General features: G+C 36.9%; 2 protein-coding genes across 6 annotated transcripts in view; both read right to left on the minus strand.

Moving 5' to 3' along the window:
- The window catches only part of LOC135470014 (uncharacterized), a 13346-nt gene extending 6659 nt beyond the window's left edge, over nt 1–6687 (minus strand). Inside the window, exons 1-5 of one of the 2 annotated variants that reach the window (XM_064748702.1) lie at nt 6441–6687; nt 4401–4584; nt 3127–3202; nt 1326–1392; nt 816–898 (exon numbers count right to left, since the gene is read on the minus strand). In XM_064748702.1, coding sequence (XP_064604772.1) covers nt 816–898; nt 1326–1392; nt 3127–3202; nt 4401–4552 — 378 coding nt within the window. In that variant the 5' untranslated portion in view covers nt 4553–4584; nt 6441–6687. Of the gene's footprint in view, nt 1–815; nt 899–1325; nt 1393–3126; nt 3203–4400; nt 4585–6105; nt 6399–6440 lie in introns of those variants that run through there. The other variant, XM_064748703.1, reaches the window with a different exon arrangement.
- Nucleotides 6688–29997: 23310 nt separating this feature from the next.
- LOC135470015 (regulator of nonsense transcripts 2-like) lies at nt 29998–60150 on the minus strand. Of its 4 annotated transcripts, none has more exons than XM_064748704.1 (43): nt 60117–60150; nt 55770–57034; nt 53715–53819; nt 53288–53305; nt 50304–50493; nt 49972–50013; nt 49141–49225; nt 48850–48926; nt 48629–48709; nt 48178–48327; nt 47774–47991; nt 47523–47565; nt 47255–47386; nt 46945–47037; nt 46407–46446; nt 45944–46005; nt 45576–45668; nt 45160–45229; nt 44821–44979; nt 44052–44075; nt 43223–43317; nt 43014–43099; nt 42691–42799; nt 42455–42512; nt 41887–41942; nt 41072–41188; nt 40667–40852; nt 39923–39964; nt 39604–39705; nt 39316–39375; nt 38842–38980; nt 38386–38525; nt 38036–38219; nt 37693–37788; nt 37178–37287; nt 36367–36444; nt 35781–35876; nt 35161–35236; nt 34189–34256; nt 33783–33845; nt 33331–33409; nt 32516–32627; nt 29998–32090 (listed from the first exon to the last, which is right to left on the minus strand). In XM_064748704.1, exons 2-43 carry the CDS (start codon nt 56996–56998, stop codon nt 32081–32083), a joined length of 5073 nt encoding a protein of 1690 aa, XP_064604774.1. In that variant the 5' UTR covers nt 56999–57034; nt 60117–60150; the 3' UTR covers nt 29998–32080. The 4 variants fall into 4 exon arrangements, with proteins under 4 accessions (XP_064604774.1, XP_064604775.1, XP_064604776.1 ...); XM_064748705.1 differs by having other exon boundaries at nt 32497–32627; XM_064748706.1 differs by lacking the exon at nt 53288–53305.
- Nucleotides 60151–63173: the final 3023 nt, after the last annotated feature.

Consider the following 63173-nt stretch of genomic DNA (forward strand, 5'->3'; position numbering starts at 1 on the left):
AAATTGCAGGCTATAAGAGACCATAAATTATTATCAATTATCTCATATATTTCTGACCATTTATAAAATACCACTATGAATATGTACTGCCATTATATGTTCCAACCCCATTACCTTCCTCCGAGATGGCGGCAAACAAGATGGGGACTGCTGACTTCATGTTTTCTACACACATAAATCTGACAGTCCAGCGCTATCAGACACAACTTGACTTTCATCAGAAAAAATCACATCTTTCCACTCTCCACCATATGTCTAGTTCCTCCTTTCTTTACGCCACCTTACACGCTTTTTCTTGTTCACCTCACGAAGCGCCATTTTCTAATTTGCAACTCGACTTTTATACCCCGCTTGCTGTTATTTTCTAACAGTTTTAGCTTGTTGGTCACATCTGTAAATATTGACTTCCTATTACATTTCACAAGCCAAACAAGAGATGTGTGAACTTTGTTTTCCTCCTCCTTTGGGGATTGTTTTCAAAGTTACCCTCTGCTTGAAATTTTCTTAAAATGCTATTGTTATCCTGGGAATCCCAAAAATTTGACAGTTCTGACACTTCATTTCAAGTGTCACACAGTGTTACAAACAAATCATAAGTGCAGACGATGATATGACGCCATGAATATATTTATGACAACTTACAGTCTACTTCATATAAAAGTTTTGGTCTATTTCTGTGTCGGTAAATAGTGCTGAACTTAAAATCATCCACTTCGTGAAGCGCTATGCCGTAAGTGACAAAAACTTATGTCCACTGACTGTACACAGAATTTGATCGCATTCATTGGTTTCAATTGTGATTCATTTAAACATACCAGCTCTTCTTTAAAATTCATCACAAAAGACAATCCACAGCATTCGCCCATGACAGTAATGCACTGATGTTTCTGTGACACCTCTGAAAATATCAATACAGACATTATTTAGCACAGGAGCGAAGACCAAGTCCAACTTTCTGAAAACCTCTTTCCAAAGAGGTAGGGTAAGTGCTGTAGCGCATCTGAGAATGCTGGTGTACACTAACATGTATATCTGAGGTTAGAAGACATAAAAGGCACATAAAGTGCACAAATTTTGTTTTATTTAAAATGTGATTCAGTTTGATTTGGATTTGATTATACTGGCTCATTGATTTAAACTAAATGCACTGCATATTTTATTTTTTGTAAATACATGTATTTAAACCTAAAATAAGCATACTCAGGCTCCTTTTTAACTAATATTTTTAGATATGACATTAGACAAAGACAAAAACTAAATTTTGATTTAAAAGACAACAAATATACGTTTATGGTCTTGAACTACAGGACTTATACCTCACTTACCTGTACTAATTATTCTGCTGTGAACACGTTTAAAATCCAGGTTTGTCAGAACAGAGTTTTTTTTCACCTGAACAACATGAGAAAGAAATTTTACTGTTAACTAGCTGGTGAATTCAAATTTTTATTTACAGGCAGTACCATATTTCAGAAGAAATTAAGATTTAGAGTACAGCATTTTTATAGACATCAAATTCAATGACCAGAAACAACCATGAAATTTATTCTGAATTTGAATATTTTCAAAATTTTTTGATAAAAATTTAAAACATAATATAAGACTTTCAGCACTGAGAGTAAAAACAGAGCAGCATCAATGGCATGATAATTGACAAATGGTCACATGTAACTGGTGAAATACGACCTCTTGTCCATGATGTTAAAAGCAATTTATTAGATGACAATGCTCTAGAATTACCCAAATGTGTTGTCATCACAATTAACATACAATAACATTAAAAAAATTAAAGAAAAGGGACAAATGTCCACCAGCAGAATCCTGGTTTCTGCAGGAATACAATTTCCCCTAAAGTTTATCGTATTTCAAGTGGCACAACTTTGGTTGATTCTGATTAATTCATGGACACCATAGGATCACTTGAGAGTTTTTTGTGAAGTTTGATTACTTTTTATCAGAAAAACCTAAGTGTTGGTATCAAAACTAAAGTATCATTTCAAGGCCTTGATGTGATTTTGAAAGAGCATTTTACACACCAAACTTTATATCCCCCAACAAATGTATTTGTTTGAAATGTATAAAAGAATACCAGCAGCACTGTGGTGAGTATAACCTTTAAGGGGAATCTTCATGGGTGTTGATGAGAGGTATGGAGTTTCCATGACAGTGGCACAAGTGGACAAATGCGTCCACCAAAAATAAAATCTATTTATATAGTATATTTAAGGATAATGGCTATCTGGTTACCATGACAACCGCGGAAATGGACCAATGTGAGTCGTGACCCATCATCATCTGTGTATCTATGTATGCACCAAAAATTAAAACTAGCGTGGAAAACAGCTGGTGTTGTAGACCGGACACAAAATTATATCTAACTATATAGCATAGATAAGGAAAATGACTAAACTGCAGAAATGGACAAATGTGACTCACGAAACATCGTTATCTGTGTACCTATGTATCCACCAAAAATTAAAACTCTGGAAAACTGTTGGAGTTCTAGCCCGGACACGAAATCATATCTGTTGTATAGTATATATAAAGAAAATGGCAATCTGGTAACCATGACAACTGCAGGAATGGACAAATGTGAGTAGTGATGCATTGTCATCTGTGTATGTATATATCCACCAAAAATTAAAAATCTGTAGAAAACTATTGGAGATATAGCCCCGACAAGAATACGGACGTACAGACAGACAAACTGACATGCTCCGCATAATGTCGGGGGCGCATAAAAACTGGTTGAATGACTGTGGTGCTTTGAGTTTGTTCTGTAACTTACTGCACACATGTTCGAATGAGCAATATTTACCTATTTATAAAATGCACAACTGTTCTGCTCTATACTTAAAATATTATACAGAAGATAGAGAAAATACTGCCTTCACTGTGTAATCTAATACTGTCGAAAGATTAAACTGAACAAATTTTAATATGAATAATACATGTACTAGGTAAAATAGAACATATTTTAATGCCCATGTTGCAGCTGACTATAACTAAAAGAACACTTATCTTCCATTGAGAGACATTCAGTGACCTGGTAAACCTAACATACAGTGCAGACAGGTGGTATACATGTATATACTGTATATGTGCATACATCTATGTCAGTCTTACTTGGTCATCCAAATGGCTAATATCATTCAGAAGCTTCAATTTTTGTTCAGCATGTGTTGATGGATAGTGGTCCTGTCTGGAAAAAAGAAAACAAACATCGAACCAAACTATGACAATATAAATAGTTAAGAGTAATGTGACAGACAGACCCTGTTGGAGTTTGAACCAACGACGTTTGGTTGTACATGCCACGATTCTTCTACCAAACTAAAGAAATTCTCCAAAGCAAGGAGGTAGATTGTGCCTATATTCCACCCTGTTACATTCACTCCCTCCATTAAACATGTCATGTCCTCACGACAACTGCAATGAACCATCCAGAGTTACTGTCCAAAGCATTAAAGGCTGCTGTGCGATAGGGCTGCACTGAATTATCTCCCTTGTGGCCACTTTCCCATCTAAACGGCGCTTTTTATGAGTACATTGTGGGTACAATGAAAATAGGGTTACAAAATTGCTCACTCGACTGTGCTCTGGATTCAAGTTTCAAGGCTTTTCAGAGGCTGTCGGTAGCATAACTATGGACAGATCATGAACTGTGGGTTTTTTCATTCTCCTCTGGCCAGTTTTCAAAATATGAGCAAAATATAAGTACAGAAAATGTGACCCACAGACTCTCACCCAAGGAGACACACAGATGGATGGATGTCCATTTTGATAGACCAGAAATATCCATCAATTACAATGTCAAGTGTCTCATATAATCAACATTAACTGTAAAATTCATGCTTATCCTCTTTCTATGCATTTATTGATTGTTGCTTAACACAATGCTCAAAAATTTTATACTTATTTATTGGTGACAGTTTTGTGGGTGCAAAATTAGAAACTGGATTGTGCGGTGTCAAAATATAAAAGTTACTAATGCACTGTTCCACATATCTATACGTTCTTTGACCAAGGTCTGGTTTGCTGTTGATCCATTTTCAATAGGTTTCAGTTGTGGGTTAGTCAAAGTGATAGTTTAAGTTAAGTATCTTAACTTTACAGCACTAAGTGCACATGTTCTGTTGATCTAAAGGTAATGTTAATAAGAGTATGAACGGACAACATCCTGCCATAATCACAGCTGACCACTGATATAAGATGGGCACATAAAAAAAAATGGGAAAGTCATTTGCTCAGGTTTTCATGGATTAGACCAGTAATGGCTAACAGCTTCACAATTTTTGCCCTACAAGGATGCACCTTTCCAGAACTGACTGGAGTTGAGCTTGTTGACTAACAACAGCAGAGCAACTGGACAGAAGCCCTTCATTTTCATGCATACTTACATGAGTTCTAGACAATCCTCTTTTGTTGCAGCAACATTAACATCTTCCTTTTCCTTGTACCTTTGTTCCAGGTGACAAATTTCACGTTCCAGTTGGCCAATCATAGCCTTGAAGTGATCTTCCTCTGTAATAACTGTAATTTCTTCTTCCATTCCATCAGTTTTGTGCTGATTTCTGCTGTGTTCTTATCAATATCAATAATTAATAATTAATGTTGAAAAATACAAAATACAAGGGTAGAATTAGAAAAACAAAATTAACAATTAGAAATAAATTTACAATAGGGCTGCAGATTTTTTGGGGTACACAGACATGACTGGCTTAAAGGCTTATACATGTGTAAATATCACCAGAGATGAGGTTGATGGAGCCAAAACGGCTGATCCGCATGAAGCCTTCTTAATGTTACATACAAATACATGGGTATGTATCTATCCTTGCAGCAGGATGATGTATTGGCCAATTGGTTCATCCACATCACTGTGTCCTCACCCAAACCAAAGTAGATAACCTAGTTAACAGACACATATGGCATGTGCTGAAAGATACAAGAATATACATGTGCCTCATATGACTGGCACTGTCCAATGAAAATGGGATAATTTTGTCTGATGCCACATGAATACTTAAAGAGGCAAATATGGTGATTGGAGTTGGAATTTATCCACTTTTATGGTTATATGTGGATTTATTTATTTATTTGATTGGTGTTTTACACTGACTCAAGATTATTTTTACTTATACCACGGTGGCTAGTAATTCCCAGGGGAAACCCACGACCATTGTGTGGATATATCAGTGATGATACATGGGGACCCCTACCTGGAATTGATATCTGAGATGACTATGATTTATTTATTTATTTGATTGGTGTTTTACGCCATACTCAAGAATATTTCACTTATACAACGGCAGCCAGCATTATGGTGGGTGGAAACCGGGCAGAGCCCGAGGGAAATCCACGACCATCTGCAGGTAGCTGGCAGACCTTCCAACGTACGGCCGCAGAGGAAGCCAGCATGAGCTGGGCTTCAACTCACAGCGATCGCATTGGTGAGAGACTACTGGGTCATTACGCTGTGCTAGCGCACTAACCAACTGAGCCCCCGAGATGACCATGAGAAAGGACAGACACATTATTTGGCAGAATACAGTAGTGTATGAAGGTCAGCACTAGCCCAAAGGTATTTATTCAGCTTAAAGCTGGATGTACTTACACGTACGTAACACCCAGCTTGTGTGTAACCTAGATCAACGAGGACAATTTCACTACAATAAAAGCACGAACCCTATCTTACATTTGGTATGCACTTTCAGCCAGCTGGACGCTGACTAGACTTGTTTGACTTGTTCAAATGGCTATATTACTGCTGAAAGATGGTTTGCTGATGCCGGCTTTGACATCTTTACATTTCAGGTGTTTTTAGGGCATTGGTGCATACCAAATGTAAGTTAGGGTTCGAGATTTTATTTTAGTGAAATTGTGCTCATTGATCTAGGTTACACAGAAGCTGGAAATACGTCCAGCTTAGTTTTGGGCTAAGTCACCATGAGAAATCCAGAAGTGTTCAAGGTAAGCTTATGGGGCAAGACAGGACTGTGATAGCATATGTAATTATGGCCCTACAAATCGAGATAGAAATGAACATGAAAGTTTGAACCCCAAAAAAAAGAAAATATATAAAAATATGCAAATTATACATACAAAGGGAATTTTAAACTTGAGGGTGGTGTCACGTTGTAAAGTGACGTCAATTCATTGAAGAAGCAGCTTTTCACAATGAACATCTCAGAAGGAGTTCATTGACTAACAATAGGGTCACCCTCATCTTTACAAACTGCCTCAGACAGTTAAATTGTAGAATAACATGTTAGAGTTACATTCCACAAAAGCTGCCGAAGAATCTAATGTCTTTCCCCTTTATTTTGCAGTGCAGCTTCTATATGATTTTCCCAAACGTGGGCGGAATGTTCATATCAAAACTTGCACTAAGTGATTTTCATATGAAAACGGCCCTCTGAAAACCTCGAAAAACTTACATAATGTTAGCTCTACCCACTTCGCTTCGTTCCAGGAAAAACAAATATCGCGCCATTTCACCGAGCCTTATTTCCGGTACAAGCAAAAGTATAATCGCATAATGATCCGGAAAGATATTATGTTTACGTATCGATATGTTACTTTTTGTTATTCTACATTTCATGCCCATATAATGCATTTTGGCACGGATAATACAATGGGGTTTTAAAGATACTATTTTGAGATTTCATCAAAATTTTAGCATGCGAATGAAATTTCTCTCTCAAAAATATGTTGATGTCCTAATTTTAGTAGACGCCTGACCTGTGCCATGTGGTGCTGTTGTCTTGGAAGAGAAGCATGACAGGTACAGTAGACGAGTACGCCTAATGGAGTTTCTTTTCAAACGAAATGTTGCATTTCGTGTTTATAACTTGAAAATAGCTATTACTGTGAACGCGTAGAAAGAGCTTTGACATGAAATTTTCGGAATTTAGACGATACAAATACAGGGTGTCCCAGAATTTGTGCACCATCCTGATTTTCATTTTTTTCCGAGTTTCAGATTTACCGGTAATACTAATTTTAAGTTTGTCCCCCTCTTTCAGAGTTAATTATGGCTAATAAACTAACAGTACAAGAAAGAGTTGAATTGGTTTTTATGTTTGGCAGAGATGTGGCAACACACCACTCTGTAGCTCAAGCATTCAACCTCAACCAGGATGGTGCGCGACTTCTGGGACACCCTGTATAATCGTAAGCAGGACAGCTAGGCCAAATGATTAAAACTATCTCATGTCATGTTCCGAATTTAAACGCAGAACTGCAGGTCTCCTTACTTAACTTATAAAGAGTGAGAAACTCAGGTAAGTGACCTGGAGGACACGTCTTACAAAGCCGTCGTTACTCACGGGTCCAACCTGATTTCGTACCAACCATGTAGTGTCAAAATGTGAAAATTGTTCATTAATCATTCATTCATTGAATGTCAGCATATTAAAATAGAACACCGAACCCATATAGATGGACTATCTACCAGCAGGTTGGTGGCAGTCTTCAGCACGGTGTAAAACACCACTGAAATAAATTCATAGGTTTGACCGTTCAGCTTCCTCGCAAGGACCAGGAGGTGATAAATAACATGGAGCCATAACATGGATGATATGCTGATATTTTCCAATATCTAAAGTTTAAAGTGCTACAATGACACTGTTATATTTGAAGGTTAGACACATTCTGATCATTTTTCCCAAAACAAAGATATTACCTGAATGCTGTATTTTTCACTATTCATGCTAAAGTCTTATTCAAGCCTATCTTGCTTGGGTTAAATTTGGTTTGTTTTCACCTCCAGTACTCTAGTCACGTGACTACAGAGCGTGCTGATGATTGGCTCAGAGCAGCTATTACTTCAAATAAAATACAAACAATTGTAAATTGTGCCCGGCAAACCCTAGTGAAGCACATTTACCACATAAACCGAATACCACATAAATCCTTCCACATCTAAAGTATTGATTGATGTGATTTGTTCACCATGATGGAATATATTACAGTCAAGATTAAATAAGCTAATGTTGAGAATAAAGCCCTTAGTGAGCTTGTTCTATCCCATAGCAGTGGAACAGATATACTAAAAAAGCAAAACATAGTAGACATGATAAATTATAGTAGACATGCAGAGTTTTAAATTGTTCTTAAAATAAAATAATGCGTCATGGTAATGTAATAGTGTGTGTCCAACATAGGACCAAGTAGGAGCTAAATTTCAATAAATATTTATTGGCCTTGGATTTAAATACATGCAGAGAGTACATTAATTAACTAGCCATAGATTTGTTGGTGATTTATTCCAATCTTCTGCGCATTATATATATAGGGAATAAAAGGATAAGTTGATTCTATATGTAGGCCTAGGAAAATTTAAAGGTCAACCTCTAGGATTGTATGATGAATGTGATCCATTTTGGTCAAATGAATTGAGTAACTCGGTGGGATACATTCTAGATGATGAAAGAATTTATGTGACCATAATAAAGTTGAATACAGAATCAGGTCAGTAAGTGGTAGAATTTGAAGATGGCAGAAAAGATGTGCGGTATGTTGAAGCCTTTTGGATAGAGTGATACTTAGTGGAACAAAGTGGGCCATTTAAGTCTTTCTCCAGCGAAGTTAAATGTCATTGTAAAATGAAATTGAGATATACGGTCTTTAATGAGAGTAGGTTAAAAAGTTGATTTTACTTGTACTTAAGACCAGTGGCTCAGAAATATGTTACTTACGAAGGGTATCCATCACACAAAAGGCCCAGACATCAGAAAAAAGCGAAGTTATTCACAGATTTTACCCAAGCCAGTGGAGCACACTTGACGCCACATTATACCATGACATGAATGACCATAAGAATTACAGGAATGAGTTATGTGACTGTAGGCCTGTACAACAACAGGCCTGTGACTGAGGTGGTTAGCAGTGCAATGACCGAGAAACCACTCACCAATTAGGTGGCTGTAAGCTCAAGTCCAGTTTAATCAACGACTGGCTCTGATAGCACACTATCCAGGGTCGGGTCACACTTAAGTTGGTAAACGAGAAAGTTGTAACTTCTTCCTGTGGCGTTTAGCATGAAGGGGATAGTGCAACGACTGGTAGACTCGTATCAGTATAATGGCTTGGGAGGGCAGCTTACTTGCCTTGGGTAAGTCATCTCAGTGAAGCAGCACTAGATAAAAGAGCAGTGGAAATCCGCCCTGCAACAAAGAGGCACGTTACATGCATTCTAAGGACGCCTTTGTCATCCTGTGACTAACAAACTAAGTACGACGTTAAACCCCAAGAACTCATTCACTCATTTTTATTAACTTTCTCACAGAGCCATTTCAGCCTGATTGGAAAAGAAATGTATGCTGCCGAAATGGAAGTATAAACCATTGGCTTTCTTGCTCAAATGACGTGATATAAAGCTTCATCTCACAGTATGCCGCTAGTGTGGCTAGCTTGTGTACATTTTTGCCCTGCCTTTCCAAATATTGAACATATTACATCTGAGACAAAGTGTACCTTACAGTATTAGCGTATCATGACGGTTCTTCAGAGCTATATGAAGAATATATATAATCACTTATGTAGTACATATAAGCTTTGACTGATCGGCTTTCTGCAAATGACTTCAGCTAGATTCAGCCCAAGTTCAAGACGCATTTAAAAATGCCTTGTACGTAAACAAAACAGCTCATATTAGAATAGCTGTTACATTCCAGGTATGAGTATATGTAGCTACATCCGGTATTAGTGAATTTGTCATGAATGGAATTTCAGCACTTAAGTAGGACTTAAGTAGCACTTAAGATAATCTTTTGTGTGGTGCAGTGACCCTGGAGCCTCTTACCAGTGCTGTCGCTGTGAGTTTAAGTCCAGCTCATGCTGGCTTCCTCTCCAGCTGTATGTGGGAAGGTCTGCAGCAACTTGCAGATGGTTGTGGGCTTCTCCTGTGCTCTGCCGGCTTTCCTCCCATCATCATATAAGTGAAATATTCTTGAGTATAGTGTAAAACGCCAATGAAATAAATAAATTAAGCAATCATTCAGTTTGAGAGCATAATTAAAAGCAAAGGTAGAAAGAATAAAGTTTGTCTTCAAGTTGCCCTTATAACTGTATGCAAGAAAAGTATTATTATGCCATGTGTCTGAATGGGGGGAGGGGGGGGGGTACCTGTGAAAATAAAACAAATAATTTCACTTATTAAAAAAGCATCCACATGTTCAGATGATTGGGGAAAGGTACATTGTACGTAAAGTTTACAAGAAATCAGTGCAATACTTTAGCATTCGTATATACATGACAATTCATTTTTGCACTAAGTACCTGAATGGAATAGTTATTTAATTAAGGAAATTAAGCATAAATTTTCAAGTTTTGTTGATAGGGAAGATGTATGCCATGTAAGTTTCATGGAAGTCAGTTGAATACTTCAAGAGGCATTGCATTGACAAAATCTGATTACTGTTATGCTATTAAAATCCAGCTGGTAGTAATTAAATATATATGAGTTTAGATGATAGACAAGATTGTCGTAAATTTCATCAAAAATCAATTTGGTAGTTTGGGAGGAGTGGCATGGACAATAACTGGTCTGCAGAGAGACAGAGTACCAACATCCCTCCATTTCTGAATTTATTGGGGTAGGGGAGGTGTGGTTGAGAGGGTATGAAAAAGAAGCATCTCATACCAAGACCATGTCATATTCACTCGAGTTATACATTTGTGAGTTGTCAACAAACAAGTGTAAACATAACTTTAAAGAAAATTTTGAGATAATTAATGTACACTGACAGTAGTTTCTGTAGTCATGACGGTAGTCAGGATGTGAATTAGGGGTGGAGTGCTCATTTTTTAGACTTACTATCTTTTGTTTTGCTTTTCTTTCCTTTTTCAAATTCAGTTTACAACCGAGGGCTCAGTCGGTTAGCGTGCTAGCACAGCGTAGTGACCCAGAAGCCTCTCACCAATGTGGTCGCTGTGAGTTCAAGACCAGCTCATGCTGGGTTCCTCTCCGGCCGTAAGTGGGAAAATCTATCAGCAACCTGCGGATGGTGGCGGGTTTCCTCCTGTGCTGTGCCCAGTTTCCACCCACCATAATGCTGGCTGCCGTTGTATAAGTGAAATATTCTTGAGTATGGCGTAAAACACCAATCAAAAGAAATTAAAAAAATGAAAATAAAACATTTACACCCAGTTATGGGCTTTATTCATCAAGCAAATATTGATCTTACTTGTACTCCACAGGAATGTTTTTATTCACTCAAATATACTTTTGTAGGTGGACAGGAATGGCAGAGAAAAAGCGTATTTTTGTGGGAGGTCTTTTTCCAGGAGTCACCGAAAGAGAACTAGTACAGAGGTTTGCCAAGTTTGGGACAGTTGACCGAGTGGAAATAAAAAGGCGCAGAGACGACACTGGTAAGCACTTCACTAAGTTTCAAGTTGTTCTCATGTTCAACATTCATTTTTATTTAAGGGCTCATTTAAATTTTTAAACTGTGGCTAGATTGAACAAGTCTTATAATTGAAATTCATAGAACCATGCAGGGACCATGACAGATTTTCAGTTTATTGAACCATCTTCATTGGATACCTGTTGTTACCTCTGCCATGTCAATACTCTCTTCCTTTGTTTACAAACTGAAGTCTTAAAGTCAGTCAAAGCTGGAGTCACGTAGGTGAAATATGATACCAGTCAAAGTAATATACAAAATCACAGCATGTTATTCACAGTAGGTGTAAAAATTTGATGTGGCACAGTGTATTTTAGTGTTTATGTAAGTTGCCAATAACTTGGTTCATCTTCAAACAGGTTGAGGATAGAATTGCGATTTTATTATGTTCAACTGTTTTATTAAGGGATTCCAGAATATTTATGTTGACTTATTGTGACGTGGGAAATGAACAAAACACACACACAGCTTGTGGTGGCGAGGTCTTCATGTAAATAATTTTATTCACTGGTCCCGTGAATAACTCTATGAACATAAACACAGAATGTGACATAAGTAATGTTGCACGGATACGTTCATTTCAAACATATGCAATAAACAATTTGCGTAGATTAGAAAATACTGCATATTAAAGTACTATAGCCCAGAGCGATGGTTATGAATTACTATCGTATATACAGTTACTAGTATACCCAGTCTCATATACACAGTTATACACAATAAACCCTTGGCAAAGTGTGCGCACCATTATATTTTCTCAACGCAAACTATAAACCAAACGAATCAAAGTATAACAATATTGGTGCAAACGATATGATAAATATATTATCAGACAAATCATGATAAACTTAATTACCCATGTTGACCAGGAACACACCAGGAGATACACAGTGTGTCCAGCCCAGAATACCGGTTCATCACACAGTCAAGACATCTATGTCTACCTAAATACACAAACATTAATTGTGAAAAGCAAAGTAACCATTAAATGATACTAGAGACAAGAAATCCTAATCCGGCAATTTGTATGAATCATGACAGCTGAATTAACAGATATATCTCGTAAGTGTGGTACAATTGTACGACAATTCAGGGAAACATATCGTCACATAGCCACATTGAAAATTACATGTGCATTAGTGGTAATCCAAAGTCATAACAAAATTGAACATAGAACGAACCATTTATCTCGCTGAAAGCAATAGAAAAGTCTACAGAATAACATGACGTTATGATGCAGAAATAGGTAAATGACACTGAACATGTGATGATCATCCGTACAACTTGCCCACCGGTTTGAACTTTCCGCTAGCTGTAGCCATGTTATTCGGCGGCAGCCATCTTTAGCTAGCACAAGCGAAACGTCGTCACACTAACTGTTATAAATAACCCACAAATGCAGGACTATATATAAATGCTAACGAACACTAACTAAAGCTTATTATTGTATGGACAAAATCATGTAAGCAATGTGGTTTCTTCTTACGAGATATCGTTGAGAACTCGGCTGTAAAATAATATAAAGCACTCCTTTGAGGATAGCTGCTGACGATAGAGTGACAAGAAATGACGTCATACAGACAGCATCATAACATGACATATCCCAAGCGCGTCATAGCTAACCTGTACCGGGGGCGATCAGGGACAGGGGATGTCCGTTATATGGACAACGAGTATAAACAAAAAAAACAAATAACTGTCACATTATGGCAGGTTTAGTTATTTGGATATACACAGAAATCATCTTATCATGTTGTGTATGTGTTTTGTGTCCAGGAGCTCCTACCAAGACATTTGCATACGTGGATGGAAATTTTGCCGAGGAAGACCTCAAGAAATGTAAGTGTCTTCCTTAGGGGCAAGAAAGGAAGAAAAAGTTACTTTGTTGATAAGTTTCAATCCAAGAATTCTGTATACATGTACACTATACCACATTGACTTTTTGAGTGGCACTTACAAGTTCAGAATGACATAACAGGGAATGTTATGCATGTACAGCCTATGGATCTTTTAGATTAAGTTAACTATGAGCTTTTGCTCAAATGGAAAACTTCTTTGGTTTGTATGGATCATTCTAAAATCGATAGACAAATTTCGACTTCATCAAATACCTGCAGAGTAAATGCTTTACCTGATGAATCTGATATACTTTGCCAGCAAACGTTTGTAATAATGTTCAATTAATTTGATCAAAAAGGATCTGCTGATTGTTATTACATACTCATCAACAGACTAACACACTTACCCCTGGACTGATTGGATTAACCCTCTTTCCTGTGGCTTATTAGCTTATGTTGTGAAAACTGTCAGGGTCACCTTTTATCTGTTATAAACTTTAAAGCTATAAAACTATTTTGGGTGTTGTAGGCATCAGTATTTACAACAAGAATATGTGGAAAGGGAGTGTGATGAAATTACAACTTGCAAAGGAAAGTTTTCTGGAAAAGTAAGTATTGATGCTGCATATTGTTAAATGAGATGTTCTTGTGTGGGGCCGAGTGGGTAACATGGTAGCACTCCACAATGACCTAGGAGTCTCTCATTGGTGCATTCGCTGTGAGGTTTTTATCCCTTGGCCAATTTTTCTGAAGGCAATTCCCTAGCAGGTAGCCCCATCACAGGTGGTATCTCGAAAGGTACTGCGTGTATTGAACTCAGGCTTTGCATACATGTAAAGCATAATAACACAAGAGAGATATCCCATCATTGATGTTCTAGATTCGTCTCAATTATTGTAACTTTAAAAATTCATCTCTTTTTTTTCTTGTGTATTGGAATCAATGTTAAAGTAAATGTAAGGGGTGGGATCTCAAATTATCCTACATCAGACAAAATACTCCGCTTTTCATTGGACAATAACGGTCACTTAACAGTTCTCGAATCCTGCAGACGACATAGTGTCTGCTAAGTAGGCTATCTCCATTTGCTGGGTTGTGAATACAGTGGTCACATCGCTGATGCGATTCACTTATACATTTGTCTTCTGTACTGGATAGATGGGTCATTGCAGGATAAATTCGTTACATGGTGACTCAGTGATAGGATATGGAAATATATGCTGTCAGTAATCCTCATATTGGCACCTCTCCCAATATGAGGGTTGACTCATTTTCCTTTTTTTTGTTCAGCTTCAAATTCCAATTCATGCAGTGGCCCTTTTCTGCCTTCTACATAGGGCAATTTTAGAAATATTGTATGTGGTACTGATATTAAGAGGAGAAAAGTATGTTGCATGTTGTTCTTTCACAGGCTAAAGCGGGAAATAGCATCAAAAGATGTTGTAAAAGAAGAGTTTTCATCAGAAGCAACTGTTCCAGCGACCTGCAGGAGAGATGTTAGAAAAGCTGTACCTGGGACACCTTTGGAAGGTGAAAAGGTGAGAGTGTACATGTTCACTGGCAGTGAAAGTCCCTTGTGTATAGTCCCTACAGATAGCAAAAAAAAAAAAACAAACAAGTAAAACAGTGCATTTAAATTGAACATAGATCTGTTGAATGCTGTTTAATATGACCTCCAGAGACCGAAGATCAGGGTTCAACTACAGGACTAGCTTGTGTAGATGTAGTTGTATGTACATTGTTCTTAGTGAACAGCTGCTCACTTTCGACCAGGTGCATGTAACTATGACTACAATCAACAGTGCAGTTGTGTTTTCTAAACATTTACCCCCTTATAAAAAAAAGATATAAAATCATGGAGACCATCCACAGATGAACTGTATTCATTTATTATTTTTTTATTAGAATTGACATTGGTTTAAAGTTTCTTTTAAGAAAGTTGCAAGCTATTTTCTTTCATAACCATCCATCTGGTAGTGTTTAGATTAGTCACATTGGGAAAGGTTAGTTGTTTTTCATATTCTAAACAGTGTTAACATTGTGATGAGATTTATGCATGTGCTTTATTTTATTTTTGTTTTTTACAGAACTGGGTGGTTGGAAAATACGGTGCCGTATTGCCTGTTGTTTACATAAGGAGGAAAGACAAGAAAAAAGTATCCTTAGTGCCATTTTGATCATTGTTATATTTTGGACACTGTAGAGAAGAGTCTTACTCTGTAAATTCGCTATTGAAAATACACAGTTGTTTGTTTGATTCATATGGTTTGGTATTGATACACTGTATATGACAGTTGGTTTATACTTAGCCCGGGACTGCTATGATTTTGGGTTTGGCAAAAGTTTGTTTGGCCAAGGATCGACCCAAACTGGCCCTTGCCAAATTTGTTGAGGCTATCAATACAGTGGATTGCTTTGCACATTACCAGGAAATCTCCGGCCCACACGACCAAGGAAATAACGAATCGACACATTAGTGTCTGCAAACTTTAGTCGTGGAGACATACTGCATGGGTAATTTTTGTCTCAAACACCGTGACAAACTGCTACAGTGAGCTTTTTAAATCGGACATATTCTGATGTTGAATTTAAACCATCCTTGGCCGAAGAAAATTTTGCCAAACCTAATGTCAGAGCTGTCTTGGACTACTTTATACTGAAGTGTTTAGTATCAAATTAATATTCTGCAGTGACCGATTTTGACTTAAGTAAAACCTTAAATTCATTGAAACAATCATCTGATTACATAAGGAAGATAAAAGAATACATATACAGCAGATTATAATCCCTGCATTTATTAGGATTATGATGGACAGCTGGAAGTGGAAGTTTTAGTCAGTGTTAAATATTTCTTGATGGTTTTTGTAGATAGCAAAGATGGACCCATCAAAGTACTGCCACAATGTCAAGAGAATAAGAAATGAAGAGAGAGAAGATTCCAGTGATGTTAACAACTTGACATGGGGACTGAAAGAAAATGACTCTGAAGTTGTGAAAAGGAGAAAAGGCATATTTCCAGAGTTTAAACCAAAAAAGCGAGTGAAGAAAGACGTGACGAACTTCTCATGTGAAGCACAAGTACATGTATTCAATATAAATGAGACAGTCAGTCATCAGAATTTGTCACATGATGTTGTTACAGCCATTCAGGAAAACAGTGACTTTGAAATTGTTAAAATTCAGCCAATGCCAGAACCATTGTCTGTGAGGGAGAAGATGCTGAGAATTGCTGGAATGTTGGAAGAAATGCCTGAAGAAAAAGATCATGATTCAGACTCAGATGCAACAGGAGATATTATTGCCTCTTACAAGCCAAGACAAAGTGTAGATTTATCTGTTGAAATGCAGACATCAAATTCTCTGTGCAAGTTGAAAGTTGGTACTAAGTCATCAGCATTTGCTGTAAAGTGTGATGATAGACCAACGAAATCTAATGAGTCAAACGGTAAAAGTAGTCTTCCATTTCCAAACAAAGTAATCGGTGGCTCTACCTTGAGAAGTTCAGAAAATGATCGCTTTTCCGAAGCTCGGGGAAAACCTCAATCATTAACAAGTCAGGACACGAAATGTGCTAGTCTGAAAACTTTTTCATTTAAGGGAAATATGTTACTCAAGGGCAGCTCAGACGTTCACAAGCAAAATAAACTTGCCACCAAAGTTTCCTACGATTCCTTCTCGGATTCAGCAGATGAAAATGGAAATATTTTCAAAAATGACATTGTGCCAGTCTCATGCACAAGTGGGGCAGTGTCACCAACTCACACGTGTCTGGTAAGGTCCAACAAGAAGGTAAAGTTCTCTGGAGGAATGGATGAATTCTCAAGGGGTTGGATATACAAAGGGGAAGACTTGGTGCTGCCTGACCCAGCGGAAACTTCCTCCTCTGAAAGTGACTACGACTCAGAAGATTATGAAAGCCTGGCCGCAAGGACACCAAAATCCTCCAGAAAAGCAAAAGACTCATCACTGGTTGTGGGTACCAAACATTTCCCTATTTCAAGCACTCCTAAACCTGTAGTTCAAAGTCCAAACAGTCAGATATTAAGCTCAGGTGTAAAAATTGCTAACAAAATTCGTACCAGAAAGGAACCCTTAGAACCATTGCCATCATTATCATCTATAAGTACATGTAGCAGTCGGAATGAAGAATACTCTCACACAGAAGTGTATATGGATTGTGACAGTGAAAGTTGTCCTAGTATTGATGAAAGTGTGAATGGCAGCCATCTTGGAAGGAGAGACAATGTTGGTGCTGGACAGAAACAAAATCTCTTCCCCTTCGAAGCAACAGATTCCTTTAAAAGAAATTTTGACGATCATACTGTTTCAGGAAAAGGAAGCCTGGAACCAAAGACAAGTCGAGCAGAGTCCTGTGGTGATTTGCAGGAAAGGATCATGGCAAAGTCAGGCATGTATGTGAAATTGAAGTCATCGTCCAACAAAGTGTCCTATGATTCCTCGTCAGATTCAGATGATGAAACTGGAAATATTCTCCCAAAGAGAAAATCAACAGAAAATTGTGACATTGTGCCAGTCTCATGCATAAGTGGGGCAGTGTCACCAACTCACACGTGTCTGGTAAGGTCCAACAAGAAGGCAAAGTTCTCTGGAGGAATGGATGAATTCTCAAGTGGTTGGATATACAAAGGGGAAGACTTGGTGCTGCCTGACCCAGCGGAAACTTCATCCTCAGGAAGTGACTACGACTCAGAAGATTATGAAAGCCTGGCCGCAAGGACACCAAAATCCTCCAGAAAAGCAAAAGACTCATCACTGGTTGTGGGTACCAAACATTTCCCTATTTCAAGCACTCCTAAACCTGTAGTTCAAAGTCCAAACAGTCAGATATTAAGCTCAGGTGTAAAAATTGCTAACAAAATTCGTACCAGAAAGGAACCCTTAGAACCATTGCCATCATTATCATCTATAAGTACATGTAGCAGTCGGAATGAAGAATACTCTCACACAGAAGTGTATATGGATTGTGACAGTGAAAGTTGTCCTAGTATTGATGAAAGTGTGAATGGCAGCCATCTTGGAAGGAGAGACAATGTTGGTGCTGGACAAGAACTCCTCCCCTTCGAAGGAACAGATTCCTTTAAAAGAAATTTTGACGATCATACTGTTTCAGGAAAAGGAAGCCTGGAATCAAAGACAAGTCGAGCAGAGTCCTGTGGTGATTTGCAGGAAAGGATCATGGCAAAGTCAGGCATGTATGTGAAATTGAAGTCATCGTCCACCAAACGTCCACCAAAGTGTCCTATGATTCCTCGTCAGATTCAGATGATGAAACTGGAAATATTCTCCCAAAGAGAAAATCAACAGAAAATTGTGACATTGTGCCAGTCTCATGCATAAGTGGGGCAGTGTCACCAACTCACACGTGTCTGGTAAGGTCCAACAAGAAGGCAAAGTTCTCTGGAGGAATGGATGAATTCTCAAGGGGTTGGATATACAAAGGGGAAGACTTGGTGCTGCCTGACCCAGCGGAAACTTCATCCTCAGGAAGTGACTACGACTCAGAAGATTATGAAAGCCTGGCTGCTAGGACACCAAAACAGGAAAGTCCCAGAATAGGCAACAAAGAAAACACTGAGAAAGAAGTGCAGATGACAAAGTTGTTAGGAAAGGAAGACGATGTGGATAAACCAGACAGTGAAGTACATAGAAAGGTTTTGAAAATAAAAGAGAGCTTCAGTCAAAACAGTAAAGACATTGTTAAAAGTATGAACCAATCTGTGAAATCTTCTGAAGTATTCCCACCGGATTCAACATCAAGTTCTTCAGACAAGGGGGACAAAGCAGGATGGAGGGAGAATATGTCCTCAAGAAAACAAATTTGTGCAACAGGTGAACACAGTTCATTGGAAGCTGTTACAAAATCAAGAAAAATCCCTGGTGTGCAGTCAAGTAGTTCACTGCTTGATAAACACAACAGTGATAATCAGAAGAGATTAACATCTTTAAGACAGTTTCAGAAAAAGGCTCAGTCCCAGAAATCCCTGATCCAGCAGGCGCTTAAGGTTGTGGTAAGTAGTGAAGGCTTGAAGTTGAGGACTTGATGTTGATTTGCATACATTCTGAGTTTTTGGACAAATCTCATCAAATTATCGTGTAAAATTGTTTGTTGATTTACATGAAAAGGTCTTTTACAAAATGTATAATTTTTTTTAAATAAAGACTTGTACAATTCAGTTGAACTATGTATGAAAAATGCAGATGCACAGGATTGTGGTAACGTAAGTTTTGGATTTGATCTCTCATTGTTTAGGACAGTGGATCAGGATCAAGCAAAAAGACTGTCTTCTCGTCTGACGATGAGGAGGAAACCCCAGATCCAGAAACAGTTCAGAAGAATTCGATCTCTAAAGCTGAAAAACAAGAAATCAAGGTTAATATTATTTTCAATTTTATCTACAGCTTTTAACTAGCACATTAGTGTATAAACTGTACATGTTACTTCAAACAGATCTTTATTTTACAAAGCATTGCCTAAATTCAGTGGCCATTTGTGGTTTCCTAAAAGATAGATATTCATGTAAGAAAATATTTCCGTACATGTATGCAAGCAGTATTAACAGCATGGAAACATGTATTGAACTTAAATCACCACTTAAATTATGCATAGACAAACAGGTTTTGGTAGATTTTTTGTTTATGTCGTTCACATGGTGTTATTAAAAATAGTATTCGTATGATGTAGACAAAATGGCATAATATGTCCCACACTTTTATATGAGAAAAAATAGGCAGCACATATTACGGCATGGCCATTTTTTCTGTCGTGTCCATTCATATCCAGGCTGTATCTCCCCAAATTGTTTCCATTGTTACAATGCACCTACAAGATGACAATGTGCCGTGATTCACATTGGTTCATTTCTGGAGAATAAATGGTAACCAGATAGCTATTTCCCTGATATACAGTATATTGTATACATGCAGATAAGTGTAAACTTTGTTACTGGGCTACAACTCCGAATAATACAACTATAAATGTGCAGTTTTTATTTTTGCTGGATTCTAGGCAGTGGTGTAACTTAATTTTTGTTTGGTGCCTGCCATCAGGGCAGCCTGCACCTCAAGTCAAACTACCCTGGAAAGGGCCTGCCATCAGGATAGGTAATAGCCTTAATTTTCCTTCCCACAGCCATTGTTCGACAGAGCCAAGCATTACCAACAAAAATGCAGTTGACGGAATCGATGACACAATAAAGCACAAGCATAACATATATTATATGAATTGATCATTCTCCCGTCTTGGTCATACTAGTTCAATTAAATTAAATAATTTCATTTTTAACAGTTTCTAATATTTACCCGCCCTGTTTCTGGTTTCTGGTGTGCATTAAAGAGAATAGGACCTTTACTCCCTCTCCTAACGGCCAACTTCGTTTCGCAAAGTGCCTACATTACGAATTGAGTATCAGAAATTGTTGAAAACAGACCTCAGTGTTTAATTTAACTGAGCTATGGTCATACAGCCTATTGCCATCAGATGATAGAGAACTGGTAGCTTTACATTTGTTTGGATTTTTCAGAGCAATGTTTGTTAGAAAATGATGCACGGCACAAAATTCCACCTTCTCTTTAGCAACGGATTTAACTTAAAAATACAAACTCTCCTGTGTCAGGATTCTCGTACTGGATGTATGCATTTTGGTTACCGTACAGCAAGGAACCGAGTCATGGAGAACGCAGAAAACTTCCTTACCCATTGGCGGAACTCTTGTTTGGCAGAACAAGTTTGTCGAGTTACAAGAACAACAGAAGAGTAAACTGGTAATGCCGAACATACATTGGACATCACGAGTTTAATTTATTTGTAAAGGAGAAGATGGATATGGAGAAATAATGGCTGCCCGATCGGGCAGGCTACGCGAGTCTATAACATGCCCGCAGCGAATTTTGCATTTGGTATGCGGGCAGGCGTTAAGTTATACCACTGCCAGTGTACATATATATATATATATATATATATATATATATAGACAGAGCTTGTGTGATTACTATATGGTAACTATGTTGCCAGTATCTATAATATAGATGGAAATATATCTGTTTGGGGTTAGATTGAGTTCTCCTGAACTCTTGTTTTCTCATTGTTGATGGCTTTATTTTTTACCTTTAGATAACTGCGAAGTTGGATATGGGAAAAGCGAAGACAAAACTGTTTGACAGTTCATCTGATGAATCTGATGATGGTTTGTCTGATGCAGAAATGTTTGATGTTAAAGCACAGTTTGAAGGAGAGGCTGGGAAAAGAGTAAGCTTATTCCTAATTTTGCTAATTGCTAATTTGTACACAAACGTGCTTAGATTTATTCATTTCACTTGGTTTTGAGGTTAAAAGTTTTGAAATAACAGACTATAAATGTGGTATCTGAGTGTGTTAAAAGAAAGACAATGTTAGACCAAGTATATATACATGTATGCGTCGGTGAAGTATTCCACATAAAGTTTGAAAAACATGATTTACTAATTTATGTTGCTTAACAAAGATATTGCACTTCAAAGTAAGCAAAATCACACACCTGGAAGAAATTGAAGGCACCTCCATGTCATCACTTTTAACTTAATCAGGCAAGAGTTATTTCTGTGACCCATTAATGGTGTTGTTTCTGCTGATGTCGCCCAAACCTTGATTTGACCTTGGTCCATTTTGATTGTGGGGTATGGGAAATGTGACATGATGTTGCTGTTATTTCTAACATGGCATATGACATGGCACTTGTAAGAATTCCAGATTTAAAGTTGATTCATAGAGTTACCAGGTGCGTCAGAACAGAATATCTGTGGCTGTTCAGGTCTGTGTCAACACCTCTTCTGAAATAACTGAGGAAAAATTATTTGTTGTCTCTTCTTTTAATGAATATAACACTTTATTCTAATAAATTATATATTGATGTTTGTAAACGCATGTCCATTTGCATATGCCAAATTATTTCTGTATTCTGTATAATTAATGTATTCTTCCAGCTGATGAATTTGCAATCACGTTTTGGAAATGATCCAAGATTTAAGCTGGATCATAGATTTGTAGAATCCAGTGAAAATAAAGGTAAGTGAACTGAAGCTTTTAAGTTAAACAACATTTATTTAAGATTGCCCTCTTTCTGTTAGTGTGTCTGTTTTTAATGAGCTTTTGTGTCTCAGTTTCAGTCAGCTTAACATTATATTGTCCCCATACTAATCTTTTTTGTCAGGCTTAAGTCATCTTAATGTCTCAGTCTAAAGCAGACTGAGTGTCTGTCTCATTAAGTTTAATGTCTGTGTCAAGCAGATTTAGTGTCAGTCTCAGGCAGTTTAATGTCTGTCTCAAGTAGGTTTAGTGTCATTGTCAGTCAGCGTTTTTTTTTTTTCGTACGAGTCTCTGAAACTTTAGTTTCAGAGTGACTCTAGGATGTCTCCATATCAGTCAACTTTAGTGTCTCGATCCCAATACTCAGCCATACTTCTAGTGTCACAATATTAGAGTGCTTTAGTGTCTCATTATCAGTACTCAGCTTTACTCTCTAGTGTCACCATATCAGTCTGCTTTGGTGTCTCAATATCAGTACTCAGCTTTACTCTCTAGAGTGGCTCCATATCATTTTGCTTTAGTGTCTCAATTTCAGTACTCAGCTTTACTCTCAAGTGTGCTTCCATATCAGTCTGCTTTAGTGTCTCAACATCAGTACTCGGCTTTACTCTCAAGTGTGCCTCCATATCATTTTGCTTTAGCGTCTCAATTTCAGTACTCGGCTTTACTCCCTAGTGTGTCTACATATCAGCCAGCTTTAGTGTCTCAATCTTTAGTACTCAGCTTTACTCTCAAGTGTGCTTCCATATCAGTCTGCTTTAATGGTGTCTCATATCACCCAGGATAGTTTGAAGGTAAACCGAGATCTTTGGCGCCTCACTCTCAAGCGTTTTTATTACATCTTTATATGTCTTTATGAGAGTTTTAGCTTATGGGATTTAATGTATGTACATTTATAAGCATCTCTCTGCTGTAACATTCAAGTCTCATTCTGCTAACTCAGACTCTACCAGTTTATTCTTGAATAGTCTTTCTGGTTATTCTTAGCCTCAGTCAGCTTTAATGTCCCATTCAGCTTTAATGTTTTAGTCTTTACCAACATCGAAGCATGTAACAATGTCTTGTCAGCTTGAATGTCTCAAACTTATTCAGATTAATGTCTCATCTTTATAGTCTCAGGGGGCCTCCGTGGCTCAGTGGTTTAGCGCACTAGCGCAGCATAATGACCCAGGAATCTCTCACCAATACGGTCGCTGTGAGTTCAAGCCCAGCTCATGCTGGCTTCCTCTCTGGCCGTACGTGGGAAGGTCTGGCATCAACCTGCGGATGATCGTGGGTTTCCCCCGGGCTCTGCCCGTTTTTATCCCATCATAATGCTGGCCTCCGTCGTATAAGTGAAATATTCTTGAGTACCGCGTAAAACACCAATCAAATAAATAAATAAACAGACGTAATTTATCTCTTGGTAAGTTTTAAAGTTTGCTACATGAAATCATATTAGTTGGAGGATTGGTAATGTCAGGATGGTAACAACACAAAGTAGTTACACAAGCATGTATTGTTTTCTATGTGAGTTTGAGAATGCGGAAAGAATGGAGATCGGCACACCTGAAAATTTGTGTTGCCTGTACATTCTTAGAAACACTTCCGGTAACTAATTATGGTTTAAATGTAATTACATATCGTAATTACGTTATTGTATGTACACTTGTGCCAGATCAAAAGCCTACTGAAGCCGCAGAAGGGAAAAGTGAGATGAAAAAAATGATGCAGATTTTGCAGGATGTGGTTGGGTACCAAGTTCCTTTCGAGACTGATTCTCCAAAGAAATTGTTCAAGTAAGACTGCACGTAGATCTTAAATGTTGTTAATGTAAAACTGGAACCTTTATGATTGTTTGCAGTGTGTTTACTCAAGGATATTCTGAAGGCAACAATCTGTGTAGACTGATAAAATTACACTTCTAGTGAAGACACTTCCCTGAGACTGGCCAAATCGAACGAATGGTTTGTCTCCAAAATCAATTTAGAAATGTGGATAAATTGAACTAAAAGTTGGTCTTTCATATGAGAAAAGCCTGAGGAATTAGGGTAGAATTTAAATATTGTTAAAGTCGGACTTTACAGAAGATTTGAAATAAAATGCCTTTGCTTTCTTCAGTCGCCCAAGGCAGCTGATTAACTTTAAGACCATTGGCTGAGAGATCATTATCCCCTGACTAGTGTCTCTCAACATTCCTTCAAGCTCTATCCAGTGAAGTGATTTTTACATCTGTTTCTGCTAAGCATAAAATATAATGTGAAATATGTTGTCACCTTGTTTATGTTCACACTGATACAGCATTGTTATCCTTGTTTAAACCATTGTACTTGCTGTCAGAAGTGTAATTTTCCTGTTTTGTCAACCAGGGGACCTGTTCGATACGATCCCACAAATGAGGATCACAACAAGTTTGAGATGATTTCGACGGCTAAGCGTAAAACGAAGGTTGAAGATAAGTGTATCTCCAGGTGAGTGTAAAAAGTGGCATTACCGTCATGAGTTCTTAGAGTTCTACAGCTTTAGTACTGAAATTGTAAGGCACAGATGGTTTTAACAAAATTCTCATTAATACTAATGTGTCCCTGAAATCATTGTTTAGAGGACCTTGGGCCTTAGACAGTTTTTAATCCAAAATAAAAAAAAAAAGTGTCACGGTTGACATGGAATCATGACAGGCTACAAAACATGTAGTTTCTCTGATTTAACTTGTTACCATGGATATCTTTATCGTAGCCCTTCAAAGAATGCAGAAAATAGTGATGAAGACTCCAAGACGGTGTTACCTGAAGTTGATAAGGAAAGATTTTTTGAGGTTAGCTCATCGTTGAAGGATGCATTTGGTGAGAAGACTAAAAATTCAACAGCTGGTGGATTTTCTCTTCTGGCAAGTTTTGGAAAGGGGGATGCTGAATCAGGTACTGTTACATAAAATTTCATAGATTTCATGCATAACATTCATGCAAAGCCAGTGTGAAGTCTTTTAATGTGACATTCTGGTGGAAGGCGGAACGAAAACGGTGTTTCTATCTGTCCTGTTGCTTGCAGTTACTCTTATTATCTTTGATCATAAATGGTCAAATTTGAAAGTGGGGCCTCGGTGGCCAAGGGGATTATCTCGCTAGTGCAGCGCAATGAGCCTCTCACCATTGCAGTCCAACTCATGCTGGCTTCCTCTCCAGTTGTATGTGGGAAGGTCTACCAGCAACCTGTGGATGGTCGTGGATTTGCCATGGGCTCTGCCTGGTTTCCTCCTACCATAATGCTGGCCGCTGTCGTATAAGTGAAATATTCTTGAGTTTGGCATAAAACACGAATCAAATAAACAAAAAAATAAATCTAATTTGAAAGTAATTTAGAAAGTTGCATACAGTTATCAGTTGTGTTTATGTTAACCATATCAGTGCAGAGAGTACAGTTTTTGTCAAAATATTTCTAGTTGAGTACTGGAAATCTCTGGCAGCATTGCATAACACCTTCATGCTGCTGACAGACTTACCACCAAATATTTGCCTGAAATACATGTATGTTTGTCTGATTTTCAGTGAAACCTGTTGAAAAAAAGACTGAAACCATAGAAGTGTTAAGTGTGGATTCTCAGATTAAAAATTTATTTGGCAGTGACAACTCACCTGGGGCAGAAAAGTAAGACTCCCACATACATATATAGTTTAGCTGTATTTGCACATGTAACATATACTGTAAGACTTAGGGCTTGTTTAAGGGTTTAACACCACTGTAGTGCTGTTTGCTTTGTAATCCGATACTGCTGAGCCTTGTTTCATACTGGGACAAATCCAAAGAATGATTTGACTCCCTAGGAAACAAGGTTCAGCAGTATCTGGTTACACAACAAACAGGAAGACGAAGGTGTTTAAGTCTATTCTATCCCAAAAAATGAAGAAAATGAGGCAAAAACGGCATATTTCATGCAGCTGCATTTTTGCTGCTGTTCTCTTTCTCTCCTTCCATAGAGTTCATACGTTTTAGACCAATCAATGGTAAGCTTATTCCAGCTGAAGTTGACCTAGATATTTCAAAGCTGCACAAATTACACTATACATGTAATATGACGTCATACTGCTGAGCTCAGATTGAAACGTCATGAAAGAAATGTTTCTTTTTCCACATCATGGCATCTGGGTGTAAACTATCAAAAATGTGAAAACACAAGCGATATCTTTAAACTGTGTGAAATAACACTTGTATCACTGAAGGAAATTCTGATAGTTCACCCATATATAAATCACAAAAGCAAATCTAACAAGTAAATAAACTCTTTTATTTGTAGACATAAACAGTATGAAATCATATTATTCGGGGAGGGAAATGTACCAGCCGGTGTGTTGCGTGACATACTCAAAGTTGTTTAAAAGGCCATCTCTATTATATATATATATATATATATATATATAGAATATATGTATGTTTGCACACGGCCCGCAACTAACAGCAAGGTAGAATAGATCATAGCCTTGTGCAAATCCAAGGGAATATGCAAGTAAAGGTGTACATGTAGTAGTGACAGAAAATGATGGATTTTACCACCAAATATGTAAAATATACTTTCAGATGGGCCTTTTCTTAGAATTTGGCAAAAGTATTATGCTAATTATAGAAAAAAGGTATCACTGCATTAGTTACATCCTTCCCAATGTATGTGTGTTATGTTTAAATCATAACTGTCTGTTTGAAAATTGTTTAAGGGGAAAAGCTAATTATCAATGTGCATATCACCACATCATGAAATCCTTAGCTATATGTTAGGTATTTTGGAATTGGTGGTCTTTTCTTGAATACCATGTTAATGCTGATTAAGGGAGGTTTAAGTTGGAACTCTTTTGTTGTTAAAGGTAAAATTTAGTCCTTTAGTATTTATTCATTTATGGTGGAAATAAAGACGTTTGATATCATATGACTGGTCAGATTTTGTTAACATTTACTGATCCATGTTCTGGATATACTACTAACACTACATAAGTTTGTGAAACTTTTTTCAGGTGACCATGCCATAGTAAATGTAAGGAAAAATAGTTGCCTAACATTTCTTAACAGGTCACACTGTTCAGTAGGACAATTTTTACCTTCAGCAATAAAGAGTACAAACTAGAAACCTCCCTATGAAGTAATTTTCAGTTGACAATGTTCAGTGATGCTGATGACGTTTAGGTATCTCAAATTGCCTTAGTTTAAAAGACTAATGTACATGCACAAATTATTGTAGACTTGAAAGAGGAGACACAGTATCTACCAGGGATAGGGCGAGCACTAGTACTCCAAAATTAGGATGTTTCTTTACCAGCGACGACCCAAGGCTTAAAGGTAATACATTCAAGCTTTCCATGCTTACTACTCCAGTTGTTTTGCATGAGTAATTTTAATTCTTTGTGGAATTAGAACACAGGTATGGAAGTGGTGACACAAATGCAACTGTGTGTGTCCACTTCGCAGGTTTTCAATTTTGGTGTGTTCATATATACAGAGGTGACAGTTTGTCTTGCCTTTCCATGGTTCATTGGCTAAACTCTCGTATTTGTCATTGACATGCTCATATCTGTATTTTGTCACATTTTTAGCAAGTAAAATGACTGGAGTCCACCTTTATTTCAACTTGTGTAACTTAAGTTTTCCCAGGCTTACAAAGATGCCTCTGGCATAAAAGAATTTTGGTCAGGCACTTAGGATTTCAGAGAAATGATGCAATAGTGATATTGTTTCAGCAGGCAACCTATCAAATAAAAGTTATATAGGATGGTAATACATGTTAATTATAAAATGGTCCATTTTACAGAGGGTGTAATGGCTTTCTCAAGTCATCGCGACTGGTCCACTATCAAAGAAGAATGGCAGGAGAACAGAGAATATTGGGTAGAGGTAAGCATTATTTAGTCACCAAGTCAATAAGTTCATGTGCAGTGGAATGTGGTATGCACTTACGTACATGTAAGGCTAAATGATGTACATGTGTATGGTTAAGTCTGTTTACTGGTCATTAAACCCCAACAGAGAAAGTTGAGAATCAGAAAAACAGATGTAGGCAGATTAGTTCTTTGCTACTTGTAGTTTGTAGAAACTGCTGGACATTTAGGCACCAGGATCACGAAGGCAACTTAGATTTGAACTTTATTGCTTATTTCCAATTTGTCTTGAAGGCTTAAGACAACTCCTGGTATTAAAGTAAAAGGATTTAAGGTGAGCAACAAATTTTGGCGCAGTAAAGTTAAGGCTAAATCTGATTTAAGTCTGAGACAATTCAGGAACCATCTTGAAATTCTTTAGGTTCCTAATGTCCATAGTTCAGCTCTGGATATCGTCTATTTTTTTGTTTTCTGAAGACCACCCCAACCAAGCAGTTAGAAAGATGCAAGGAGCAGTGTTTGTGAGCTGCAAGAAATATCAATCCTCAGAGGAATTCTTGCCTGTGACAAAATGTTTACAATTGGCATATTTTGTATTTCAGTCTTACCGGTCCATCCACAAGAGAGTTTCAAGACGTGTAAAGGGTACCCGTAGCAAAAGAGGAAAGCGATTCAATTTAACTTTCTGAACTGTCTTCCAGAGTCTATTTTAACATGGCACTAAACAAATGAAATAAAAAAAGTTGGCAATCATGCAAACTTCCCATGTTTGTCATTTTTTTGGTAGCAAGGCCACACTAATTTAATTTTTTTTTTATTCGGGCAGAAATAAGTCGTTTTCTAATGTGAGAGGAAGGTAATAAAATAACAAAACTTTAAAATGGTTGAGTTTGAGGGAAATGTGGAATGTCCCATGAATATTTTCCTGTTTAAGACATATTTACATTATCTTGAAGAAGAGGAAGAATGTTGAATATTTCAAAACAGACAGATGGATTTTCAGTTTTTGTTCCCCATTTGCAATTTTGTCTGCATGCCCTTAATACAAAAATGAATTGGCGTCATACTTTCCTTGCTCCACAGAAATATTAAGTAACCTTGGACACCGGACATTGGTGGACGTAAATTTCACCACAGGAACAATGTTCAATTTCACAAAAATTGTCCATAATCACACCAGGATGGTAAAATATGGAAAAATCATTTTAGAGAAAGGCTATGCAAATATATTTTTCAAAATTTTGTACAAGGCTCTTAAAATTTTAAATTTACTGAACTCTCTCTCAAAAATGACTAACCATGACCTGTGACAACTCCAACAGATGTCTGTGTTTGTACCTGATGATTGGGGAAGCTTTCCCACCTGAAATAACTCGGCTAAAAGCTGTGCAGCCTTTTGTTTATTCCTGCTTTTGTGAGGACTGTTTTGTGGAAAAATGGCAGTGTAGTACTGGCTTAAAGCCCGATCAACGTAACAAGCAAAGGTACCTTGTTTGTTTATTGATGTTTTACGCCATTCTCAAGAATTTAGATAATGGTGGTCAGATTTGTGGGTGGTTAGTTACTGGCAAACTTTCAAACGTGAGGTACAGATAGGCCCACCGTCAGCATGTTGTCGCATGACCATTGGTGCTCAACGAACATTCCTTCGTTTTCAACATTAAACGCTTATTGTCATTAAGGCTCCATGAACAATGACAGCAAGACAGTCCACAAATTTCCTGTACAGTATTTTTTTTTCACCTTTAAGCTTGATGCTTGATGTTGTATTAATGAAATATTCTTGAGCATGGTCCCAATCAAATAAATCAAAATAAATCAAAAACTTTTCAGAACAAAATTCTGGAGGTTTATTCCAGGCTGATAAAACAGTGGCAAAAAGAACACAGGTCATCATAAGAAAGCATGGCCCTCAAGGCTGAACGTGCTGCAGCACTAGGCTCATTCGTACACCTGTTATAGACTGAACTTGAACAATATCTTCTATATCTGTAGCTTTCAGCTAGTCCTGCTGAACTAAACTGGAGCAATAAACATAGCACCAAATACAGTGTAACAGAAACGCTGGCCAATTACACTGAAGCCAAGCTAACCAAACCAGTATTAAATACTCATGGAAATCATACAGGTACTGTTCTTTCTATTTAAAAGAGGGAAGTATTACTCTCCAAAATGGAGTTGAAAGGGTTTTTTTTCTTTTTTTTTTTTTGAAAGATTCGGTATCTATTCAATAATTATGAAACCCGAGTGTCATTAGTACAAGTACATCCTTTTTTTATTCTTCAAATAAAATGACTGCCTTTTACATGTGGCTACATAGTGGTTAGCTCACTTAGAATTACTTATGTTTATAATTTAATTATTGGCTTACAAAGCATGTATTTATGCAAAAACAACCTTTATTAACTCTGTTTAAAATGATACGAGTACCCCAAACCTAACACCTAACACTAAAATTGAGCATAACCATCTCTTGTGGAACAATTTCTGAACCTTTCAAACACCACATCCCCCAAACAGCTAAAAACTTGTGCTTCACGTACAAGACTGAGCATCAAGAGTCCACTTGTGCTCGAGCTGTTGATCTCCTCCCCAAAAGTTCAGGAACAAGAATAGCACGATATAATGTGTGCTGATTCATCCAATCAAGGAATCACTGTTTAATGCTCCATACCATCTTAAAAACACACTGCTTTTAGGAAGCTGCCTGAATGAATAGTAAAGAGATATGGGTTGCCACAACTTTGTAAAATGAGTTCCAGGAGTCCTTTACTGGAAATAAAAACTTATAATATCTAAAAAAAAAACAAAAAAAAAAAACAGGTACCTGACCCTCCTGTCACTGTGTCACACAATAAAAGACGTACCAGAGACTACAACAGACAGTTGAAGTACACTGCAACAAGCCATCAAGATGGAACACCTTAAAAATACGCTAAATCCTCGACAAATTCAACCGCATCCATATTGCATGTTTTGGACTCGTAGAGGCATATCACCTTATCTGGACAGCTTATTCTATAATTTCTGTAAAGCCCATATTTACCACAACCTAAACACCACTTTTTACTCTACAAAATCTAATAAATTCTGTTTTCGAACAGCATCAAAAGCTATACTTCACGAGTTAAACTTGTTGAGGATTTAGGGCAGGTCATTTCTACAAAATAATGGATTCATTTAAACAGGAATAAAGCCCAATTTTCTCAATTCATTCTCGCACATATCAACCTGTAGCAGCAATTAACATGTATCACTGAATAAACAGTATATCACAAAATTAGATCTTTATAATTTCTTCCCATTTGGGGATGAGTAAGGAGTTCAGTGAATGGTCATCTTTTTAATAAACTGAAATAAAAGCTGAATAAAATCTCCTTTCTTGCCTATGAACAGATAAAAATGTTTCAGAGCACTGATACAGAAAGGACCTGAATAAAATTGACTTTGTGACTTGAGAGCATACATCTGGTCAAAACGAGGTTTAAAAAGCCACACAGCAAACTCCACTTGGTTTTCAATCTGATACATATGGATGGGTACTCGTCCCTGTCATGACGACACTTGTACCGAATAAAACTTCAGTGAGCTTTAAACCTGAACCAAAATTTAGCAACTCCTCAATAACCTGTTCCTAGTCTGCTTGTTCTTGCCAGGTGTATAAAAATCACCCAAAGTTGCTCTTCTGTTTAGAAACAGAAGTTGGTGGCACCAACAGGAGGGAGTGAACTGTCGCAACATCTTCCCATCCATTGCCTCCTCTCACTGAGTGGATCTTGGGATCTCCAGTGACGGTAACATGCACCAAGGACTTTTCACTTTATGGCCATAGCAAGGTCAATCGGTTGCGTGACAGTCCTCTGTGTTGGGGCAGAGCTTTAACATTACCATAGGGGTAGTTTAAACAACTCAACGCTTCCTGAAATAAACAGTTAGGAGATGGCAAAAGCTATCCAAAGAAATTCCTGGTCTACGAGAAATACATCAAACAGCAACTCCAGAAAAATTTGGTCAAATGTCATGGAGCTATCTTTTCTCAAATTCAGTTTATCACAAAGATATATATATATATATATATTACTTGTATGGTATGTTTGGAAATCTAATTGTAGACCAAAGTGCTTGTGTCAATAAATGATGTTAATCTTGTGCACCAATTAATATACATCATCTTTAAAAGTTTACTTTCAACAGAACGGAATGTTTCGGCAAGTAGTATATATTTGAAGGCTTACTTGAAATGGCTGTCCATGCAGACATACATAAATTGTGCTAAAAAGGTATAGGATTAAACCAATGTTGCAATATTCAAAATAGATACATACACAAGACAATTTGTCTTACTTGGAGCCAAAGATGAGGTCTGCGTCTGGTGCCCCCTTTGGGTGTTGATAACGCACACGGCGTTCTCTGTTAGTGTTGGCTGGCACTGGCCTATTTAGGGAAGCTATCATTTCTAAGGAAAAAAACCCAGAGGATTTGTTACAAGATGTGAGTGTGACACACACAATCCTAGAGGTTTAAGCAGCTTTGTAGGTCTGAAGCTTAGTCAGTTCCTTTTGAAAGCTCATTTCCTCTGTCCTAGTTTCAGTTGAAGTATTTCATCCCATTATGAACATGGGTGAAGTCGTTTAAAAGTGTCCTTAGACTTAATCCATGTACTAAGTTTAGTCCAGACTAAAGGTGGCGCAGGTGTGAAGCAGGACCTTGACCTGCTGTTACCTCAAAAATTGAATGTAATGCAACATATAGAATATGACAAAGTATTAGTTTCTAGCGTAACATTGTTCTGGCTTGTCTCTTATAATGATGCACTGAGTAAGAAACATTTGACGGCAATAAAATGATGTCAAGTTCCTGCTGCCATGTGTTTTGACAGGTTCCCATAGACCCCTGTGTAGCAAATTTAGAATGACTTATATTGTGTTCGGGTTGTTTAAAGAGGCTATTTTCAGTGCATAGCCACAAAAACCTGACATTAGATAAAATCAGCCCGAGTTCGATAAAAATGTAGCTCACTCCAATATAAATCTATACATACCAAGTTTGGAAGCCATTCGTAAAATTGTATACTTCTGTTGTATGCATATCATTCAAAATTGTCAATGCTAGTCAGTTGACATGGAATGAGCTAAGATGACAGCAAGAGTGTTCCCTACCTTGATAGTCCTCCTCTTCCTGTCTCTCATGAATTCCTAGAACAACCTGCTTCATGCGTTCCTTTTCAGCCTTTTCTGCCTAAAATATATTCAAAGAAAAAATGTCACTCTCATGTAGATCCATGAAAACATCAGAGATCTCATGATAGTCACTTGACATCACTTGCAACTAGAATCTCTCGCATGGTTGCTGACTCAATCCTATTCAATGGGACAGCTCAAATTCTCTACTTCCTGCAATATTTCTACATGTACAAACATAAAAAACAATGACAAAAGGAGTTTTGCTCATTTGCATCTTAAATCATCAGCATTGAAATAAAGAAAGTGAAGAAAGCTTAATTCCCACAATTTTTGAACAATCGTCACTTTGTTATTTTTGGGAGTTAAATGAGACCATCAACATCCATTAAAAGAGGTCTGGTAATAACCAATGCAATCAGTTTACAAACCCTTTCTCTCTCCTTAAACTTGGCAGCAAATTCCTCGGATATGGGCACATTCAAATTTGAGAACTGTAAAAATCCAAACATTATCAAGTATGGTAACAAAAATTGGAAGCTGAAAATGTATGTTCTGAAACAAGGATAAATGTATGGGTCCTTCTAAACATGGCAAATTACAAAAGTCTATCATACATGCATTTTACAGTTTAGATCTGGTCAGCAATTAAGTACTTCCATTGTACAATAAGAGTTGGCTAACATTTCCTTTTTAGGGGAGTGACCACAGAGATGGCTTACCTGAGTTTGGATCAGCATGATTAGTGGCGAAATATCTCTATTTGCAGTCGCAAAAGTAAACCTAAATCCACAGCAAACAGGGACAAATGATTAAGCTTATGGTTACTTTCCATACCTGCTGCTTGTTTCCCTTTCTTGTCATGAGAACAAAATTTATCGAGCCCTGGTCCTGTGGATAGTAGGCTGAAACATGACAAAGATTAATATATATATGTAATCCAAAAAGTATGACTTTTAACATTTTTGCATGTAATTGTAATATGTGCTAGAAGCATGTTCCCTGCACAAGCAGGATATACTACCTACTCAGCTTTACTTGAGAGGTAAAATAAGATTCTGTCATGTGTTTGTCCATACATACATAAATGAGGAACAGGATGACATAATGAACCTCTAAAATTTCAAAGTGACATGATTTCATCTGCATGTAAGATTTATTGCTGATTAGCTGGACGGCCTCAACTGGAAGCACTTTCTTGCAATGCAACTGCTAAGAATATTAACTACCAAAAAAACGATGGCCTAAAGCACAGTGCATTACAAATGTTAACTTTGAGATGTCAAAGATATGATCAAATTTCATCTTCGTACATTTACATGGAATACTATGGATCTGTATACCGTTCATACGACAAACATTCTTAGCTCGCCCGTGTTGAACTAATTAATTAACTAATTAATAATTAAATTCATTCATTATTATTCATAAAATTGAGATGGTATCTCAAATATTACTTCATGTATTGAGCTCAAGTTTTACATACATGTAGAGCACAATAGCACAAGGAGAATGTTCATTGTTGATGCCCTGCATGTGTGTTCATTATAGTAAATTACTAAATTCATAACCTTCATGTCTCTTTTGGTATTAATAATGTTAGAACCCATGTGAAGGTAAATATTAAACTCCTTTATGCATTGAGCTGAAGTTCTGTATTTATTTTATGTGTCTCTTACAGGCAGGCTCCTTGCTACCAAATCTATGCTCCAGATATATCTATATTTAAGATTTATCAAGTCAAAATGGTAATGTGGTTAACATTACTTCACACATCGTCAAATTCCCAGATGGGTAACAGATACTTACTCTTTTTCTGTCCTCTCAAGTGCATGGGTACCGCAATGTCAAGCTGAGGTACTTTCAAAGATTCACTGTTACGAGCCTGCAATATAGATAACTTAAATGATACAATCATAATTATTGCGATCAAGGGCTTTTCTAATGACTTAATTAATTGGGTTTAAACAGCGATGAAAGACCGTTAACACTGTAGGTGCATACCAGTGATACACTCATGTCATGTCCAACTTCATAGTTAATGTTAATACTAGTCTAGTTTTGGGCCTAAATATTCAACCTATAGGACATCAATAAATGTTACTGATCTACTAGAAAATAAAATTAAGGGAAAAGTCATGGAAGTTTTTCTGGATCTCAAAAAGGTGATTGGCACAATCAGTCATGAAACTCACATGTTGGTTTAAAGAGAACTAACCTGAAATGGTTTATGGATTAGTTTAGTTAGAATCAATGTGTTAATTCCAAATGTGTGTCTCTGATCCCTAAAATGTAAACTATGGAGTGCCTGAAGGGTTTGTCTGGCAAGGTTATAGTGGAAAATTACAGAAACAATTACAAGTTTTACAAATATTAGGTCTACTGTTGTATCCATCTGACTGCAGATGTGCATACCAATAAATCCATACCTGAATGTTGTCAACCATCATCTTGTCAAAAGCAGCCATAAAGTCATTGTCTTCTGAACAGTTCACATACTTTGGCCCTCCAGACAAAACCGTCACCTTTAACAATGCCATGGTAGAGAAATGAAAATCAGCTGTAGAAATCACATTGGAATACAAAACCCACCAAACAGTATGGCACAATTCTCTGGTGTAGTTAAGCATCAAAGAAAAAAAAAAACCACCATAAATACAAAAATTCAGCTCAGTACACGAATTCTAAAATACAAGAGTCAAGAAATTTTCAGGAATTTACAGTAATTATCACACACACTGGGCATCAATAATTAATCATCCTCTCTCTTGTTTTTTGTGCTTTATATGTATGCAAAATCTGAGCTATATACATACTTAACCTTTTGAGACATGACCATTAAAATTTATTCCATAACAGTTGTAAATTTACAGTGATTAACATGCAAACTGTACTTTCTACAATGAATGAATGAATGCTTGGGGTTTATACTTTGTTCAAAAAATAGTATGATGGAAATAATTTGAATTTTCTTCAAATATGTCAAATTAAACAGCTGAAAGTTTAATATCTCACCTGGTCATCGGTTTCATCTTCACCTGCTGACTCTAAAATGTCTTCTTCCTCTTCAAGTGTACTGCGTCTTCGATCACCCTAACAAATGTAAAATGTGCGGAATAAACGTCTGAGAACGAATGTTTTTCTGACAAATAAATTGACAGACACTTTCAATTTCAAGCAAATGGGTGAATGATTTAGTCTAAGCAGTCTTCCAGATTTCTTAATACAGTGACTCCATACCTGAATCTGATTTGGTGCTCTGCTTTATCCAATATAATAGTCTACAAGTGTCTATGAAAAACTAACTACAGGCAACTAAACCACTACAGTATTTTTCAACCCCATTTCTGCGCTTTGATTCCAGGATCATGGATGTTCACCCATGCTTCAAGAATCCATTTTTCCTCAACTTTGTAATTGGCACTGTCTGGGCAAGATTATTTTAAGACCAACACTTGACTTACAAGAAAACTCAAAAAAATTAAATTTAGGTAACCTGGTCATGGATAGCACAAGTTCATTTATTTAATTACTGTTTAAAAAAATGTGCTGCAATCTTTCACTAAAACAATGGCAGCAAGATTAATGGTGGAGGAAACCAGAATTGGAATAAACCACAGACCTCTAGAACATTACTTGAAAACTTTCCCACATGAGACATATGATCACACAAAAGAGTGCCAATGGTCGCTTCTTGCCACCAAGGCTGCAAGTACAATGAAAGCAGGCAAGTCTTGAAAATTTCCTGTCTGAAAAAGGGGGTTAACCCCATGTCTTGAGTGATCTAGCCATTAAAAGGTGAGCATTTGCCATGCGTGTGAATTACCTCATTTGTTTGGCTGCCTGTGTGCCCTTCATCAGCACTTGTCTGACTGTCTGCTGTACTTGGACCATCATCAGTTAGGGGAGTTTGAGACAGGTTTTGGCTTAACTCATCTACAATTAGTATACATACATCCAGTCAATATTTATTTATTTGACTGGTCGAGTAATTTAACGCCCCTAGTTGAGTACATAAGAAACCTCCATCCTGACCCGCCATGCTGCAGAAGAAGAGCTGGATTTGCACATATGCAACCTCACTGGTCAAGGGGATTTGAATCTGAGCCAGCGTGGTCCATGCAATATACTATAATCATATCTTGAACTGATAAAAATTTTCACTGGAATGATTTTTTTCCTCATTCATTACACTCTGAACAATTGATGACAAGCAATTACATGTAATCAGAATGTGTTAAGAAATGCGTGTGTAGATCTCCAATTTGTGTTATTGAAATCATATGGTTTATGGGATTTAACAAATCACACAGTTGGGACTGGTTTGCTTTAGCTTCTTACCATTTTCTTCAGACTCCTGTATAGTTGTGAGCGCTGGGTCATCAAAGTTACCAGTATCCCCACCATCCTTCACCTCAGGCTGAGGCAACACTTTGGCTGTAATGAAGTGTTGAAGCATTAGATCATTTTAGGCAGGTACCTTACATGCCATGCTGAAATTAGGTTCAAAACAAACACAGAACTAGAGCAATCAAAGATAGCTAGAATGCATTTTGCACAGCAGAGTCAGTGCCAAAAGTGTTAACGTACATTCCTCCACAAGGACAAGTTTTATTACCACTGTGAAACATTTTCTACATACATGAAGGTCGCTGACATACATGTATACCAGAACAGTACTCACCAAGCTTAGTCTTGAACTCATTTCCAAGTTCCTCAGCAGCTTTGCTGGCAGCTTCATATGACTCATGCATCTTCAGTTTTGGGCGGATTGTTTCAAATGTGTCCTGCACCATGTTCATGATATCAATAGGAAAGGGACGGCTTTCTGACCACAGCTGACAGTTCCTCTTAAACCAATAGTATCTCTGATTAAAAAGCAGGGAGTAAAAACATCAGTTGCTGTGTATAAGATGTCTTTGACATTCTTCTTAAGAAAATACATTTTTTTTACACAAATATAATCTAAAAAGACAAAAATATTAAACAGATATGCATGTACATATAGTTTTGACAGTTCCTTTGAATGCTAACCTGAAAATAAACCAGGAAGTAGTCCAGCTTCTTCTTGCTGGAACCTTTGTCAAAATACTGTCCACAAGTGTCAAGTAATACACAGGTCAATCTCAGCCTAAAGAGGTGTTCCGGAGGGTCCAGATGTGTTGGTGCTGACTCTACATACAGAAAAATATGACAGGACATGGTGTGGCACACAGACACAAGCTGCTGTTCTGCCATGCATGTACATAAGGACAATGACAATCTTACAAACAAGAGAAAATTATAAACAGGAGCAATATCAAGTTTCAATGGAAAATAGTTTTAGTATGTGAATCTCAAAAAATTACTTTATACTGTTATTTTTGACAGCACTGAAAAGAAGCAAAGAGTGAAAGCTAAGTAACAGATAATCTTCAACTTCACTCAAGTGGAAATTATAAATGAGTTTCTTATAAGCCATATTTTGTGTGTACCTCATACAGTACTTACCATCCAGTGAAACACCAAAACTGATAAATGAGTACAGTGTTTTGAAGATGACCACAGATTCAACCATTCTGTAATTATATAATTCCCCAAGGTATTTCACAGCACTAACTCTGCGTTGGTTATACTTTGGATGATTAACCTGTGGAGAGAGATCACCAGAGGTTGACGCTAATGAGTTTCCATCTCCCATTCAGCATTACATGCGCATTTATAACTTTTGTTCCTGTACGCAAGAAATATACATGTACATGTACACAGAATACCAATGACTCCTTGTCGGTGTTTTAAACTGTCCTGCACACACCCATTCTTAAATCTATACCATTATTATATGTAGGTCATCATTTTATAGCATGTATAAAACCATTATCAATGCTAAACTACACATGTTTTTCTAGCTACTTTCTCATCATGGTAACCACTGAAGTTACCCTGACATCAGAATCATGATTCAAACTTTATACTGATACTTACCTCCATTCCTATTCTGATGTCCTCAAGTACACCATCAACAACTTGTATGGCTACAATCTCCTGTATCAATGAAACAAAGCAAAAAATCATTGAGCCATATCTTAAGATACATGCATGTAACTAAAACAACTAAGATGCATTATTTCTCTGTCTACATTTACATACATGTATATATTTTTGTTAAAAGTTAAGTTAAAATAGATTAAATAACAATATAACATTGACTACTAAGACAGTTACTCATGTACACTGCATAACAGACAGCTTGTCAACACCTGAAATACATACCCGGTATGGGGCTAGTCCAGCAAGCAGATTAGCCACACAGTGGACAGAGTTGTAACGAACATTCCAAACAGCTGTCAGACACTTGGTTGCATAAAAGGCAACCTACAAACCAGAATAAATAAAATGTTTGGAAAGTAAAACACCTGCAATGTTTTCCACTTCTGCAAATGGTCATGTATCATAATGGTTAATAAATAAAGTAAATAGAATTGAATGTATAACAAGGATGAACATATTGTAACAAGAATTTCCAAAATTATTCTGAGTGCATATTTATTGTTTTACGTCCAGAAAGAATACAATTAAGATGATCACAAACCTGTGGATCGTCCCAATCCAATTTCCTCATCTGCCTCAGAACCTACGAAAACATTTTCAAAAAATGTTCAAGGTCTTGATTAACCCTGATGGAAATTCAGGATTTGAAGGATAGGATCAATTAAAGAGCTATATCATTCCTAAGAGAAGCTAGGTGGAAGTATTAAAATGAGATAAAGGATACACTAGGGAAACATGGGTTCAAAAATATTTACGACGAATAACACTGTTTAACAAGTATAAGTGAAGAGTCCTCAAAAATAAAACCTTCAGCAGTTTCCGTGAACTTTTCCTGGTGTGACGTGGTAATATTCCTTGTGTGACCATGAGTTAGGTAGATGTGACGTCGAGTAAGGAACTTATGCTGGAATGATGTCATGTGCATTTAAAAGTACGACGTCATTTGTTTCTATAGGTCAGCGAAGTGTTCTTCCATGCTGTCACACAAGGCAATATTGGAAACGACAGAAACCTTTTCTTTTGTACTATCCTCCGAAACTAGCGACAGTGGTTTAATGCACTGCAATTTTTTACTATTTAGGAAAGCACTTCAGACTATCTCAATCACTTAACCATGATTTTCAGACATACAGATCTTCACACTGTGGTAGCTCTTTAATATAAAGCAATTTAGTTTGAGTGTACTGTATTAAATGTGACACATTCAAGAACATGCGATGAAACAAAGTAACAAGTGAAAGAGGTATTTTGATCAAAGCTGATGTCACAAAACAATCCATCTAACCTTTTCTGTAGTGGTTTTAGACAGTTCCTTATAGAGTAGTTTGCGCATGTACTCATGTAAAGGAGGTCTCTCTTTGCGCACCAGCTGAGGGGTATCTGGAGGGTTACTGTAGTAATATGCATTCTCAATCATGGTGATATACCTCCCATCTAAATGTAGTGCAGCCTTCTTCCGCATCATTACATCCTTGTAACAGATGAGTAATTACAATATGTCAAATTTATATAAGAACATATGCCAATACACATTCAGACTGCCAAATAAACTGAATACATGTTATCATCAAATAAATACATCATGCATGGCCATGAATACTTAAAGGCAACGTTCTTGGACTGTACATTAATTCCCCATTCTGAAAATAATCTCCTGTGAATGCATTCCCTTAGGTTAGGTGCCACTTACCAGGTAGACTTTTGTACGGTGATGAGACTCTGGAGATCTATACAAGTAACGACCACATGTTTCCAACAGGGAACAAGCCATCTCAATGTTGTGGTGAGAGAACTCCAACATCAGCATCTATTCAAAACAGATCACTACCAGTAATTCCTTCTTTCTTTTTTCACCCTATTTTCAAGGCGCCACCAATTTTATTCTGCGTTTTACAGACAAGTCAACAGTAAAAAACTCCAAAATGGAATAAAATCAAAAATCTTTCTTTGTACTGTGTCCAATCTTAATATATTTATGATTTTCCATTCTTTCAAGGCTTTTCAATCACATAAATGAGTCTTTGAAAAGGAACAGTTTCTCAGTTTTATCTTTATCTACTATCCAACAACACTGAAAAATGATTAATTCAGCCCATAAAACAAAGAGTTAAATTTGAATCACCTAACAGCTGCACTTCTGGAGACTACATGTACTACATAAGGCCCTGTGTCATATTTTTCTAATTATACCTTATGTTTGAAAAAGCAAAGCATAAAATGTCATCCTGATTTATAACAATATATTTCCCTGTTGCATTATATTAATTTATGTATTATATATCATAGTGTATTTCCAAGGTATTAATCTAAATATGTATGTATATGAACATTCCTTATTAAATTAGGATCTCTAATGAACTAGAGGGTAGCCTATAACTCTATAACAATATACTACTTGTTGGAACAAATTTATTAATGAGAACATTTTGGGAATATTTGAACAAACAGTTTTTTATTTCCATGGCAGCCATGCACAGTTAAAAATATGGAAATCATAAAACATACCTTCAAACAGTGCAATGACTCTGACTTGGGGAACATGTTAAATTTCACCATTTCCCCTACAAATACAAAAGCATCATTTGCTTTGATTTGTTTTGATCTTATCACTGGGAAAGCTATCATTTATCATGGATAAAATTAAATCTTTTTTTCAAAGCCGCCATGATATCCTGGACTACGTCCTTAAACACCAGTCAAATAAATAATAATTATGACAATGTTGCACAGGGGATATTACTATAAGCAGTAAATGCTCTATAGTTTCTCCCTGAGATTTACCAAGTGTATCCCATAATTCCTTATGTCTGTTGTGGTTTTTGCTGACAGGTCACTGATGGAGAGCTGTTTCTTGAGTGTAATTCATGTTTAATAATAAAGGTGTGACCAGCTCAAAGTTTTTCTGTCAATGACTTGACCACATGTGGCAAGGATTATCAGCCCAAGTTGGCTGACAGGACGAAGAAACGGTTGGGTTGGCCCATCACCACTTCTATCATTGTGTTGTTAACTGAATCAGTGTTATAGTAACTGTCATGGAAAACTTTATGTCATTTAAAATAAGTAAACATACCCATAAATCGGACTGTCTTTAGCTTTGACTCAATATTTATCTGGTCCTTTTTCCTAACCTGCAAAGAGAACAAGGTCAATAAAACTTAAAATATTCAAAGCAGCTATTATATATGCCACTATTAATTACACATTTACAAAAAATGACCTTTTCTTATTCTTGGTTTCACAATATATCATATTTACATGTTTAAAAACCATAGAGGTTCTATAGTAAAGGAAAGAATAAAAACTTACATGCCACTTGAAATCTCCTTTTATGAGATGAACAAGGTCATTTGCGACATCTGGCATACATGGGTATAAAGTTGCGACATAGCGAGAATAAAATGGTAACAAATCATATCTGCAAGAAAAACAAAGGGAGCGAGGAATAGAATATCATAAAACGTCACATGCTTTATTAAAGTGTGACTGTTACTGTAACAATACTAACTTGTTGCAAAATACTGTTATAACAAACTGATGATTTTAACATTTCCAGTAAGAGTAATATATATCAAAGAAGATAAAAACATGGAACTAAATATTCACACACTGGAAAACATCACCCGCCTTACCTTGTCCTATGGACAGTGAAAAGGGCTTTGACTAGTTTTTTTCGATTGGACTTGGTGTTGAAATTCATACAGAATTCAACTGCTGCCTGAAATAGGAGAAAAGAATATTAATACTTCAAACCATTTGTGTACCGTAACTTGGAACAAATATTCTTCCATGAGATCTAAATATGACTGGTACAAACTAGGTGAACATCTGCAAGCCTTACCTTGTCAATGAGCTCTCTGTTAACACAGTTAGGGAGTGACTGAAGGTAAGCTTCAAACTGACTCTTCATTAGACTGACTGTTTCTCCATCATCATCTGTAAATCAAACACAAAATGAACAAATTATGATTCAATAATATAATTTTACCTATCATTAAACAGGATGTGCAATTTTCTCTCCGATGTATTTCTGCTTTAATCTTACCTTGCTATTCAACCATCTATGAAAGACAGGTATTTATTTATTGCTATTTTTTCTTTATCTAATTGTTGTTTTACAGGATACATTTTTACTACTGTATTCCTGCAATCATGTTTATGGACGAAGAAAACCATGTTGAGCTCAAAGAAAACCACTGCCCTTCACTGGGTACAGCATACCTGAGATCCCCTCTCACATCAATGACAAAAGTCTTGTCATTTTATGGTGTAAGCAACTGCACAAGTGTCCACCAATAACATGGGTGAATTAAAGCATATCACTCTTCAAAAAATGGAAATGAAGTAAAAGAAATTTCAATGAAAATACAACTGAACATAACACGAAGCTGCATTAGCAAAGAAACCCATGGCTCTGGAGTCCTTCACAATAGGAACCCTAATCACACAGCATGGTTACTTACAATAAGGCTCAGCAGTTTTAGACACAACATGTTCATAAGTCCAATAAGTACATAAGCTTTAATACATGAACTGACAATACCAATGAGCTCAAGTTGACTTAGGAGTAAAACTGAATGCTCAACTCTCATCAAAAACTTGATAAAAAGATGTACAAATATGAATACAATTATAACCAAAAAAAACACAAACAACTAACAAATACTTACTTCTGCGTTTCTTATATGGTTGTACTAAAGATAGAGAAAGTTTGTTTCTTTTTGTTGAGAAAACACTATTTATACCAACTGTATAGATGCATCACCTGCATACACTATGCACTTTGGGCTTATAAATAGATATGAGGCATGCCAACAAACCTATGAAAGCTCAGCATACATGGTTTACATGTATAAACCAGACAACAATGAATAAGATGGGGAAATTAGGACATGCTACACATCAGCAATGAGAGAGCACTATACAACTCTCACAGATCCCCAGTCTATGTTTAAAGGGAAGTAACTATGGAAATAAACTGATGTGGCAAAACCCAAATAGCACGTGTAGCCTACATCTTCACATGGTCTCTATCATGCCTTCAAAGTTCCATGAAAATTCAATCATATATGTAGTAGGAGATTGTTGACAAGGATACACTGTCTACAAGTCTTCATTTAATCTTTAAAAAGTAATAACTCTGGACATTATTGATGCAGTGAAACTCAAATAGCACATGCACATCCTCTTAGAGTCTCATGTCTAGAAACTCTGAAACTCCAATCAAAACTGTAGAAGGAGACACACTGACAAGGTGACGTTTGCGGAGAGACAGACAACCTGATCACTATATAAAACAGTATGAAATAGTTTTTGTCAATGTGCCTCTAAAATTTCAAACAAATAACGATTTTAGTCAGCCTAATTTCCATTTTTGAACAGAAAAGTGGTGATGATGATGGTGTATGAGACGCTTGTGTTTTGATGAGTGATGCTCACCATCTGGAACACTCATGTGTGGAGGCAGGTCCTCATCATCCACTGCCATGACAGACCCAGGGTTCTCTTGCTCTTCCTTCTCCAGGGCTTGCTGCTCTATCTCAGCCAGGCTTTTCTCTGTCTCCATCTCCTTCTCCACATCCTCCACAGCGAGGCTCTCTGAAATAAGAACGCAGGACTACATAGCTCATTTGAAAACTGCTCTACTACATGTTGTTAAAGTATCTTTACATTTTCAAAGTACTTAAGTGTCTGGTCCATCCATACCTTTCAGATATGCAAATGCTTCCTGTTTAAGGCCTCTACTTAAAATTGAAAGAAAGGAATGCACAGTTTCACCTTCCATTCCAGTGTCCACATCTTTGATAGCATCTTTGGTAGTAGCCTGCTCACTCTCTTTGTACAGTATCTACAATGTGAATACTGAGACTAACAATTCTGTTAATACCTTTCAAGTCAGGTAAATCATAAATTTTTTCAAATTCCACAATTACTTTGTTGTTCAAAAACTTCTTTAAAATACAACCTAACTTCATCATTTTGTTCAATGTGACATTATTTGTCAATGACAAGAATGAACACATGTCAACAAACTTTTCTGATTATCAACAGCCTTTTCACAGTAAACAGTAAAAAATACACCCTGCAAAATGACTATACAAACTCTAATCAGTTTTGTTGCTATTTCTGATAAACAACGAAGTAAACAATGAACAACCTGTTTACACCAGATTATTACCACAACTGTGACTTACCCCAGGGATGAAAGCTTTGAGATCAGACAAATTTTCATAGAATGATCTGGTTTCCTCATCCTCAAACAGGTTTGTGTCACCCTCATACTGATACTGTCAAAAGTACAATTACAACATAATTTAAAGCCTGAAAAATGTCTAAATGCTCCAAACTATAATTTACCCCCAAAACATACCTCGTCAAGGATGTATTCATATTAGAATTCATAATGCTTTTTGGTAATAATTCTGTGCAGCTGTACCAGGCTACTGAGCAGAAATCTCTATCGATAGGGTATATATAAGTCACTACACACACAACACATTTCTTTCATATAAGCAGATAGAAACAGCCGCAACAATTAATGGCACTTCTTGGGTGATCTTACCTCAGCATTTCTCATAGGGTTAAACACATCAAAAGCTGCAGATTCTGGATCCTGTTTGAAATCTATAACAAAAGGGAACGTAAAAATGGAAACTTGTAAATTTATTAATTTCATTGGTGTTTTACATTGTACTCAAAAATATTTCACTTATACAACCATGACAAGCATTGTGGTGGGAGTAAACCAAGCAGGGCCTGGGGGGAACCCACAACTATCTGCAGGTTACTTGCAGATCTTCCCACGTACTGTCAAAGAAGAAGCCAGAATGAGCTGGACTTGCATTAGTGGGAGGCACCCGAGTGATTGCGACCAAATGGCATGCTAACCTCGCAAGTCCTTGATTTCTAAGTAGACGCAAGCTTTATAAAAAGGGCTATGTAAGTAAACCAGAAACACACTAGAATGAACTGAACTTGAAGTATTGCTTTACAATTGACTGTTCAACCTCATTTTTGTAACTTACCTTCCTCTGGTAAGTCTGGCATGGGTTCATCCAAGAGATCCTTGATAAAAATGCAAGAAACACTTTGTAAATACTTAAACACCCATTGCCCTTCAATAGTCAATGTAATGGTTTCAAAAATATATACATGTATATTTTTTTTTCTTACTTGAGGAAATTGACAAATTAAAAACTGACAATTTTCCATAAGATGTGTTTTTCATAACTGTCTAGACACTTCCTATATCCACAGGTGGTTCTGTCCATAAGACAGGACATGAGATGTATATGAAAAGACATCATTAACCCTAGACATGTAGCTTCAAAAATTTTTGTTTCAACTGATTTAACACTAATGGCTATTTGAGTGCCTCATTAGTTTATGTTTGCCTTATGATAACTCATCAATATTTTAATGTTGTCATGATAGTGATGTTAACCTTATATATGCACATAACAATATGGAACTGACTTCACCTTCCAAGACATCACCTGACTAACACTTACTGTATAAAACAAAAAAAAAAGTGATGAAGCTAGTTATAAACTTGGTACTCACAGACAATGTGGCTGTGTTCGCATGGAGTTTTTGATAAGCAGTTAAAGATGCCTCATACATATCTTTCTTCTCTCCACTCAACTCACCCTTTGTCTGGCCAAAAGAAACAGAACAAAGCATATTCAAATCAGCAAGGTCACAGCAATGAATATTTACATTAAACAGTGTTAACAAATCAATCATTCACAAGAACACTGTTCCTCAGGACATTACTACATGTATATAGCATGAACAAACATGTGACATTAAACTCATCCACTCAACCCCACTGAAAAAAACAAAGAGCAATTACAGGCATGAATTATCTTACCTGTAAGGTCCGGAGGTTCTGTCTCTCTAAGGACTTGAGATCTTTATGGTCTTTGGTCAGGTGCTTACATAAAGACTGATAATAATCTTTCAGGAGGTTGCGACAGGCTTTTTGGCGTTCTGGGGGCAAAACCTAAAAGAAAAAAATACATGTACTGGCACACACTCTTTGTGTTAATATTTTAATAATTTTTTATGAGATAATATTTTAATTTGCAATCGATATCGCTATGAAATTCAATGTACTCAAGAAAAAAAAAAACACTCACCTGACTCCTTGGCACTTCCCTGTTATGACTTTCTGCCAGCTCACTAATAAAAAAACAAACCAAAAAAAAAAACAAGAAAAAAATTGAAATTTACATACACAGATTCTATGTGAACAACTGCAGATAAAATAAATAGCAGTTTTGGAGGTATGATGCCTGACTGGACATGCATAAAGACTAAATTTAGTTGAGCATAAAACTGTAGCACTTCATCAAAAAGTTTCATTAATTATAGTGGAACTAAAACTTACCGAATTCTCCTTGGTATCAAACCGGCATAATCATCCCCACAGTGTTTGCAGAAACTGGAGATTGTTGATAAGTTGTTGTGCTCTTCTTTGTCATTGTTCACCAAAATTGACAATTGGTTGGCCAAGATAGGCAATCCTTCCTTCTGGGTGAAGACACGAACTGACAACAACTCAGCAAAAAATCTGAGGTCTACACGATATTTACTAGGATTAGGTATCTGAAAACAAAACAAAACATAAACAACATAAGATGAAAAAGTAGCAGAGAGTTCAGTTAATATGAAAGCATTCTTTCTCATGTGAACAATATTTTTCAAGCCTAACACTGTTTTTTCAGAGTGAGTCAGTAAAAAAAAACATTCAAATATAGTGGAACATATCAATAAACCATTATATCAACTTACCTTTTCATCTTTCTTGTTTAGTAGAAATTTCTGCCAGTTCTCCAGGAGATTAGAAGAGAAATCTGCGTATCTCTGATGTAGAAGGCTTGACAAAGCCACGCCACAGTTAACATCAGACATCTTCAGTTTGGCTTCAGCAATACCTGCAGCCTGAAAAATCAGCAACAATGAAACTATTGCACACATACGTGTATTTCAATATCTCTAAGGCACAAGAATGCTAGATAAACAAATATGTTCTTTATTACATGTCTTTAAGATTAGAATACTTTACATTTCCTCAGCCAAATCATTTATGACTTAACTGTAACTGATTCCTACTAGTTTGGCGACATACACGAAACGTCAACAATTGTGCATTTGGTAATAAAAGTACCAAATGTGGCAGACAGGTAGACAACAGTATTATGAACAAATCTGGATATTAGGCATGCACTGGGGAGCAACTCACACATTCGCCGATATACTTGCTGAGATTCAAACTGGAGAAGTCTTTGATCAGGGAATCTTTTTGAGAATCAGTAAGGTTTTTCTGAAATATAAAACAAGGCATAAGTTAACTTAAAAACCTATAAACTGATTCAATTTATTCATTAGTTACAACAATGAATTCATTCATATGTACAGCTGTGAGATCACTTATAAAGTAACCAAGAAAAGCAATACACTCACCAATTTTTTCACGAATGCTGTGTTTTTCTTTAAATTTGAGTCCAGCTTACTGAAGAATGATTCATCGGGTCTATTTTCTGTTCAACAACAACAGTAAAAAGAATGAAAATTAATTCATGTGGGGAACTATAACAAGATACAAGTATTACAGGTTCCCAATGATTACTATTGAGCTAGAAATCAGTTATCTGCAACAATGCCAGCTTAACAACAGGCTATAAGACATGCATGCATACAAGTTCATAGCCCATACACCCTACAGCTATTTGCAGTAAATCAATATACACTCACCAGCTTCGGCTATATTTTTGTCTCGAAGTTCAGCTTTACTTTCAATTTTTTCCTTCGCATCACTGATGTAATCCTCCAGTAATTTCTGAAATAACAAGGCCAACAAGAAGGCAATCAGAGATTGCAAAGATGTATGTCTCCCCTCCATAAAAAAATATAAATATAGCACAATCAGCCCTCATACAGAATTAATATATTTTGAGATTGAGTGTACTCATGTCCAAATAGTCTGACCTCATTGGTGGGAGGCTACAGAAATCGCCAGGTGAACGTCTTAGACCACTCAGTCGCAGAAGGTCCTGTGTGAATTTGAGAATGCCATATTATACCCTCAGATATACATATATCCTGTAGTATGAGTAATTGCAGACTACTCAAACTACTCAAACTACTCAAAATAGGGAAAAAAATAATCTGATATTACATCAATTGAGGTTATCTTGCACACTTTTGTGTGAGCTTAAGATACAATAGTCAAAATATGTCCAGCACAAATTTGCACAATAGATGGGTTGCACGTGACATCATCACCTTGGCAAAACAAATGCCAGGTAGCCATATTGGAGTCCTATTAAAATAGCTACAGTACTCCAATATGGCTACCAGAAGTAGGTCCTTGCACACTTGCACAGTGTGGGATTTTGAGAATCCTATGTCTAATAATTGTCACGTTATCTCTGCATAAATTTCAGAGGGGGACACAATAAAATTCTGAACTTCACATGTGCACATGTAATCTGATCAACATGATACCATGCTGTGAACCAATTGTTTGGTTTCACTATACAAAAAAAACTATGAAAAAATTTTGAAAACCCTAAGGTTGCTCACCAATTCTTCATCTATTTTCCGCTGTTCTTCTTCTGCTTTCAGCTGAAAGGAGAATTGTTTTGAAATATGATTGATGCAGTTCCCCTAGAAGAAACAGTTTCATTTCCGAAAGACTGAACTTCGGATCATTTCACTTACCCAGTTACCATAGGAGAAGAATGACAATTTGAACTTGTTTCCACTTAAAACCAAAGAATCAACCTTTTTGTCAACAACTTCCACATCCTTTCATGGCCTTTTATATTTAGACATCGGAAAGTTATCTCTGATAAACCTTAACTTAAGTGAATCGTAATCTGATCATAACATCCCAAAAATAAATTTTTACTTACCCTTTCTTCCTCCTTGGCCCTTTGCCTTTCCTCTTCTTTTAGCTTCTCCTCCCTCTGTCTCTCTTCCTCTTTTCGTTTCTCTTCCTCTTGGGCTTTCTTATCCTCTTCTTCTTTCTGCCATTTAGCCTCTAATTCAGCAGCAGTAGGGCCACTGGGCTTCGCTACTAGTAAGGGGGCAGAAATGGCACAACTGCAAGAAGAAAACAGTTCACATCCAACAATGTCTAAGTTTCTTCAATATATTCGCAGATGACGAGAACCATGTCTCTATATAATTGTAGTAGCCCTTTCACTTAATGACATGTAATTCTGTTACTTTGTTTACACTGTTATTGTGAATTTGTGTGATATACTAGTGGTATTATATATTATGTAATAAATACTTGAACACTTTCAGATAAAATCCTTAAAACACAAATTTGTGAGAATTCCAATGCTGTTAAGAAATGTTCTCAAAAAGGAATCATATGAGTACTCTAAAAATGGGAATGCCCCATATTAATATTTCACCTTGATAAACACTACATGTTACAAGCACACTTCACATATCACAGTTAATTCTTATTCACATTACCTGTTGCTATCATGTTCCACCATGAGTGTTTTAAAGTGAAAGGCAGCACCTGACTAATGTTTATGTCTACTGAAAGACTATCATTCAAGAAGTACCTTAAACCAGCAGTAAGTTTTTTTTTTTTTTTAAAATCAGTAAACGTTTAGTGAATCTTTGTCTTGACACAGCTTCAGCGGGTATCCATTATCGACAGCAAGGTAACATCACGTTTACTCTTGCTCTCTAATGCTGAAGGTATTTTCCACATTATAGTCAAAACAGTAGCCTATGGCTGATAAAGTTGTGGACTTCCGCACTGATAACCGAAGTGGTAAATAGCTTTCTCGGAAAGAATATTTCTTCTTCCACTGTTTGAACTTTGACGAAATTAGTGTGCATTTACAGTTTAAGTAGCCTGTAGATGCATGGCCAGGGTATTCCTGGTTCAGGTCCTAGCTTTCAGAGGAGTTATGCTGGTGATTTGACCCCTGTTAAATGTCTACAAAATTACAATAGAATTGTTGTACGACTAGACTCATGCTCAATTCTGAAACAAATGGAAATAAATCTAAGCCCCACTGAGGCTGATTTATATGCTTGTAATATGAGAGCAGTGCTGAACTAGTTATAGCCAACCTCAGAGAAAGCACCTCGGCCTGAACACAGTGTTTCAATAATTTTACTGTATTTAAAAAAAAAAAAAACAGGAAAACAACCATTCCTTATATGCAAGCAAGACAAAGGAGCAAAATTTACATTCTTCAATTCTAATAAATTTAGAGAAAAAATAATTATATAAGAATTAATTGATTTTAAGCATTCTCTGGTGAGATGCCACCTTCTCATTCTCATAAACCTTCTGCATCCCTAATGGATTTTTCACTGACTCTGATATTTGTTATTTAGAAATTGCTGATTAAAGGCTAAAATGAATGACAAAAGATACATTTGTATAATTTGAACAGCATGTTTAAGTAGGCCAAGTGTCTACTGAGTAGATGAATGTGCTTTGGGCCGAGAAGGCATTCTACTATCTGACATAATTCGTGATACCGTCGTTGAATATTACACAGCTTGTAAATCAACTAATTTTACATCTATGGAGGTTCGTAAATGATACACACCTATCTCACAACACTGTGTGAAATGGACCTTTGGCTACACGTCACTAAATCATTGTAAACTATCTCAAAATGATGTCTTATGCAATAGTTCTGTGTTATCATAAGTTTTTTCACGGAGTGAATGGGTAAAGGCTATGTCACAGCTTAGGCCGCGCTATCTGATAGCAACATGTTTCATAGGATAAAATTCTCAAGATGTTTGTGCAATAGCGTCACTTTGTTCCACATATTATTCAGTTAAATCTCAATATAATAATAAAGTTTGATACTTTTTAGAAAGCTTGAGAATCCTGCTTTTCACTGAAATATGTTTTAGCCAGGTGCTGTCTTGTCCTTTAATTCAAAATTAATGGTACATATGTCAACTGAAATTAATAAGACCCCAAAAAACCAAAAGAACAGGTTATGAAAACAGCCTTGCAACAAACAAAAATTGCAGCATTAAATTCGCAACTTAACAACAAGACATTGAACAAACATAAAATTACCACTGGCAAATAAGACAGCAGGACCCACATTATGCCAATTTGATATGACATTAACAGATAACACCCAAGGGTTTTGAATGTTTTGGGTGTGAGAAAAAAAAAGTTTTTTGTGAGAAAATATCAAGTGTTAATTTATGTAATATATTTGGATGTACTTGTCAACTAAACAGGTTGCAATATTTCCAAGTGTTTCATGCATCGGTGAGAGTTATCTATCAACTAATGTAAGCTTCCAGGCATTTGCAAGATGTGCTTACATGCTCAACTTATACGGTAGGCAACAGAATCACTGAATCTGGCACCCTAGTATCACAGGCGCTTCAGCACTTAATGATTGACTGATCACTTGGAGTAACATGTAATGCTGACCTGCAAGGCTTTTCAGTCAATAGTACATGGGTTCATTAATTAATGACACTTTCTAACTGAACATGATAATCAAGGTCATAGAAACTGGTCCTATCAAAGCTGTGATGTATGCTTTTGAAGTGACTACATGTATAAATAAACTTCAGAAACTTGATACGACTCAGTGAGATACATTTTCAGGTTTGATACACGCAACTGTTAATGCCCTTGAAACATTTATGTATACATGTGTATTAAAGCTCAACTCTTTGTCTTTTGGACAAGAAACAATTCTGCTACTGAACAGAAATCTTGAAGCTTGAGGTTGAAACAATGAAAGAAAACCAGTGTCGGCATAATAAAGTTCGCCAGTCTCTCAAATGACACTATTTGGGGGCTTGGGAAGCATTCACAACCCAGACTACAAACAAGAAGAATCACACAGCACAGGCAGTTCACTGGTGACCTTACCCTAGGAAGTCCAATACCCTATAACAAGTCAAAGAAAGTTTAATTTACCAGTGAAATGATTACATGGAAGAATCCATGATAAGGTACATGAAGGAATGGCTTTAACAGAGTGGAAGAAAACATGTATAAATTAATCTGACTGAGCTCCCAGTACAGATTGATGGTGGCCTATAATGCATTTATATCTTGAATTGAACTAATATTATAGCACACATATTAAAAGCTATAAATAATCACGGTATAGGGTATTTCCATTCCATTAAGTGGAATTAAATGCTTGCCCTTTTATTTACAGTCCTATTGCAGGTTAAAAAAAAAAAAAAAAAATGCAAGCATTTTCCCTATGTGTGAAAACACTTAAATTGTATTAGTCTGCAACTGATATTTGTGGGGCATAATCAGGGGTATTTAACCTCGGAGTAAATACCTTGATTGTTCTTTTCTTAGAGGTAAATCTTTTCCCTTGCTGTCCTTCTTATCAGATTTTTCTAAAGCACGGCTCATATTTTTCCTCTGTCTTTGCTCAGAATACCTGTGCAATGAAACATGAAGAAAACATACATTTACATACCTCAATAAGGTTTTTGAAAACAGATATATATACTATATGTATACTTGTATATTAAAAAAAATAATTTAGGAGTTGCCTAGTGTAACACAGAATACAAAATGCTTTTTGAAAACATATATATATATATATATATATATATATATACTTTATGTATACATGTATATTTAAAGCTAATTTAGGAGTTGGCTAGTGTAACACAAAACACAAAATGTCAGAGCTGTCAAATTCTGGGCCCATAATGTCACCTGCTGGTCTATTCTAGCTATACACCTCTCAACTAAAGGTAAAAGAGGGACCTACTACCTAAAGAAATTCAGAATTTTTTAGATGGTTCAGCTAACTATAAAAAGGAGTTGCACTTGACCTCTAACTAACACCCTCTAGAGGCCCATATTTTCTGAAAAATGTCAATTAGAAAACAGAATTAAAGCAGAAATCTGTCAGTGATCTAAACTCTTGGCCAGATGAGATAACAGGCACATGAAGCAGCACAGGGATTCAAACGATGTAATGTGTGCTTGTGGGTCTTACATAAACAATATATGTTTGAACAATATACACAATATATACATTGAAAGCGAATTATAAGTTTACTAAACCAGATATCATCTTCCTTTCTATCAACAATGTATTATAAAGTATTATCAATTCCCAATGATCTGTACATGTATGGCAGAACCCAAGTTACATGGTAGGCTACTCAATTACAACACAATACTATGACTGGCATTTGAAATTCACTGAACATCTCCTGCCATCAATATTACAAGGGGAGGTAGCCCAGTCCAAATAGTTAGCCATGTTTCTAATTACAGTGAATTGGGTGAGGGGAAGGTCGATGGGAAACCTCAGATAAAACTAAAGGTTTGACTGTCCGCTCAAAGTTAAATATATGTACAGTACATGTCAGTAAACATACAGCACATGTAGATCCAGAAGTCTTACCTTTATGAAGATGACATAAAATAGAAGCACTATTTTCTTTGCTATTGGCAGTATACACTGTATCTCATTAATCAGACCTTTAAACAAAAGTGGCCCAGAGGTCTCCTAAATTCAGTATAGCACCCCTACAAATTGCTCATCTAGCTAATATTATATTGGGAGAGCTATAGCGCCCCAATAAATTGCTCCCATAATATCTTACTGGCACAGATATAGCACCCCTACAAATTACTCCCCTAATATTTTATTGGGAGAGGTATACCACCCCTACAAATTGCTCCCCTAATTTTTTATTGGGAGACCCATAGCACCCCTACAAATTGTTACCTTAGCTAATATCTTATTGGGAGAGTTATAGCACCCCTACAAATTGCTCCCTTAGCTAATGTCTTATTGGGAGAGCTGGTCTGTTTATCTTAGGTGAGAAGTGGTTACATCAAATTTATTCACTGTAAAAACTTGTATAATGTGACATCTTCAGAGATTCATGTGTTTTCTAATGTCACATATACACGAATGATTTTGAGACAGATTTTTGTATTCCAAACCAATTCCAAACCAATGCAAACCAAACCAATGTGGGTCCGACAACTAGATGCCTCTAGGTAGATTAGGACTGACATCTATGTTGAGAATGCCACAACAAAATCGACATACGACTGAGCAAACATTTCTTATTTACTGTGGCCAATCAAAGCACGCTAACAAGACCCACTAGGAAACAAATTTCCGACTGACAACACAGAACCTTTGACACAGCACTTTCCTTTTTAAAATGACAGCAATTGCAGAGGTAACGGCCAAGACACGCAACAAACATTTTGATGCCAATAAAGGATAATCCGATAAGTTCTATTTGCAATTTGACCGAGCTTTCAATCGGTCACCTAAAACTATTTGGGTGAGTGTGGGCGTGAGCGAGAGCTATTGCTCGCTTTTCATTGAAAGGGATGTTAATGGACATACCTTTGCTTTGTTGGCCCTCTTGTTTCTCTTCCTGCTGGTGACTTAGGTGATGAGATCTGGGATACCTTTGCTGGACCACTGCTGGTTTTCACATCCAATCTGCTTTCTTTTGTTGGGGTATCACTTCTGGTTTCTTCCTCACTGTTGCCAAGTTCTTTTGATATCTTTGTCACTCTCTCTGATGGGGACAGTTCATCTTTGTCTCTACTTGTTTTAGCTGGAGTTACTGGCTTGGTATCATAGGACTTTTCAGTTGTAGTTTCACTTTGCCTATTACCTGGTTTAATTTCTGTTTCCAATAGTGTGGATTTATTAATATCCATTTCACCTGTAGATTCAGGGCTTGTATCATCAATCTGTGTTTTGTTAATACACGCAACTAAACCTTCTTCACAACTATCTTCAGGCAAAGGCACATCAGGGCTCCCAACAATGCATTCATTATTTGACTGAGCACCTGATGATCCCTCACTGTTCCCTTCCCCCTCTCCACTCTGATGGTCATCACCTTCACATTTCATTTGCTCTTTACCACAGTAACCACTGTCCTCTTCATTATGACAAACTGAAGACACAGAGTCAACATTACTAACACTTGAGCTCTGTTCAGAGTTGATAGTTTTTACTTCATTACATGTATCTTCTTTGCCACTAGATTTGTCTGAAGAGCTCCCATTACTACTGTCCTGCTGAATTTCTGTCTGTAACTGGGATGGGTCATCCTCAACAGTGGTCTGACACACACTTTCTGTTTCGGGCCTTCTTACCAATGCACTCTCCTCCTCTTCAAACATTACTTCTCCTTCTTTTACACCTTCATCACTTTCACAGCTATTCTTTACAGATGTGTCACTTCCATGTGTGCAATTCTGTTCATCTAAATGCTTGTTATTACTTGGACTTGACACCTCTTCCACATGTTTGGCTTCTGCATGTATATTTTCACTATCAGAAAACGTGGAGCACTCTGGATCAATCTCTTTCACACACTGGTCAAGGGAGGCTTCACTAATGGCATTGTTTGAGACATTACCAGTTTCATTCTTATCACCAGTAACCTCCTCACTAAAAGGTTCCACAACATCCTGGTCATCCCGCTGATTCTCACTCAGGTATGCAGGTGTGTCATCAGTAGCCTCTCCATCTGCAACCAGTCCACCACCTTCCCCAGGCTCACCATGGACAACTGAATCAGCAGTACCGGTACAGGCTTTCTCTGTTCCACTCATTATAACATCTTCCACCGCATTACCTTATCACATCATCTACAACAGAAAATCAAAATTGTACATGTATTTTTACATTACATATTCTATCAAACTGCTACTGAATCACTCAAATTTCTCAACTCAATCAAAAGGTCTGCACAACACAGTAAACAGCAAAACAACACACATTTACAGGGTTGGGATTAAGTGGCAAACGCTCGTTCGCCTTACACATGAGTCGCCGTTCGTAAAATTATGGGGAAGGGCTGCCCGTTCGCCAAGAGCTAAGGCTGAGATTCAAATATTTTAAGTTTCCAGGAAAAGGCCATTAAAATCTGAAACGCAAGACGTATATAAGTCGATTTACTCCGGCACTTAAATACTGTCAGCATTTTGTATGACAAGAGGCAAGCACTCATAGCAATCTATGTAGCATTTTGAGTATTAAACGAGACTCCTCACTAAAGACTTCCATGTAACGACGCACGCTGAAAGTCAGCTAAAATGGTCAGTTGATCTCCCATGAAAATGTTGAAAAGGAAGGGAACACCTCTAAATCTGTCACGGAAAAAAAACATTTCTTTCATGGGACATTCACAACGACTTTACATATGAAACGCCTGAGGGCAAAAGAATGACTAGACTCCAGTGCAAAGAATGTTCAGAACATTTTTCCAAGATTCGCGGCAAGGCAAAGATTTGAGGCATAAGTGGACAGTCACTGCAGTCCCTCATAAACTGTGGATGGCATAACTTACGTCCACAAATCCAATTTGACAGAACATGTCAAGTCCGGGTCTTTGCATGACTGGTCAAAGCAAAAACTGCAAAAACTCTGTTCAGTTGTGCAACGAGAAACATCAGTGGCAACAACAACATCCATGGTTTGCAGCATGAGTGACGCCAGAGAAAGTAGGCCTAGTGGCAGTTCAACATCACAACAGGGGTCTACCATTCAAGAATTATTCTTAAATGTGTCACAGTGTGCTTTATTCAACAAAACGAATTATTTATTTTACATTGAGGTCTATTCATTGTGTAAAACACTATTTACTGGAAAAGCACAATGAACAACAGCATGGACTTTTGCAGAACAATATTCTGTTAAATCTAACTAATCAATAACATATACTGAATATAATGGGTTACCACACATGAAAAAGAAGCAACAAGCAAGCAGGTTACCATCACCGGAGCTTAATTCCAACCCTGCATTCACATGTAAATTTTTGAAAACCTCTGCCTAAGCTACTGTAAATGTAAAGCTGAAATAATGCAGCATGAATTACATTATGTTTTTGTCAATTCACTAATATAATGCATCTTTCATGCTACTTCAAGAGAAATATTTCACCACAACTCATGACATGGCTGTGCTCTTATAATGGAGAAGTTCTGGAATATAAAGTTTGGGATGTGTCAGTTCTCTGTATAGCCTCTGTATAGTTAAAGAAGTTGAACAAATAGCCTAGGCTTAAACCTAGATTACTATGCTCGTTTTTTTTATGCTTAGACTCACATAGTCAAGGCTTGTTCCCATCCACCCCTGTAAGATATTTCATAAAGTTTCAGAAAACAATTCATTACCAAAAACCTTACCCTGTCCAGTTACTCCTTTAAAATGGTTAGACTTTGTCTGGGCATTTTTTAGTCAGTGATTGATGGTAAATGTCCATCCATATTTTGCAGAGTTCCAACTCTCTGCTAATTTTAAGTCTACAAATTGCTGCTTTCTTTGGTCTGTTAGGGTGCTGGATACATGGTTATCCATGCAAATGGTAGTAATGTGAGGCCTGGGAACCAGGATGGTGTATTGGATGGGCATCCATTTTTGTGAAGTTCAAGTGAGTGGATCAGTTGATCTTTCATTAACATGGATAGATACTTTTGGGACGATTGACAGCTCGAGATTTTAACAGTCAGGTGATCCAGGATGCTAAGAATTGTGAAAGTCTATAACTAAAAGGTTGTGAAGGTTATTAAAAAAACATTTTCTAGAACTATACAAAGGATCCTACAGAAGTGAATGAGAGAAAGCCAAGACTACGCTAGTTGAGGAGTGGAGTATACTCTCATCCAGCAATGCAGCTGCAAGAGTTACGGAGAGAAACAGGCCCAAATATGATGGATTGATGGTAAGGAATATGTACCACTGTTCATGCATGAATAAAATCTTCCCTATCACAGATCAATGTCAACCATGTGTTCTCTGTTATTAACTCACCCGTTGCGAGACTTGCCGAACCAATAGGGTTCAGGGCAATCACGTCTGCTCATGAAAAATAACCACATTTTCCGAGCCAATACCACAGTAGTCCATCTAGATGAACTCCGTGTACTATATTAAAATTCTGACATTCACTGTAACACTGAGTCCAAAGCCAACTACTCAAACCAATCGCTGCATATCTGCATGCTCCAACTTGATGGAGTAGATCTCAATGAGGTACATGCTCACAGTGCCCAAACTTACCTTCACTAAAAATAGAAGTTTTCTTTTTATGCTTTTTGGATGGAATTAAGAAGGCTGAAATTTGTTGTTGCAATTGTTGTTGCAAACGGAAATCGAAATATAATAGTTTTCTTAAGGATTTCAATACCAAAACTCAGTATTATTTCAAAACCAGAAGTAGGTCAAGTGATACTTCAAAGTGGCTGTCGATGGCGAGGTACCACCAAAGTTAAACTTGTAGCAATCAATGTGACTACCACTCAGCCAGTTCATTAGTTTCATAAGTGAGAATGGTAAATTAAGAGGATAGTATTAGATTCCACTATAAAATTACATTTAAATGAGCTGAGGAGGCGAGTTAGATCGCCATAAGTGAAAAGGGGATGGGAGTTTGAAACCTGTGCCATGTTTTATATATATAATATATACACATAAGCAGATAAACAGTGCAATTTAACTTCTCATCTGGATTAAATAAAGTAACAAGTAACCTAGCTTATTAGTTACAACTTACACGATTCAGAATGCATCTGTCATTATGTCACGATACACATGAATGTAACGTGTCAAGCCGCAAAATCGTGCATTAAGTGAGAGTGAAAACAGCTGACAATTGTAATAACGTGACAACTTCATTTTGTAACAATATCAATCATCTTAGCGTCCACAGTCAGTTCTAATACTCACCCAATTTTCCTTCCATGCAGCTTCCTGATATATGGCGTCTGCAACGTTCTCTGTTACACAGAGCTAGCATAACGTTATTTTTGTATATGTCAAATCCATAACATAGACAAATGTACAAAAACAAACTTAAACATAAAATAGTCATTAACAACTGATTATGTAAATAAAGTAACGATATCCACAATCTGATTTTCAACCATCATCTCAGAGAAAGTACGAAACTGTGGTCAGATTTAGGGGCGCTTGCAAAAAAAAGCGCGGGGAATTCGCTCGTGTCACAAATGTACATGTAGCTGTGTAGTCTCGAACCTAAGTTTGCTATACTGGTATTGATGATTTGGCCTTACTAGGTAAGATCCTTTTGTCTTCTTTTTTTGTTTTGTTTTAGTTCTTTTCTTACTGTTGTAAAAATCCTAGTTGTAAAGTTCAAGTTGTTGCATTTTTTTCTCTCGTTTATCCGCTTCTTAGGTGGGAAGTTGAAAAGACAAGGTTGCTCATTTGTTGGTGGCTCACCCACTTCTCAGATGTTCATTATGAAAAAGACTATTCTTCAATGAACTACAGTCACTCTTCCTCGTTTTGAAGCTCTATCGTCTTTACAACATCCCCGATCGTCTTTACAACATCCCCGATCGTCTTTACAACATCCAAGGATAGAAATTAGAAGTAAATTGTTGTTCTGTTGATAACCAAAAGCTACCGGACATTCTTGCAACCCACAGGACAAAATTTATCCCCACTGAACTGTTGGCTGATATACTGTGCACTGTGACTACAATTCTTTTAATGGTATCAGTTTTAGTAACTGACCAGGGGGATTATCTGCTGTCACCCTAATTTTCACATGTGGTGAAATACATCGCTTGCAGTCATCCTTGAAATATCACTGTGTAGCGGAAGTTGTTGTTGGCTTAGATTCATCGCTTGGGTCGGTTATTGATCCATTCATCGATTGCTTGGTAAACTGGAATTTAAGTAGGCTGTCAACAACTGCCATATTTCTAGAGTCACACTCCTGTCCCCGTGAATTTCACGTTGCGATATGCACCTTGTGTCTCTTTGCTCAATGAAAAGCCATGAGAACAAGATAATCTATTTTGGCAACAACGAAAGTCTTGTACAACCATCATCTCAGAGAAAGTACATTGGTACATTTTGTGGAAACACGATTTTCCGACAATGCAATGTTTTGAAGTAATTTGATGTTTTCTTACGAATATGAATAGGCGCCGATATGAATCCACTCGAACACCAGTTTGGGAAACGGATCAAAGTAGCAAAATTACATGTATGTGGAAATTTTTGTCGCCAAATATTCAACTGGACATTTGGCTGTGCTGCACGTACATTTTGATGGACAAGATCATTTTTTAGCCGAACATGTTTGACAAGTCAGTGGTAATTTCTAATCCTGACATCCCCGATTGTCTTCACAACTTCCCCTAGATCTTTGTGAAAGGGAGATTCTTCAGTGATCACGTTACCAAAATGGCAATGATGGTCCGAAATCAACATCAGAGCACACTCATTTAAAAGACTGATGCATTTACCCAGGCAGTTTATCGTGATGTTTGAGACAAAAATTACTCATTAAATAAGCCTTTACGGCCTGTTCCTTATCTTTTCATATTTCGATTTATCGCAAGCACAAAGTTGATCAGTCGGTGATTTGCTAAGCTGCATGGTACCAAGATTTCCTGGTGATGCTCAAAGCATCCCACTGTGTTGACAGCTTCGTCATGTTTGACAAGGCCAAGGATCAGGTTTTTGCATGGAGCACAATTTCTGTGAAACCTAATGTCAGAGCAGTCTCAGACTAGTAGTAATTCATCTTGATAAAGTGCATCTACAATGACTTGCTATGTATTGGACTGGGTCCATTATAGGTGATGGGTACGTGGGAAGCTTTGGCAGCAACCTGCTGATGGTCATAGGTTTCGCCCGGGCTCCGCCTGGTTTCCTCCCAACATAATGCCAGCCGCCATCATATAAGTGAAATATTCTTGAGTACTGCGTAAAATACCAATCAGATATATATAAATATGGATGATGGATTAATCAAAGTACACAGACTAATAGAGAAATATTTGGATATGCCATAATCAAGGATGCTGAATCTGTAGTCAGAAAGCACGCCATGTGATAACTGACGTCAAACAGATTGCAGTGTGAATAAGCACTCCAAATACCTCTAGCTGGTCAGATCCATGCTGTAGCATCACTCTTCCAGTTGACACACACAGCTTTGTAATGGTAATCCAAAAGTATTCTTTTCTTCCGAAAAAAACTCAAGGCTATGCTGTCTTCTATGATTTAAGACAGACACCATTGGCCTCATTTGTTCTCTGGGTCACACGAAAACTTGAATCGTCACTAACAGTTGAACTCCTGGACTCCATAATCAGAAGATGGCTTTATTTCGGATCATGAACTACGATGTTATAAATTACTCTGTTCTAAAAATTCAAACTTGCAGTGCAAAAATGATCCAAGAGACTAAAAATTCACCTTTAGTAAAGAAAGAAAAAGAAAAAAAAAAAGCACAAAAGTCTGCTTATGTTCCAAAAGTTCGATTTCACCCGCTTAATTGTATTTGTTGAAAGCATGGTGGTTCTACATACCCTAGAGGCTTTTTCACGAGATATGGATAGTTTATTGGCTTGCCATTACCAAATTGTGTATGGCAATCGGAAGAGATGTTACAACATGGATTTGACTTTTTTTCGGGCAGTCTGATGTTGGCTCTTCACCTGAGAATTACGGAGAGACTGTCAACCAAGTACATCACTTTCCTCCCTGAACAGTTTCTCATGACTGGGAAATGTCAAAAAAAAAAAAAAAAATTGAAAGGTTTTAATCCCAAATTTTATTAGCTAGCATTGTTGGTGTTTTATGAAAAGTAAACTTTTTATTTGCTAAACAATCATTTTTTTGTTCTAATACAGTTTGATTGACTGGTTTGGGTGGCCCTATATTTTCCGCAACTAAAATTACTCTAGATATGGACCCGTATGATATATCAGGTTTTCAAACATTGCTCAGTCTGCTGAGAGTACA

This window comes from Liolophura sinensis, chromosome 7 (genome assembly GCF_032854445.1).
Source record: "Liolophura sinensis isolate JHLJ2023 chromosome 7, CUHK_Ljap_v2, whole genome shotgun sequence".
In the NCBI taxonomy this organism is placed as follows: domain Eukaryota; kingdom Metazoa; phylum Mollusca; class Polyplacophora; order Chitonida; family Chitonidae; genus Liolophura; species Liolophura sinensis.

Excerpts from the sequence above, each read along its gene's own strand:
- LOC135470015 (XM_064748704.1), bottom strand. The coding sequence starts at position 56,998 with ATGAGTGGAACAGAGAAAGCCTGTACCGGTACTGCTGATTCAGTTGTC. Across the intron at positions 49,226-49,971 it reads GGAAAATAGATGAAGAATTG|AAATTACTGGAGGATTACAT; the intron begins GTGAGCAACCTT and ends TTGTTATTTCAG. Across the intron at positions 43,318-44,051 it reads ACCATATAAGAAACGCAGAA|ATGATGATGGAGAAACAGTC; the intron begins GTAAGTATTTGT and ends TTTGATTTACAG.